The sequence below is a fragment of the Ranitomeya variabilis genome, chromosome 1 (assembly GCF_051348905.1).
Source record: "Ranitomeya variabilis isolate aRanVar5 chromosome 1, aRanVar5.hap1, whole genome shotgun sequence".
Taxonomy (NCBI): Eukaryota; Metazoa; Chordata; class Amphibia; order Anura; family Dendrobatidae; genus Ranitomeya; species Ranitomeya variabilis.
This window is the reverse complement of record NC_135232.1, coordinates 681,298,029-681,370,117: the sequence shown is the minus strand read 5'-3', so window position 1 is coordinate 681,370,117 and position 72,089 is coordinate 681,298,029.

Sequence of the window (72,089 nt, the reverse complement as noted above, 5' to 3'; positions counted from 1 at the left end):
AGCTACAAACGCCTGGGGGGGGGGGTTAAAGGTTTCCTTTCAACTTGCTCCAGTGCAGGCTTCGGCCCACACTCCGCTCCCCCTGCTCCTCCTGCTGACCCTGGGCTCTAACACCGCCAGTTGGGGCCCAGATGTGCTAGCTGCACAGAGAAAAACACCAGCCAATGTGTCAGTGGGGTTCAGCACCGCCAGCTGTTCCCCTGCTGTGCAGCCGGCAACGTGTCCTGCAACTGCCACGCAGGCACAACAGACCCAAAAGCTGCCGCCAGTGCAGGCTTCGGCCTACACTCTGCTCCATCTCCTCCTCCTGCTGACCCCGGGCTCCAACACCGCCAGTTGGGGCCCGGTACTGCTAGCTGCACAGAGAAAAACACCAGCCAATGTGTCAGTGGGGTTCAGCACCGCCAGCTGTTCCCCTGCTGTGCAGCCGGCATCGTGTCCTGCAAAAGCCACGCAGACACAAGAACTGAAATTGAAGGGAACCTGTCCCCCCTCCCCCAGGCGTTTGTACGTTTTAAAGGCCACCTTGTACAGCGGTAATGCTGCATGTGTGCAAGGTGGCTCATAAATGTATTCTCCTCGCACATGTGGAACTGAAAACACGTCTAAAATGTGTCCTCTGTGTGACCATTTAACCGTCCCGGTGGTGTGACTTTCCTTTGTAATGACACGCTGCAACCCCCTTGGTAGCGCTGCCCGTCTTCTGGCATCATTGTTTGGCTGCCTGCGCCTCTGCGGCCGCCCTGACCCACACAATGCCCCTCGTTGTCTTATTTATTGGGACTGCGAGGGTGTGATTGACGGGCATGATCAGTGCATCAGTTCGCCTGTCCCTCATCTCCTTCCGCCTTCAGCGGACTGTGCGGCTTCATGGCCGTGGCATGCGATAAGGGATCAGATGACGCCGCACAGTCTGAAGCGGGTGTAAGGACCCGAGTGTGAGAGGCGAACATATGTGCTGCGCCAGGCCCTGAATCCCAGCCCCGCAGTGTTTTAACAATGTTAAGACACTGCGGGGCTGGGATTCATGGTCATCGCGAACCGCACCGGCCGACATTAAATGATGCCAGAACATGGGCAGCGCTAACAGCGCTAGGCCAGGGGATCACACGACAGCGCAGACTCCTGTACAGCAAATAACAACGCTCAGGAGGCTGCACCCAGCACCAAGGTGGGATTCTTGACATCTGTGCTGCGTCTCATTACAAAGGGAACTCGCGCCTCCAACACAGTTTGGCTGTTTAAAGGGCTAAATGTTATACGTGTTTCATTCAGCGTGTGCAAGGAGCGAAATTAAAAGAGCAACCTTTGACTTGTGCAGCACTACTGCTGCATAAGCTGTGGCTCTTCTACTTTGTAACCCCTGAGGGGGGGTTAAAGGTTACCTTTGAAATTGGTTCAATTAGGCTTCGGCCTACACTCTGCTCCCCCTGCAGAGCCCTGGGCTCCAACACCGCCAGTTGGGGCCCGGTACTGCTAGCTGCACAGAGAAAAACACCAGCCAATGTGTCAGTGGGGTTCAGCACCGCCAGCTGTTCCCCTGCTGTGCAGCCGGCAACGTGTCCTGCAATTGCCACGCAGGCACAACAGACCCAAAAGCTGCCGCCAGTGCAGGCTTCGGCCTACACTCTGCTCCATCTCCTCCTCCTGCTGACCCCGGGCTCCAACACCGCCAGTTGGGGCCCGGTACTGCTAGCTGCACAGAGAAAAACACCAGCCAATGTGTCAGTGGGGTTCAGCACCGCCAGCTGTTCCCCTGCTGTGCAGCCGGCATCGTGTCCTGCAAAAGCCACGCAGACACAAGAACTGAAATTGAAGGGAACCTGTCCCCCCTCCCCCAGGCGTTTGTACGTTTTAAAGGCCACCTTGTACAGCGGTAATGCTGCATGTGTGCAAGGTGGCTCATAAACTTATTCTCCTCGCACATGTGGAACTGAAAACACGTCTAAAATGTGTCCTCTGTGTGACCATTTAACCGTCCCGGTGGTGTGACTTTCCTTTGTAATGACACGCTGCAACCCCCTTGGTAGCGCTGCCCGTCTTCTGGCATCATTGTTTGGCTGCCTGCGCCTCTGCGGCCGCCCTGACCCACACAACGCCCCTCGTTGTCTTATTTATTGGGACTGCGAGGGTGTGATTGACGGGCATGATCAGTGCATCAGTTCGCCTGTCCCTCATCTCCTTCCGCCTTCTGCGGACTGTGCGGCTTCATGGCCGTGGCATGCGATAAGGGATCAGATGACGCCGCACAGTCTGAAGCGGGTGTAAGGACCCGAGTGTGAGAGGCGAACATATGTGCTGCGCCAGGCCCTGAATCCCAGCCCCGCAGTGTTTTAACAATGTTAAGACACTGCGGGGCTGGGATTCATGGTCATCGCGAACCGCACCGGCCGACATTAAATGATGCCAGAACATGGGCAGCGCTAACAGCGCTAGGCCAGGGGATCACACGACAGCGCAGACTCCTGTACAGCAAATAACAACGCTCAGGAGGCTGCACCCAGCACCAAGGTGGGATTCTTGACATCTGTGCTGCGTCTCATTACAAAGGGAACTCGCGCCTCCAACACAGTTTGACTGTTTAAAGGGCTAAATGTTATACGTGTTTCATTCAGCGTGTGCAAGGAGCGAAATTAAAAGAGCAACCTTTGACTTGTGCAGCACTACTGCTGCATAAGCTGTGGCTCTTCTACTTTGTAACCCCTGAGGGGGGGTTAAAGGTTACCTTTGAAATTGGTTCAATTAGGCTTCGGCCTACACTCTGCTCCCCCTGCAGAGCCCTGGGCTCCAACACCGCCAGTTGGGGCCCGGTACTGCTAGCTGCACAGAGAAAAACACCAGCCAATGTGTCAGTGGGGTTCAGCACCGCCAGCTGTTCCCCTGCTGTGCAGCCGGCAACGTGTCCTGCAACTGCCACGCAGGCACAACAGACCCAAAAGCTGCCGCCAGTGCAGGCTTCGGCCTACACTCTGCTCCATCTCCTCCTCCTGCTGACCCCGGGCTCCAACACCGCCAGTTGGGGCCCGGTACTGCTAGCTGCACAGAGAAAAACACCAGCCAATGTGTCAGTGGGGTTCAGCACCGCCAGCTGTTCCCCTGCTGTGCAGCCGGCATCGTGTCCTGCAAAAGCCACGCAGACACTTGCTCTTGTACCTTCTGCTCCCCATCCTGGTTCCAGTACCGTCAGCTGGTTCCGGGCAGAGCCTTTGGCTTAGGTGCCTCCCTCTGGGTATCCGAGTTCCACCAACGTCAGGTGGTCCTTGGTAGTGCTTTCAGGCACGGGTACCTCCTGCTTAGTAACCGGGTTCCAGTAACGTCAGCTGGTCCTCGGTAGTTCCATTGGCTCTTGGACCTTCGGCTACCCATCCGGGTTCCAGCACCGTCAGCTGGTTCTCGGCAGTGTCTTTTGCTCTTGTACCTTCTGCTCCCCATCCTGGTTCCAGTACCGTCAGCTGGTTTCGGGCAGAGCCTTTGGCTTAGGTGCCTCCCTCTGGGTATCCGAGTTCCACCAACGTCAGGTGGTCCTTGGTAGTGCTTTCAGGCACGGGTACCTCCTGCTTAGTAACCGGGTTCCAGTAACGTCAGCTGGTCCTCGGTAGTTCCATTGGCTCTTGGACCTTCGGGTAGCCATCCGAGTTCCAGTTCCATCAGCTGGTTCTCGGCATTTTCTCAGCCTTCTTGTACCTTCTGCTACATTTCCAAGTTCAAGAGACTAAACACGATGACCCGGAAGACCACCCCTAAGATGACGACGACACCAGAGACGACAACCACCGTGATGACGACGACCCTGGAGACGATGACCCCGAAGACCACCCCGATGACGACGACCCTGGAGACGACGACCCTGAAGACCACCCCGATGACGACGACCCCGGAGACGACGACCCTGGAGACGACGACGACCTGGAAGACCGAGAAGCAGAAGAACAAGAGGCTGCAGAACAAAGAGCAGAAGAACATTAAGCATAACACTAAATATCAGAGCAAAAAATATTATCTAAATTATAAGCAGAAGAAGACTAAGCAGTGTATGGGGGTGAGTCCGTTCCTCCTCGTGGTGCCCCTGGATAAAGCCTGATGCTGCAGGCCAAACTGAACGCGGACAAATGTAACTGTTTTGTGACAGGCAGAACGGAAGGTGTAATCTTCAAACTTTTATAGATAACAACTACGGGAATGCCTGTCACAAATAAGAATATGATGAAGAAGTAGAATATGATGAAGATAATAGTAAAATAAAAAGAATATGAACAATGTAACCAAAAAAATAATAGGTAGAAGATGAAGAAGAAGATGAATAAGGTGAAGAAGTTGATGTCAAAGAAGCTGATGATGAGGATAATGAAGAAGAAAGTGTGGGAGAAGTAAAAAAGAAGGTGAAGGGCGTGGAAGTAGTGAAACATCAATATCTGACAAAATAAAAAAAAAAATTAACATAGTCAAAATCTTTCTACCGCCGAACGTCATAAAAAAACCCCAAAATCCTGCTATTCTATTACATTGGGCTAAACCTCTGTGCCTTTAATGTCTCCGCCACGTCCCCCAATACATCCTACATTATTCTTAGTTGTTTTCCTTCATGTAGAATTAACCTACAAGTTTATAAAGGGTTTATTTTAATTCCGATATTTTCGTCCCATTGACTTGCATTGGGATCGGGTATCGGTATCGGATTGGATCCGATATTTTGACGGTATCGGCCGATACTTTCCGATACCGATACTTTCCGATATCGGAAAGTATCGCTCAACACTAGTCAAGACCACCACACGATGCTTAGCTCCCTCGAGCCAATGACGCCACTCCTCAAATGCCCACTTCATGGCCAACAACTGCCGATTACCAACATCATAGTTCCGCTCCGCAGGCGAAAATTTCCTAGAAAAAAAAGCACAAGGTCTCATCACAGAGCAACCAGAGCCTTTCTGCGACAAAACAGCCCCTGCACCGATCTCAGAAGCGTCCACTTCAACCTGAAAGGGAAGTGAGACATCAGGCTGACACAAAACAGGCGCCGAAGTAAACCTAAACCGGCGCTTCAGCTCCCGGAAAGCCTCCACGGCTGCCGGAGCCCAATTAGCCACATCAGAACCTTTCTTGGTCATATCCGTCAAAGGTTTAACAACGCTAGAGAAATTAGCAATAAAACGACGGTAGAAGTTAGCAAAACCCAAGAACTTCTGAAGACTCTTAACAGACGTGGGTTGAGTCCAATCATGAATAGCTCGGACCTTGACTGGGTCCATCTCTACTGTAGAAGGAGAGAAAATGAAACCCAAAAAGGAAACCTTCTGCACTCGAAAGAGACACTTTGAGCCCTTCACAAACAAAGCATTATCACGCAAAACCTGAAACACCATCCTGACCTGCTTTACATGAGAATCCCAATCATCAGAAAAAAACAGAATATCATCCAGATAAACAATCATAAATTTATCTAGATACTTCCGGAAGATGTCATGCATAAAGGACTGAAACACTGAAGGAGCATTCGAGAGCCCAAAAGGCATCACCAAGTACTCAAAATGACCTTCGGGCGTATTAAACGCAGTTTTCCATTCATCTCCCTGCTTAATGCGCACAAGGTTGTACGCACCACGAAGATCTATCTTGGTGAACCACTTGGCCCCCTAATCCGAGCAAACAAGTCCGACAATAGTGGCAAAGGGTACTGAAATTTGACCGTGATTTTATTCAGAAGCCGATAGTCTATACAAGGTCTCAAAGACCCGTCTTTCTTGGCTACAAAAAAGAATCCCGCACCAAGAGGGGAAGAGGATGGACGAATATGTCCCTTCTCCAGAGACTCCTTAATATAAGAACGCATTGCGGCATGCTCAGGTACAGATAGATTAAATAATCGTCCCTTAGGAAATTTACTACCAGGAATCAAATCTATAGCGCAGTCACAGTCCCTATGAGGAGGAAGGGCACTGGACCTGGACTCACTGAATACATCCTGATAGTCCAACAAATACTCCGGAACTTCAGAAGGAGTGGAAGTAGCAATAGACACCGAAGGAAAATCACAATGAATTCCCTGACAACCCCAACTTGACACAGACATTGCCTTCCAATCCAAAACTGGATTATGGGTCTGTAACCATGGCAGACCTAACACGACCAAATTATGCATTTTATGCAGAACAAGAAAACGAATCACCTCAGTAAAAACACAACCCATTCTGACGTCTATGATTTTGTCGTTCAGTTCTAGTCTGAATTCTATCACATAGCATTGAGTCAGGTGTCCGATCAGACAACACTGCCAGAGGATTAGCAGATTTGCGCTCCCGCAAACGCCGATCTATCTGAATGGCCAGAGCCATAGAATCACTCAGACTTGTAGAAATGGGAAAACCCACCATCACATTCTTAATGGCTTCAGAAAGGCCATTTCTGAAATTTGCGGCCAGAGCACACTCATTCCATTGAGTAAGCACGGACCATTTCCGATATTTTTGGCAATACACTTCAGCCTCATCCTGGCCCTGAGAGATAGCCAGCAACGCTTTTTCTGCCTGAATTTCAAGATTGGGCTCCTCATAAAGCAATCCGAGCGCCAGAAAAAACGCATCAATATTTGCCAATGCCGGATCTCCTGGCGCCAATGAAAAAGCCCAATCCTGAGGGTCGCCACGCAAGAAAGAGATAACAATTTTAACTTGCTGAGCTGAATCTCCAGACGAACGCGGTCTCAAAGATAGAAACAATTTACAATTATTCCTGAAATTCCCAAATTTAAATCGATCACCAGAGAAAAGCTCCGGAATAGGTATCTTAGGCTCTGACATAGGACTACTAGTAACAAAATCCTGAATGCCCTGCACTCGTGCAGCAAGCTGATCCACACTAGTAATCAGAGTCTGAACATTCATGTCTGCAGCAGAGCTTCAAGCCACTCAGAGGAAAAAGGGGAAGAAGAAAAAAAAACCAAAAAACTCAGAACTCTTTTCTTTTAATCCCGCTTCTGCAATGCATTAAATATTCACTTTTTGGCCTGGAATACTGTTATGATCCTAGTGGTAGAGGATCGCAGAAGTTCCAGCTAAGTCCGCAAACACAAAAACCAGCTCATAGGGAGGTGGTAACTTGGCTGACCGTATACCTAATCCTAGCACAACAACTAGAAGTAGCCGGGGAACGTACCTACGTTGATTCTAGACGTCTCGCACCAGCCGGAGAACTAACTAACCCTTTCAGAGAAAATAAGACCTCACTTGCCTCAAGAGAAAGGACCCCAAAGTTATAATACAAGCCCCCAACAAATAATAACGGTGAGGTAAGAAGAAAAGACAAACGTAAGAATGAACTAGATTTAGCAAAGAGAGGCCCAGTAATTAATAGCAGAAAATAGGAAGAGGACTTATGCGGTCAGCAAAAACCCTACAAAAATATCCACGCTGAATATCCAAGAACCCCCGCACCGACTAACGGTGTGGGGGGAGAATATCAGCCCCCTAGAGCTTCCAGCAAAAATCAGGAATCACATTATGAATAGGCTGGAACAAAATAGAAGAAATGTGAACACACAAAAATAAGAAAGCAGGACTTAGCTTATCTTGCACAAAACAGGAGACCAGGAGTCAGGAGCAAACAGACATAGACTGACTACATCGATTCCAGGCACTAGACTGAGTTTCCAGGAAGTCTAAATAGGAACACCCAAGGCCTAACGAACCAGGTGGGTACCAACCTGGAGAAAGATGATCCAAATGTAATACCGCTAGTAACCACAAGAGGGAGCCAAGAAATATAGTTCACAACATGTATGTATGTTAGTTTGTTAGTATGTATGTATGTTCGTTTGTTAGTATGTATGTATATTAGTTTGTTAGTATGTCTGTTAGTTTGTTAGTATGTATGTATGTATGTTAGTTTGTTAGTATGTATGTGTGTTAGTTTATTTGTATGTATGTTAGTTTTTTAGTATGTATGTTAGTTTGTTAGTTAGTATGTATGTTAGTTTGTTAGTATGTATGTATGTATGTTAGTTTATTAGTATGTATGTATGTTAGTTTGTTAGTATGTATGTATGTTAGTTTGTTAGTATGTATGTTAGTTTGTTAGTATGTATGTATGTTAGGTAATTAGTATGTATGTATGTTAGTTTGTTAGTATGTATGTATGTTAGTTTGTTAGTATGTATGTACAGTATGTTAGTTTGTTAGTATGTCTGTTAGTTTGTTAGTATGTGTATATGTTAGCTTGTTATTATGTATGTTAGTTTGTTAGTATGTATGTTAGTTTGTTATTATATATGTTAGTTTGTTAGGATGTATGTATGTTAGTTTGTTTGTATGTATGTTAGTTTGTTAGTATGTATGTATGTTAGTTTGTTAGTATGTATGTTAGTTTGTTAGTATGTATGTATGTTAGGTAATTAATATGTATGTATGTTAGTTTGTTAGTATGTATGTATGTTAGTTTTTCAGTATGTATGTATGTTAGTTTGTTAGTATGTCTGTTAGTTTGTTAGTATGTATGTATGTATGTATGTTAGTTTGTTAGTATGTATATATGTTAGTTTGTTAGTATGTATGTTAGTTTGTTAGTATGTATGTTAGTTTGTTAGTATATATGTTTGTTAGTTTGTTTGTATGTTAGTTTGTTAGTATGTATGTTAGTTTGCTAGTATGTATGTATGTTAGTTTGTTTCTATGTATGTTAGTTTGTTAGTATGTATGTTAGTTTGCTAGTATGTATGTATGTTAGTTTTTTTGTATGTATGATAGTTTGTTAGTATGTATGTATGTTAGTTTGCTAGAATGTATGTATGTTAGTTTGTTAGTATGCATGTTAGTTTGTGGTATGTATGTATGTTAGTTTGTTAGTATGTATGTTAGTTTGTTAGTATGTATGTTAGTTTGTTAGTATGTATGTTAGTTTGTTAGTATGTATGTATGTTAGTTTGTTAGTATGTATGTGTTAGTTTGTTAGTATGTATGTATGTATGTTAGTTTGTTAGTTAGTATGTATGTTAGTTTGTTAGTATGTATGTGTGTTAGTTTGTTTGTATGTATGTTAGTTTGTTAGTATGTATGTTAGTTTGTTAGTATGTATGTATGTTAGTTTGTTAGTATGTATGTATGTATGTTAGTTTATTAGTATGTATGTATGTTAGTTTGTTAGTATGTATGTTAGTTTGTTAGTATGTATGTATGTTAGGTAATTAGTATGTATGTATGTTAGTTTGTTAGTATGTATGTATGTTAGTTTGTTAGTATGTATGTACAGTATGTTAGTTTGTTAGTATGTCTGTTAGTTTGTTAGTATGTATGTTAGTTTGTTATTATGTATGTTAGTTTGTTAGTATGTATGTTAGTTTGTTATTATATATGTATGTTAGTTTGTTAGTATATATGTTAGTTTGTTAGGATGTATGTATGTTAGTTTGTTTGTATGTATGTTAGTTTGTTAGTATGTATGTTAGTTTGTTAGTATGTATGTATGTTAGGTCATTAATATGTATGTATGTTAGTTTGTTAGTATGTATATATGTTAGTTTGTTATTATGTATGTTAGTTTGTTAGTATGTATGTTAGTTTGTTATTATATATGTATGTTAGTTTGTTTGTATATATGTTAGTTTGTTAGTATGTATGTTAGTTTGTTAGTATGTATGTTAGTTTGTTAGTATGTATGTATGTTAGTTTGTTAGTATGTATGTTTGTTAGTATGTTAATAATACTATTAACCACCGCGCTAAACCGAAACTGGACTATCAATGTACTTACTTTTGATATGGCTATTACTATGTTGTCTGGGGTCCCTTGTGAGTGAAGGGTTACACCTGGTTACAGTGGTTTGCTGAAAGGTAAAGTGTGCAGCAGAGTGATATATTATTTGATTTGGACCTTACAAAAAAAAAAAAAAAAAAAGGTGTTGGTTACAAACACTTACTCTTTTTATGAGGCTGTATAGGTTGCACCTGTGGTGTTTCAATGTGGGGTTAATAGTTTCTCTTTCCACAGTGTAGTGAACCGATACTGGAAGGCAAAGTGTGTAAAACCTCGGTATATTGTTTATATTGTACACACAAAGTATCAAGGGTATTAGCTGGGTGCACTTACTCCTTATATAAGGTTGTACAGTTTACACTTGGGATGTTCTTATGTGAGGTTTTGGTATTTGTCTTTCCACAGTGTGGTAAACTGATGCTGGTGAGTAAACAAAGTAGAGAATAAAGTGATTTGCAAGCAATACACTAGAATAGTAGGAAGTTACTGGCCACAATAATTGCAGTGGTATAAATAGGAATTAGTTGGCACTCACCACATGTTTGCTTGTGAAGGTACCCGCGGTGAGGTAGGCAAGGTAGTCCACTGGATACGGTGCCGATAAAGTAACCCGCTGAGCTGGGAGGGTTAGAGTCCGGTGTGCGTGCCAGAGGCCGCGGTTCCTGGACGAGAACGTACCGGCGAGTGGTGAGGAGGTACCAGCGCCTCGCGTGCCCCGGCCGGAAGCAACGCTGAGGATGTGGTGCCGAGATGGGGCAGAGCTAGTGTGACATCACAGAAAGCAGGGACGGGTGCGCGAGAGAGACAAGCTGCCAACTAGTTTCGAGAGGTAACTCCCCTCTTCATCAGGGCTATGTCTCTGCCTGTGGACACCCATCTTTAAATAGCCTCATCATTACTTCGCTGATTAGTTACACCCAGGAACCATTAATTGCTACTTGGCCGTTTGTGAATAGGACTCGGATTGCCAGGTTATAATTGTTTGTTTCTGGCTGCTTGTTTTGTAGGATGAATTAGAGAGCAAGCCACAATGCAGCGCCAATATATACTCTAAATGAGCTAAATGCTGATAATAGTGCGATTTAAATCGTTAATGCCTCAGTTTTTTTTTTTTTGTTTTGTTTTTTTTTTCCTTTTCTCTTCCTTCCTTTAACCCCCTTGAATATCTCCACAGAAAGACTCTTTATTTGGGCTGGAATAAGTGAATAAATGAATTAATTAATAAATTAGGGATATTTCGTGAGCCAGTTTTTATATATTAACGAAATAAAAAATGGATCAAAAATAGAACATTTTGTCGATAATAAAACCATCTTTTATTAATGAATAAATTAAAAACACTGTACTAGGAGTGTGAATTAAAATACAATTATTCTACATCTCTCCCTATGTTTTCATTTATTAAAAACTGTACTACTGAAAGAATATGGGAGATAGGAAAATTCTTTCAACAAGTATAAATATAGAGGATAGAATGGGGGAATGATTTAAAAAAAAAAAAAAAAAAAAAAAAAAAAATGTTGAATACACAAAATAATTAAAAATCAAAAAATACATAAAATAAATGCATAAAAAAAAAGGGAATGTTCCAGAACGGAATCATCCAGATAAATAGCCCGCACGGCGAATGGGGAGAACTGTATACAAAATTATTCGTGTTGCTCTCCTTATTTGTCAATTACTTAAAATACCCCATTTATTTCTGGAAGGTTGAGCTTCCAAACGTACACATATATATATCTGTAGATGTATGTACACACACGCATTCGCACGTATTGCGCCTATGCCCCTTCGCGGGTCACCTTCCCATATTGACCATTATGAATATGGTGGTCTCTGTGTGTATAGTCACTGCTCTCCACTAGTGTTCTGGAGTGCTATTGCAGAAAAGGGAAGGGAGAGGGGGTTGGTGGCTAAAATGCATATAATTCTATTTCTTGATTTAGACCACTCGGGGCTAAGCTGTCCAGGGTGAATATCCATCTGGACTCCACCCTGGACATTGCTTTTAAATAATCTCCTCCCCTAGAATTACCTTGGACCACCTGGATGCCCCAAAAATAGACCCCGCGGAAGGAACAATTATGTTTGTCCAAAAAGTGACGAGATAATGGGTGTCCCGTGAACCCCTTGCTTATATTATTGAGGTGCTCCTTAATCCTATCTGTTAATCGTCTTTTAGTGCGACCCACGTAGATCTTGTCACATGGACACTTTAGTGCATAGATAACCCCTGTGGTTTGACAGGTGATGTGATCCTTAATAAAGTACTCATTTGCTTTATTAGCATCCTTAAAGCTTGTACGGATCTCCTTTTTCGCTGAAACTCGTATGCAGCTTGAGCATTTTCCGCAAGGAATGAAGCCTGATGGTTGTCCTTTGGTGTTGGTTAGATATGTTTGTTTTTTGTTTAAATTATTGTTGGGAATCACTGGTTTGGTAGTTGGCGCGAGCAGGAGACCCAAGTTCTGCGCTTTTGTGTAGACAAACTTGGGATATGGGGGTAACAAATCCCCAATACACTTGTCCCCTTTTAAAATGGGCCAGTGTTTATGAATAATTTTTTTAAAACATTTATAATCGGAATGAAATTGGGTTACTATTGGAACTTGACGGATTTGTTCTTGAATAGTGGGGGGGTTATGGATGCTTTTAGTTTTATGAATCAGGGATTCTCTCGGTATGATTTCCACCTCCGTTCTTGTTTTGTTTAGGGTGGATGTATTATAGCCTTTCTCCTTAAATTGTGCCAATAAACAATCACTCTCCTTGCGGTAGTCCTCAATATCTGTGCAATTTCTCCTAATTCTCAAAAACTGGCTTTTTGGGATATTTGATAGCCAAACTGGCAAATGACAGCTGTTAATGTGGATGTAGCTATTTGAATCCACTTGTTTGTGGAAGCCTTTTGCTATTAATTTGTTCTGATCCACGCAGATTGTTAGATCCAAAAAATTCACGCTAGAGTAACTATGAGTAGGCGTGAATTCCAGGCCATAATTGTTGGAGTTAAGACCAGAAATGAATGTTTGTAGGTCCGCTAATGGGCCACTCCAAATAAAGAGGATATCATCTATAAAGCGATGCCATATTTTCAGGCCTTTCCGAAGATGGTTATTTTCATAAATATGGTCAAGCTCCCACCTTCCTACATACAAATTTGCAAAACTTGGCGCAAAACGAGTACCCATAGCGGTCCCGTGCGTTTGCAGGTAGTACTGCTTCTCATATAAAAAATAATTGTGCTTTAAAATGAAATCGATACTATCAACTATGAATTGAATCTGTGTGTTATTATAGGTGCCTAAGTTTTTAAGAAAGAATTCTGCTGATTGGCAGCCCTTCTGCGGGTCAATAACAGTATAAAGAGACTTAATGTCCAAGGTTCCTAGAATGAAGCCATTGTTCCATTCTATTGATTCTAAAATTTGTTTTTGTCTGTTGGGTTGTGTCCCATGTGGCAATTGGCTGTTGCTGTTGTTGTCATTAAGAACCTCACCCTCTCTCATTGGTGTTGTAGATTGTGTTCTGCCATTGGTTCGGACAGATACTGGAGTATAGGTTCTTAATGATTTCCAAAATAACATGCATACCCCTATAGGGCAGGGCCCATCAGGTACCGAAATGATGGATATCCCTATTTCCAATAGATACACCCAGCTATCCTCACTTGTAGAGGAACCAGTTAATAATGAAAACTGGGGAATCCCCACCCCCACCCGCAACAGCCAATTGCCACATGGGACACAACCCAACAGACAAAAACAAGTACAATCCTTCCTCACTAAACAATTAAAACCAACCAGCAAAAAAGTACAAGGTAGCAATTACAGGAACCCCCTAAGCAAATCTACTATGGCCGCTCACAGTAATACTACTAACAATAAAAAAGGATTAAGACCCAGAGTAAATACAACTACCAATAAGGATTTTTTTCGGGCTTTAGGCGCCAGACCAAAAGAGGTAAGAGAGGAGGGTCACTCTCCCAAAAGAAAATAAGGAAACAAACACAAACAGCTACAAGCACACAAAAAATCTTTAACCTTAGCTCATATATACTCTCTCAAAATGAACAACTACTTTTGCAGAAAGGTCTGAAATTCGCGCCAACAGCTAAAGCTAAACCCTTTAACTTATATATAAGTACCAAAAAATACTTGCGCAACTTAGCTCTCAAGAAATATTTTCTCAAAAAAGGTAACAGTAATCTTAGGACTACTAATCCTACTCTAGACCAGCCACCCACAGAACATATTCATACCAACTTATCTTGCCCGTCCACATTCAACCCTTTAAATGAGTATTCAAACTCATTCCGGGCATTTGAAACGATGGTAACAACAGACATCAAAAAAATGCATAAAAAGAATTTAAAGTACCCCCCATACAATTTGAATCCCGGTGAGAGAAATGCAATCATTCGATTACAAGAAAATAACAACATTATAATCCGCCCAGCAGATAAGGGGGGCGGGATTGTCATACTCGACCACATAAAATATCACAGTGAATCCCTGAAATTGCTGGGGGACAGGATCACGTACAAAAAGTTGACATTTGACCCTACATCAAGTTTCATGAAGCAGCTCAACACATTGGCTTTGAAAGGAAAAACTCTGGGCATCCTAAATAAGAAAGAATATCAGTTCATAAACAATAAGACTCCCTCCACAGCCATTTTCTACCATATTCCAAAAATCCATAAAGATACGGTGAATCCACCAGGCAGGCCCATCATATCAGGGATAAATTGTCTAACAGCTAACCTATCCAGATATGTGGACACCCATCTACAGAAGTGTATGCCATTACTACCGGCATATCTTAAAGACACTACCCACACATTACAAATTTTAGAATCAATAGAATGGAACAATGGCTTCATTCTAGGAACCTTGGACATTAAGTCTCTTTATACTGTTATTGACCCGCAGAAGGGCTGCCAATCAGCAGAATTCTTTCTTAAAAACTTAGGCACCTATAATAACACACAGATTCAATTCATAGTTGATAGTATCGATTTCATTTTAAAGCACAATTATTTTTTATATGAGAAGCAGTACTACCTGCAAACGCACGGGACCGCTATGGGTACTCGTTTTGCGCCAAGTTTTGCAAATTTGTATGTAGGAAGGTGGGAGCTTGACCATATTTATGAAAATAACCATCTTCGGAAAGGCCTGAAAATATGGCATCGCTTTATAGATGATATCCTCTTTATTTGGAGTGGCCCATTAGCGGACCTACAAACATTCATTTCTGGTCTTAACTCCAACAATTATGGCCTGGAATTCACGCCTACTCATAGTTACTCTAGCGTGAATTTTTTGGATCTAACAATCTGCGTGGATCAGAACAAATTAATAACAAAAGGCTTCCACAAACAAGTGGATTCAAATAGCTACATCCACATTAACAGCTGTCATTTGCCAGTTTGGCTATCAAATATCCCAAAAAGCCAGTTTTTGAGAATTAGGAGAAATTGCACAGATATTGAGGACTACCGCAAGGAGAGTGATTGTTTATTGGCACAATTTAAGGAGAAAGGCTATAATACATCCACCCTAAACAAAACAAGAACGGAGGTGGAAATCATACCGAGAGAATCCCTGATTCATAAAACTAAAAGCATCCATAACCCCCCCACTATTCAAGAACAAATCCGTCAAGTTCCAATAGTAACCCAATTTCATTCCGATTATAAATGTTTTAAAAAAATTATTCATAAACACTGGCCCATTTTAAAAGGGGACAAGTGTATTGGGGATTTGTTACCCCCATATCCCAAGTTTGTCTACACAAAAGCGCAGAACTTGGGTCTCCTGCTCGCGCCAACTACCAAACCAGTGATTCCCAACAATAATTTAAACAAAAAACAAACATATCTAACCAACACCAAAGGACAACCATCAGGCTTCATTCCTTGCGGAAAATGCTCAAGCTGCATACGAGTTTCAGCGAAAAAGGAGATCCGTACAAGCTTTAAGGATGCTAATAAAGCAAATGAGTACTTTATTAAGGATCACATCACCTGTCAAACCACAGGGGTTATCTATGCACTAAAGTGTCCATGTGACAAGATCTACGTGGGTCGCACTAAAAGACGATTAACAGATAGGATTAAGGAGCACCTCAATAATATAAGCAAGGGGTTCACGGGACACCCATTATCTCGTCACTTTTTGGACAAACATAATTGTTCCTTCCGCGGGGTCTATTTTTGGGGCATCCAGGTGGTCCAAGGTAATTCTAGGGGAGGAGATTATTTAAAAGCAATGTCCAGGGTGGAGTCCAGATGGATATTCACCCTGGACAGCTTAGCCCCGAGTGGTCTAAATCAAGAAATAGAATTATATGCATTTTAGCCACCAACCCCCTCTCCCTTCCCTTTTCTGCAATAGCACTCCAGAACACTAGTGGAGAGCAGTGACTATACACACAGAGACCACCATATTCATAATGGTCAATATGGGAAGGTGACCCGCGAAGGGGCATAGGCGCAATACGTGCGAATGCGTGTGTGTACATACATCTACAGATATATATATGTGTACGTTTGGAAGCTCAACCTTCCAGAAATAAATGGGGTATTTTAAGTAATTGACAAATAAGGAGAGCAACACGAATAATTTTGTATACAGTTCTCCCCATTCGCCGTGCGGGCTATTTATCTGGATGATTCCGTTCTGGAACATTCCCTTTTTTTTATGCATTTATTTTATGTATTTTTTGATTTTTAATTATTTTGTGTATTCAACATTTTTTTTTTTTTTTTTTTTTTTAAATCATTCCCCCATTCTATCCTCTATATTTATACTTGTTGAAAGAATTTTCCTATCTCCCATATTCTTTCAGTAGTACAGTTTTTAATAAATGAAAACATAGGGAGAGATGTAGAATAATTGTATTTTAATTCACACTCCTAGTACAGTGTTTTTAATTTATTCATTAATAAAAGATGGTTTTATTATCGACAAAATGTTCTATTTTTGATCCATTTTTTATTTCGTTAATATATAAAAACTGGCTCACGAAATATCCCTAATTTATTAATTAATTCATTTATTCACTTATTCCAGCCCAAATAAAGAGTCTTTCTGTGGAGATATTCAAGGGGGTTAAAGGAAGGAAGAGAAAAGGAAAAAAAAAAAAAAACAAAAAAAAAAAACTGAGGCATTAACGATTTAAATCGCACTATTATCAGCATTTAGCTCATTTAGAGTATATATTGGCGCTGCATTGTGGCTTGCTCTCTAATTCATCCTACAAAACAAGCAGCCAGAAACAAACAATTATAACCTGGCAATCCGAGTCCTATTCACAAACGGCCAAGTAGCAATTAATGGTTCCTGGGTGTAACTAATCAGCGAAGTAATGATGAGGCTATTTAAAGATGGGTGTCCACAGGCAGAGACATAGCCCTGATGAAGAGGGGAGTTACCTCTCGAAACTAGTTGGCAGCTTGTCTCTCTCGCGCACCCGTCCCTGCTTTCTGTGATGTCACACTAGCTCTGCCCCATCTCGGCACCACATCCTCAGCGTTGCTTCCGGCCGGGGCACGCGAGGCGCTGGTACCTCCTCACCACTCGCCGGTACGTTCTCGTCCAGGAACCGCGGCCTCTGGCACGCACACCGGACTCTAACCCTCCCAGCTCAGCGGGTTACTTTATCGGCACCGTATCCAGTGGACTACCTTGCCTACCTCACCGCGGGTACCTTCACAAGCAAACATGTGGTGAGTGCCAACTAATTCCTATTTATACCACTGCAATTATTGTGGCCAGTAACTTCCTACTATTCTAGTGTATTGCTTGCAAATCACTTTATTCTCTACTTTGTTTACTCACCAGCATCAGTTTACCACACTGTGGAAAGACAAATAACAAAACCTCACATAAGAACATCCCAAGTGTAAACTGTACAACCTTATATAAGGAGTAAGTGCACCCAGCTAATACCCTTGATACTTTGTGTGTACAATATAAACAATATACCGAGGTTTTACACACTTTGCCTTCCAGTATCGGTTCACTACACTGTGGAAAGAGAAACTATTAACCCCACATTGAAACACCACAGGTGCAACCTATACAGCCTCATAAAAAGAGTAAGTGTTTGTAACCAACACCTTTTTTTTTTTTTTTTTGTAAGGTCCAAATCAAATAATATATCACTCTGCTGCACACTTTACCTTTCAGCAAACCACTGTAACCAGGTGTAACCCTTCACTCACAAGGGACCCCAGACAACATAGTAATAGCCATATCAAAAGTAAGTACATTGATAGTCCAGTTTCGGTTTAGCGCGGTGGTTAATAGTATTATTAATCAACTGGTTTAATTTTTAACAGAGTTTTGCACAGAACCTGTTTTAACCACCTGCAGCTTCCGTGGCTTCCTACCTCATCCTTCCAGGTGAATAAGCGCCAGTGTATATACGTTTTTATTCTTGAATGTTTGTTAGTATGTATGTTAGTTTGTTAGTATGCATGTATGTTAGTTTGTTAGTATGTATGTGTTAGTTTGTTAGTATGTATCTTATTTTGTTAGTATGTATGCATGCATGTTAGATTGTTAGTATGTATGTTAGTTTGTTAGTATGTATGTTAGTTTGTTAGTATGTATGTTAGTTTGTTAGTATGTATGTATGTTAGTTTGTTAGTATGTATGTTAGTTTGTTAGTATGTATGCTAGTTTGTTAGTATGTATGTTAGTTTGTATGTATGTTAGTTTGTTAGTATGTATGTTAGTTTGTTAGTATGTATGTATGTTAGTTTGTTTGTATGTATGTTAGTTTGTTAGTATGCATTTTAGTTTGTTAGTATGTATGTATGTATGTTAGTTTGTTAATATGTATGTTATTTTGTTAGTATGTATGTTAGTTTGTTACTATGTATGTTAGTTTGTTAGTATGTATGTATGTTAGTTTGTTAGTATGTATGTTAGTTTGTTAGTATGTATGTATGTTAGTTTGTTTTTATGTATGTTAGTTTGTTAGTATGTATGTTAGTTTGTTAGTATATATGTATGTTAGTTTGTTAGTATGTATGTATGTTAGGTTGTTAGTATGTATGTTAGTTTGTTATTATGTATATTAGTTTGTTAGTATGTATGCTAGTTTGTTAGTATGTATGTTAGTTTGTTAGTATGTATGTATGTTAGTTTGTTTGTATGTATGTTAATTTGTTAGTATGTATGTTAGTTTGTTAGTATGTATGTATATTAGTTTGTTAGTATGTATGTTAGTTTGTTAGTATGTTATTTTGTTAGTATGTATGTTAGTTTGTTAGTATGTTTGTTAGTTTATTGGTATGTATGTATGTTAGTTTATTTTTTGTATGTTAGTTTTTTAGTATGTATGTTAGTTTGTTAGTATATATGTATGTTAGTTTGTTAGTATGTATGTATGTTAGTTTGTTAGTATGTATGTTAGTATGTATGTATGTCAGTATGTATGTATGTATGTCAGTTTGTTAGTATGTATGATTATTAGTATGTATGTATGTATGTTAGTTTGTTAGTATGTTTGTTAGTATTTATGTTAGTTTGTTAGTATGTATGTATGTATGTTAGTTTGTTAGTATATATGTATGTTCGTTTGTTAGTATGAATGTTAGTTTGTTAGTATGTATGTATGTATATTAGTTTATTAATATGTATGTATGTTAGTTTGTTAGTATGTATGTATGTTCGTTTGTTAGTATGTATGTATGTTAGTTTGTTAGTATGTCTGTTAGTTTGTTAGTATGTATGTATGTTAGTTTGTTAGTATGTATATATGTTAGTTTGTTAGTATGTATGATAGTTTGTTAGTATGTATGTATGTATGTTAGTTTGTTAGTATGTATGTTAGTTTGTTAGTATGTATGTTAGTTTGTTAGTATATATGTATGTTAGTTTGTTTGTATGTATGTTAGTTTGTTAGTATGTATGTTAGTTTGCTAGTATGTATGTATGTTAGTTTGTTTGTATGTATGTTAGTTTGTTAGTATGTATGTTAGTTTGCTAGTATGTATGTATGTTAGTTTGTTTGCATGTATGATAGTTTGTTAGTATGTATGTATGTATGTTAGTTTGCTAGAATGTATGTGTTAGTTTGTTAGTATGTATGTATGTATGTTAGTTTGTTAGTTAGTATGTATGTTAGTTTGTTAGTATGTATGTGTGTTAGTTTGTTTGTATGTATGTTAGTTTTTTAGTATGTATGTTAGTTTGTTAGTATGTATGTATGTTAGTTTGTTAGTATGTATGTATGTATGTTAGTTTATTAGTATGTATGTATGTTAGTTTGTTAGTATGTATGTATGTTAGTATGTATGTATGTTAGGTAATTAGTATGTATGTATGTTAGTTTGTTAGTATGTATGTATGTTAGTTTGTTAGTTTGTATGTACAGTATGTTAGTTTGTTAGTATGTCTGTTAGTTTGTTATTATGTATATATGTTAGTTTGTTATTTTGTATGTTAGTTTGTTAGTATGTATGTTAGTTTGTTATTATATATGTATGTTAGTTTGTTTGTATATATGTTAGTTTGTTAGGATGTATGTTAGTTTGTTAGTATGTATGTTAGTTTGTTAGTATGTATGTATGTTAGTTTGTTAGGATGTATGTTAGTTTGTTAGTATGTATGTATGTTAGTTTGTTTGTATGTATGTTAGTTTGTTAGTATGTATGTATGTTAGTTTGTTAGTATGTATGTTAGTTTGTTAGTATGTATGTATGTTAGGTAATTAGTATGTATGTATGTTAGATTGTTAGTATGTATGTATGTTAGTTTGTTAGTATGTATGTTAGTTTGTTAGTATGTATGTATGTTAGGTAATGGCAGACGCGGTACTGAATAAGGTGCGCGTCTCTGACTGGGGAGCACCTAGATAACCTAGATAGAGCAGCACGGAAAGGTTGTCAGTGCCAGTTGCCCCCTGGCATCACTCCCCTTTAGTGATGCACTAATTGGAAGACCCCCAGCCGGCCAGTGGTCACTGGAGGGGAGGGGTCCTACGGCCACTCCTACAGGGGTTAAATCCAGGTGTCCGGCCGGGAACTTCCTCTTTTCCTCCCGGCGGACACCTGGAAGCATTGTCCCCCTGCATCTCTGGAATTATGTCGGACCCCCTGGTCGAGGCCCTGCTGAAAGGGGTGGAACAGAGAGGTGAGCACTGGCTTCAGGCCATTCTTACCGGTGTCAGGGCTCACCTCTCTGGGCCCTCTCCCGACCTGTCCTTCCTCACCCCTTCACCCCATGATCCGTTCGCACTCACTTCCCGCCCACGGGTCCCCTTGGTCCGGCCTCACTCGCCCCTTCGCCCCTGGGTCCACTAGGTCCGGCCTCCCTCTCCCCTGGGTCCCCTCGGGTCTAGCTCACCCTCGCTGCCATCCGGAACGCCAGCACCCGAGGGACCAGAGGTTGGAGCGGCCCAGAACGGTATGCAGAGGCCCCTCTCGGCGCCGCTGCAGGCACCAGGGCTCCCAGCTGCAGAGGGCCCGGGGACCGCACGAAGGAGGTGGGGCAGAGCTGGGCGTAGCACCCACCAGAGGGTGGGTGGCATCTCAGTGGATATGGCGTCCGTGCAGGCTCCTGCAGGGGAGGGGGGTTGCGGTGTGCGGCCGGCGACGGGAGCTCCGTCCTGGGCTGGTGGGGCTAATCCTGGCAGCGCCAGGCGTTGCGCGGCGTCCCCCCTTTCCCTGGCCGCTCCGTAGACGCTGACAGCGGCGCCGGGGGGAAGGCGATCCGCCCGCTTACCCCGCACCCCGGAGCGTCTCCAGGTAGGGGAGGGGGCGTCCTCGCCGCCTCACTGCAGCCGGCGGCCTCCTGCTCCCTCGGCGTCGGCCCGGAGCTCTGCAAGGGCCCCGGCCGGGCACTTCCGGTCCCCGCCCCCGACTTCCGGTCACAGCAATTCCCCAGCGATGGAGGCGCTGGCCGGTCCTCCATTGCCTTCCCTGCGGGCACATATATGCCGCCCGCAGGGGGTAATCGGGAGGCTGGCATTAATGCCATGCAGCCCCCTGAGTGCTCTGATTGGTCGAATCTGACCGATCAGTGCGCAGATCCCCCACCAGGTCCGACCTCCAGCATACCCCCGGCAGACGCAGCACTGTTGCCTGCATGGGGGTATCAGGGGTCGGGCAGTACAGGGTACAGGGCAGCTGAGGAGCGCATTGTTCGGTCCGCAAGGACCGATCAAGGCGCTCAACAGCTGCACAACAAAAATTACTGTGAAGTTTTGTTAACGGCACCAATCACGGACACACTCACACCGCCCCACACCGCCCACATGCCCAATAAAAATTATCCGATAGCCTCCGCCCTGTTAAATCCCAGTAATAGGGCCGAATACGGTGGCCTCCTAACGCCCCCCCTCCTAAGTAGCACTACAGGACCGCCTACGGCCAACGATCCCCTTCGGGCTACCGATAGAATCCCTCCCATGACACCGCATAGTAATCTTCCTCCGATAACTCCCGTCGCCATTCGTGCTACCCCTCTAAACGCCCCTCCCGTCACCGACGTAGACGCAGCTCCCATAGGAGCCGCCGCAGATCGCGGGCCTCAGAATGGCTGTCATCAGCAACATCTGAGGGGTCCGATGTATCGCAGAGCCCGGATAGGAGTCATCGGGCACGGGACAAGACTTCAAAATCATGTGCACCCTCTAGGGCTTTCAGCCGGGGAGAACAATCCACCACGGCTTCCAGCCACAACAAGAACAATCATGTGGGCGCCGAAGACAGAGCCAGTAATCCGCCACTATGTGGTTGTAATCGGGCTCCAACGCACGATACTCAGACCATCGGCCAGTCCCACGCTGTAGCAGGAGCCAGAGTTTCCCCATCCTGCGACATCACCCCGTCAACATCTGCGGGGGTTCCTCCAGGATCGGAGTACACTCGTCCAGAATCACACAGCGGTGAGTGTTCCAAGGGTAGCGAAGAAATGTTACGCTACGGTGTTAACTTAAAGGAAATGGAGCTAACCTCAGCGGTAAAGGAGTTAATCTTACAACTATCACACTCGAGCGGAAAGGTGGTGAACAATACAACACCACAGTCCGCTAATCTACACAAAGATGCCTTCTTCTGCGGGATCAGCCCGCTAGGCGCTCATATAGACCAGGAAACGAGACAGAAAATCTGGAGCAAAGATTATATTGACATATGGTCACTGCTATCAGCGGACCAACAAACGGTGGATAAACCTAACGAGAGGGGTTTCGATAGGGGGAGATCGAGAATCGCAGTAACCATGAATAATTGGCTCCAGGCCTTCGCAGTATTGGGCTGTATTATGGGCCAGAAACATCCGGAACGCTGCTCCGAATTGTTTATATATCAGGACATGATATATAGTTCATACAAGTCGCACGGCGGTTCAGCCTGGCGGCGGTATGATGAGGAGTTCCGCAGGCGTCTGGCCCTACAGCCCGATCTAGGCTGGGGGGTTAAAGCAACAGACGTATGGTTGCGTTTGATGCTGTCCCAAAAGCAGCCCCCCTTTTCGGCCACGACCACTAATTACTCCGCAGTCGCAGGTCAAAACTCAGTGGTCGTGCGAAAACCCGGGGCCTGCTGGTTGTTCAATGAGGGAAACTGCCGTTTCCACGCATTATGCAAATTCAGACATGATTGTTCCGCTTGCGGGGGGGGGGGACACCCAGCGGCAAGGTGCACTCGTCAGCCTTACAAAGCACCTACAAGGCAGAACCCCAGTGAGCATAACCGCCATGGCCCCCTGGCTAAAGCTCTACCCCAATAAGAAAGCGGCTCAGCAGCTGCAAGCAGGATTCTCCGACGGGTTTTTTATTCCCTTTAGGCTAACAAGAACGCCAACCCTATCCGATAACCTAAAATCGGCTCGCGAATTCCCCGAAATACTTAGACAAAAAATTGAAAAGGAGGTTGAGTTGGGTAGAATAGCAGGCCCCTTCCAGTCTCTCCCCTTCAAAAACATGAAAATATCACCCCTAGGCGTTATACCAAAAAAGGAACCCGGTAAATACCGCTTAATTCATCATTTATCTCACCCAAAGGGCGATTCGGTTAACGACGCAATTTCCCCAGAAGAAGCCTCTGTCTCATACGCGTCTTTCGATAAGGCGGTGGAATTAGTCCGGGCAGCCGGACCCGGCGCCCTGCTAGCCAAATCCGACATCGAATCGGCATTCCGTTTACTACCCGTGCACCCCGAATGTTTCCACCTTCTGGGCTGCAAAGTGGACCAGCTCTATTACTTCGACATGTGCCTCCCGATGGGATGTTCCATCTCATGTCACTATTTTGAGCTATTCAGCACCTTCCTAGATTGGGTAGTTCGGTACGAAACGGGCAGTAAATCCCTAATTCACTACCTCGACGATTTCCTGTTCGTAGGCCCCGCAAAGTCTAAACTCTGCTCCGACCTACTAGAAAAATTCAAATCTATCTCACTCAAATTCGGCGTGCCATTGTCACCGGAAAAAAACAGAGGGACCATGTAATGTATTGCCTTTCTTGGGCATCGAAATAGATACCAATTCAATGGTTTTCCGCTTACCAAAGGATAAAATATTAAAAACCCAGCAAATGTTGAAAGGCTTTCGAGAAGTTAACAAAGTAACCCTCCAGCAAATGCAAGCATTATTGGGCCTACTGACGTTCGCCTGCCGCGTAATGCCGGTCGGCAGAGCATTCTCACGCAGACTATCTTTGGCAACAAAAGGCGCTGCTCAGCCCGGCCATAGAATTAGGCTTACCGGTTCCCTAAAAGCAGATCTGCTAGTATGGCAAACGTTCCTACAATCGTACAACGGTTGCACGTGCATTATGGCGAGAGAGATCGCAAGCAAGGAATTAGGGCTGACAATAGGGTGGAACAAAAAAGAGGGTTTTTGCAGCAATTTATAAAAACCAATGGTGCAAATCTGGCTGGCCAGAGAGATGGACGACAACAAAGTGGGGGCAAGACCCGGCCCTATGGGAAGTGTTTGCGGTTGTAGTAGCGATGGAGATATGGGCCGTTCAGTTGAGAAACACGAACATTCATTTCCAAACAAAAAATGTGAAAACGGCGAAGAGTTTGAATCACATGTCTTCTTCATCCTTGCCCATACTCGCTCTCTTGCGCCGGCTAGCACTAATTTGCCTTGAAAACAATATTTGGTGTAGAGCCACCGTGGTGGCGGAAGTAGATGATAATATCATTAACCCACTGTTATTTTCCAATTGGCAGGCTTTCAGAATCCAGCAGCCCAACGCGCAACCCCGGGGTATTGTGTCCACTGTCCCTGTGGGACACAGTGGCCAATCATTGATGCCCTTAATCCGGGCCTCCGTTTCGCCAGCTACCTGGCAGGTGTATGGTAAGGCTTGGGAGGAGTGGTGCTCACTAATTCAGGGTAGGCCAGTCGACGAAAGCGACGGAGCGCGAATCGCAGTGACAACTGATTTCCTATTACGGATGAGGGAAGGCGGGGCGTCGGGCACCTCGGCACAACGGAAATTATCGGGGCTAGCATTTTTCTTTCAATTATTGGGATGGGTAGACGTAGCAAAATCCTTCTGCATTAGACAAGCCATAAAAGGTTGGAAAAGGCTTCAGCCAAGCCAAGAATGTCGCCGCCCCATTTCTCTGAGACTATTGCAGGACCTGATTGCGATATCCCCGTCAGTCTGCTCATCGCAATATGAGGTGGCCCTCATATCGGCAGCTTTTGCGACCGTCTTTTTCGGAGCACTGCGTATTAGCGAATTGCTACCGCGGTCAAAAAACGCGTCGGAAGGAGGCCTAATTAACGAGGACATAGTTATATGCAGCGACTCCCTGCGCATCAGGGTTAGAAAATCCAAATGCGATCCCACCGGTAGGGGCACATGGGTCCTGGTTAACTCTACAGAGGGCCCAGCTTGCCCACTAAAAATGGTTAAAACATACGCCGTATGTAGACACGCTGGTAGATTTTTCTTCACTCATACAGACGGGTCCCCTCTGACCAAGTACCAATTCCAGGCAATGTTCAAGCTATGCTTGAAAAAAAACGGTGCAAATCCAAAGGAATACGGGACACATTCGTTCCGGATAGGGGCGGCCACAGAGGCAGCTAGGGCAGGAGTGTCAGAGGCCGAAGTTCAGAGAATGGGTCGTTGGAAGTCTGCATGCTTCGCCAGATACATAAGACCCGACTTGCTTAATTAACATGTGTTGTCTCTTATAGGGGTTGAAGTTTGGGTGGTAGGAGATTCCTACGTACACTGGGCCGAAAAGAGGGCCAAACTGCGGCCAGGAGGAACAAATCTCTACATCCCAGGAATAAAAGTTAACTGGAGGGGTATCAGAGGCCTCCGGTGGAAACAGGTGTTCAAGGAGATGGTGGGCTTAGCAAGGATGGCGGAACGCCCGGTGATATTGGTGTTACACGCGGGTGGCAATGACCTGGGCAAACAAAAGGTGGCCGAGTTATACAAATGGGTGACAACGGATACGGAACGGTTCAGCAGTCTGTTCAGGAACATGATACTGGTGTGGTCGGAGATAACACCACGGGCCGAATGGCGTGGTGCAAGAGATAAAAAAGCCATAGAGCGGACAAGGGTGAAATTCAATGCTCGGATCGGAAAATATGTGAGCGGAAGAGGCGGTATCGTGATTCATCACCAATACCTACAAAAGAAAAACACGCCACAATTAAGACCGGACGGAGTTCACCTAACGGACATTGGCCTCGATATTTTTCTGTCTGGTTTACAGGACGGGGTTGAACAGGCCCTAAAAGTGATGGGTGGGGTCGGAGTCCCGCGTAGGTAATACACGGGATCCTCCGTGGCGGAAGAAGCGGAGGAGGGCAAAGGTCGTAGTCGCTCGTTGGTCCAATTCCCCTGTCGATCACGGACAGGAGCTCGGCGCGAGCGGCCGTTACGATATGTAATTGCCCTTCTCAGCTTATTTAATTAATAAACTGTGACCGACCTGCTCAACCCACCTAGGACTGTGTGTGTTTCATTACGGGATTGATGGGAGGGGGGAAGGCACTGGTTACGACACCCAGGTCTCCACAGTCTGGCAGACGCGGTACTGAATAAAGTGCGTGTCTCTGACTGGGGAGCACCTAGATAGAGCAGCACGGAAAGGTTGTCAGTGCCAGTTCCCCCCTGGCATCACTCCCCTTTAGTGATGCACTAATTGGAAGACCCCCAGCAGGCCAGTGGTCACTGGAGGGGAGGGGTCCTACGGCCACTCCTACAGGGGTTAAATCCAGGTGTCCGGCCGGGAACTTTCTCTTTTCCTCCCGGCGGACACCTGGAAGCATTGTCCCACCCTCCCTCCCTTTTTAAAGGCTAAAGATGATACTAACCTGCGGGATGATGTAGATTTGTAAATGCTATTGTAATATTTTACGTAAAAAAAAAATGTACATACGTATGTGATATAACTAACTCTGGTAACCTTTATTAAGTCACAGCGGAAGAAGCGGAGGAGGGCAAAGGTCATAGTCGCTCGTTGGTCCAATTCCCCTGTCGATCACGGACAGGAGCTCGGCGCGAGCGGCCGTTACGATATGTAATTGCCCTTCTCAGCTTATTTAATTAATAAACTGTGACCGACCTGTTCAACCCACCTAGGACTGTGTGTGTTTCATTACGGGATTGATGGGAGGGGGGAAGGCACTGGTTACGACACCCAGGTCTCCACAGTCTTAGTATGTATGTATGTTAGTTTGTTAATATGTATGTATGTTAGTTTGTTAGTATGTATGTACAGTATGTTAGTTTGTTAGTATGTCTGTTAGTTTGTTAGTATGTATATATGTTAGTTTGTTATTATGTATGTTAGTTTGTTAGTATGTATGTTAGTTTGTTATTATATATGTATGTTAGTTTGTTTGTATATATGTTAGTTTGTTAGGATGTATGTTAGTTTGTTAGTATGTATGTATGTTAGTTTGTTAGTATGTATGTTAGTTTGTTAGTATGTATGTATGATAGTTTGTTAGTATGTATGTTAGTTTGTTAGTATGTATGTATATTAGTTTGTTAGTATGTATGTGTTAGTTTGTTAGTATGTATCTTAGTTTGTTAGTATGTATGCATGCATGTTAGATTGTTAGTATGTATGTTAGTTTGTTAGTATGTATGTTAGTTTGTTAGTATGTATGTATGTTAGTTTGTTAGTATGTATGTATGTTAGTTTGTATGTATGTTAGTTTGTTAGTATGTATGTTAGTTTGTTAGTATGTATGTATGTTAGTTTGTTTGTATGTATGTTAATTTGTTAGTATGCATTTTAGTTTGTTAGTATGTATGTATGTATGTTAGTTTGTTAATATGTATGTTATTTTGTTAGTATGTATGTTAGTTTGTTAGTATGTATGTATGTTAGGTTGTTAGTATGTATGTTAGTTTGTTAGTATGTATATTAGTTTGTTAGTATGTATGCTAGTTTGTTAGTATGTATGTTAGTTTGTTAGTATGTATGTATGTTAGTTTGTTTGTATGTATGTTAGTTTGTTAGTATGTATGTTAGTTTGTTAGTATGTATGTATGTTAGTTTGTTAGTATGTATGTATATTAGTTTGTTATTATGTATGTTAGTTTGTTAGTATGTATGTATGTATGTTAGTTTGTTAGTATATTATTTTGTAAGTATGTATGTTAGTTTGTTAGTATGTTTGTTAGTTTATTAGTATGTATGTATGTTAGTTTATTTTTTGTATGTTAGTTTTTTAGTATGTATGTTACTTTGTTAGTATGTATGTATGTATGTTAGTTTGTTTTTATGTATGTTAGTTTGTTAGTATGTATGTTAGTATATATGTATGTTAGTTTGTTAGTATGTATGTATGTTAGTTTGTTAGTATGTATGTTAGTATGTATGTATGTCAGTATGTATGTCAGTTTGTTAGTATGTATGATTATTAGTATGTATGTATGTATGTTAGTTTGTTAGTATGTATGTTAGTTTGTTAGTGTTTGTTAGTATGTATGTTAGTTTGTTAGTATGTATGTATGTATGTTAGTTTGTTAGTATGTATGTTAGTTTGTTAGTATGTATGTATGTTAGTTTGTTAGTATGTTTGTTTGCTAGTTTGTTAGTATGTATGTATGTTAGTTTGCTAGTATGTATGTTAGTTTCTTAGTATGTATGTTAGTTTGTTAATATATATGTATGTACAGTACAGACCAAAAGTTTGGACACACCTTCTCATTTAAAGATTTTTCTGTATTTTCATGACTATGAAAATTGTACATTCACACTGAAGGCATCAAAACTATGAATTAACACATGTAGAATTATATACTTAACAAAAAAGTGTGAAACAACTGAACTAATATCTTATATTCTAGGTTCTTCAAAGTAGCCACCTTTTGCTTTGATGCCTGCTTTACACAATCTTGGCATTTTCTTGATGAGCTTCAAGAGGTAGTCACCGGGAATGGTTTTCACTTCACAGGTGTGCCCTGTCAGGTTTAATAAGTGGGATTTCTTGCCTTATAAAAGGTGTTGGGACCATCAGTTGTGTTGCGCAGAAGTCTGGTGAATACACAGCTGATAGTCCTGCTGAATAGACTGTTAGAATTTGTATTATGGCAAGAAAAAAGCAGCTAAGTAAAGAAAAATGAGTGGCCATCATTAGTTTAAGAAATTAAGGTCAGTCAGTCCGAAAAATTGGGAAAACTTTGAAAGTGTTCCCAAGTGCAGTGGCAAAAACCATCAAGCGCTACAAAGAAACTGGCTCACATGAGGGCCGCCCCAGGAAAGGAAGACCAAGAGTCACCTCTGCTTCTGAGGATAAGTTTATCCGAGTCAACAGCCTCAGAAATCGCAGGTTAACAGCAGCTCAGATTAGAGACCAGGTCAATGCCACACAGAGTTCTAGCAGCAGACACATCTCTACAACAACTGTTAAGAGGAGACTTTGTGCAGCAGGCCTTCATGGTAAAATAGCTGCTAGGAAACCACTGCTAAGGACAGGCAACAAGCAGAAGAGACTTGTTTGGGCTAAAGAACACAAGGAATGGACATTAGACCAGTGGAAATCTGTGCTTTGGTCTGATGAGCCAAAATTTGAGATCTTTGGTTCCAACCACCGTGTCTTTGTGCGATGCAGAAAAGGTGAACGTATGGACTCTACATGCCTGGTTCCCACCGTGAAGCATGGAGGAGGAGGTGTGATGGTGTGGAGGTGCTTCGCTGGTGACACTGTTGGGGATTTATTCAAAATTCAAGGCATACGGAAGCAGCATGGCTACCACAGCATCTTGCAGCGGCATGCTATTCCATCCGGCTTGCGTTTAGTTGGACCATCATTTATTTTTCAACAGGACAATGACCCCAAACACACCTCCAGGCTGTGTAAGGGCTATTTGACCAAGAAGGAAAGTGATGGGGTGCTACATCAGATGACCTGGCCTCCACAGTCACTATACCTGAACCCAATTGAGATGGTTTGGGGTAAGCTGGACCGCAGAGTGAAGTCAAAAGGGCCAACAAGTGCTAAGCATCTCTGGGAACTCCTTCAAGATTGTTGGAAGACCATTCCCGCTGACTACTTCTTGAAGCTCATCAAGAGAATGCCAAGAGTGTGCAAAGCAGTCATCAAAGCAAAAGGTGACTACTTTGAAGAACCTGGAATATAAGACATATTTTCAGTTGTTTCACACTTTTTTGATAAGTATATAATTCCACATGTGTTAATTCATAGTTTGGATGCCTTCAGTGTGAATGTACAATTTTCATAGTCATGAAAATACAGAAAAATCTTTAAATGAGAAGGTGTGTCCAAACTTTTGGTCTGTACTGTATGTTATTTTATTAGTATGTATGTATGTATGTTAGTTTGTTAGTATGTATGTATGTATGTATGTTAGTTTATTAGTATGTATGTATGCTAGTTTGTTAGTATGTATGTTAGTTTGTTAGTATGTATGTATGTATATTAGTTTATTGGTATGTATGTATGTTAGTTTGTAAGTATGTATGTTAGTTTGTAAGTATGTATGTTAGTTTGTTAGTATGTATGTATGTTAGCTTGTTAGTATGTATGTATGTTAGTTTGGTAGTATGTATGTTAGTTTGTTTGAATGTATGTTAGTTTGTTAGTATGTATGTCAGTTTGTTAGTATGTATGTTAGTTTGTTACTATGTATGTATGTTAGTTTGTTAATATGTATGTATGTTAGCTTGTTAGTATGTATGTTAGTTCGTTAGTATGTATGTTAATTTGTTAGTATATATGTATGTTAGTTTGTTAGTATGTATGTATGTATGTTAGTTTGCTAGTATGTATGTATGTTAGTTTGTTAGTATGTATGTTAGTTTATTAGTATGTTTGTTAGTATGTATGTTAGTTTGTTAGTATGTTTGTTAGTATGTATGTTAGTTTGTTAGTATGCATGTATGTATGTTAGTTTGTTATTATGTATGTTAGTTTGTTAACATCTTTGTTAGTATGTATGTTAGTTTGTTAGTATGTTTGTTAGTATGTACGTTAGTTTGTTAGTGTGTATGTTAGATTTTTTAATATGTATGTTAGTTTGTTAGTATGTATGTATGTTAGTTTGTCAGTATGTATGTATGTTAGTTTGTTAGTATGTATGTTAGTTTGTTAGTATGTATGTATGCTAGTTTGTCAGTATGTATGTATGTTAGTTTGTTAGTATGTATGTTAGTTTGTTAGTATGTATGTATGCTAGTTTGTCAGTATGTATGTATGTTAGTTTGTTAGTATGTATGTTAGTTTGTTAATATATATGTATGTATGTTATTTTATTAGTATGTATGTATGTTAGTTTGTTAGTATGTATGTATATATGTTAGTTTGTTAGTATGTATGTTAGTTTGTTAGTATATATGCATGTTAGTTTGTTAGTATGTATGTTAGTTTGTTAGTATGTATGTATGTATGTTAGTTTTAGTATGTATGTATGTTAGTTTGTTAGTATGTATGTATGTTAGTTTGTTAGTATGTCTGTTAGCTTGTTAGTGTGTATGTATGTATGTATGTTAGTTTGTTAGTATGTATATATGTTAGTTTGTTAGTATGTCTGTTAGTTTGTTAGTATGAATGTATGTATGTTAGTTTGTTAGTATGTATGTTAGTTTGTTAGTATGTATGTATGTATGTTAGTTTGTTAGTATGTATGTTAGTAATTTGATAGTATATATGTATGTTAGTTTGTTTGTATGTATGTTAGTTTGTTAGTATGTATGTTAGCTTGTTAGTATGTATGTTACTTTGTTAGTATGTATGTATGTTAGTTTGTTAGTATGTATGTTAGTTTGTTAGTATGTATGCTAGTTTGTTAGTATGTATGTTAGTTTGTTAGTATGTATGTATGTTAGTTTGTTAATATGTATGTTAGTTTTTTAGCATGTATGTATGTTAGTTTAATTGTATGTATGTTAGTTTGTTAGTATGTATGTTAGTTTGTTAATATGCATGTATGTTAGTTTGTTAGTATGTATGTATATTAGTTTGTTAGTATGTATGTTAGTTTGTTAGTATGTATGTATGTATGTTAGTTTATTAGTATGTATGTTATTTTGTTAGTATGTATGTTAGTTTGTTAGTATGTATGTATGTTTTTATGTATGTTAGTTTGTTAGTATGTATGTATGTTAGTTTGTTTTTATGTATGTTAGTTTGTTAGTATGTATGTTAGTTTGTAAGTATGTATGTATGTTAGTTTGTTAGTATGTATGTTAGTATGTATGTATGTTAGTATGTATGTATGTATGTCAGTTTGTTAGTATGTATGTTTGTTAGTATGTATGTATGTATGTTAGTTTGTTAGTATGTATGTTAGTTTGTTAGTATGTGTGTTAGTTTGTTAGTATGTTTGTTAGTATGTATGTTAATTTGTAAGTATGTATGTTAGTTTTTTAGTATGTATGTTAGTTTGTTAGTATGTTTGTTAGTTTGTTAGTATGTATGTATGTTAGTTTGTTAATATGTATGTTAGTTTGTTAATATATATGTATGTATGTTATTTTATTAGTATGTATGTATGTTAGTTCGTTAGTATGTATGTATGTATGTTAGTTTGTTAGTATGTATGTATATTAGTTTGTTAGTATGTATGTATGTATGTTAGTTTGTTAGTATGTATGTTATTTTGTTAGTATGTATGTTAGTTTGTTAGTATGTATGTATGTTTTTACGTGTTAGTTTGTTAGTATGTATGTTAGTTTGTTAGTATGTATGTATGTTAGTTTGTTAGTGTGTATGTTACTATGTATGTATGTCAGTATGTATGTATGTATGTCAGTTTGTTAATATGTATGTTTGTTAGTATGTATGTATGTATGTTAGTTTGTTAGTATGTATGTTAGTTTGTTAGTATGTGTGTTAGTTTGTTAGTATGTTTGTTAGTATGTATGTTAATTTGTTAGTATGTATGTTCGTTTTTTAGTATGTATGTTAGTTTGTTAGTATGTTTGTTAGTTTGTTAATATGTATGTATGTTAGTTTGTTGGTATATATGTATGTTAGTTTGTTAGTATGTATGTATGTTAGTTTGTTAGTATGTATGTTAGTTTGTTAGTATGTATGTATGTAAGTTTGTCAGTATGTATGTATGCTAGTTTGTTAGTATATATGTATGTTAGTTTGTTTGTATGTATGTTAGTTTGTATGTTAGCTTGTTAGTATGTATGTTACTTTGTTTGTATGTATGTATGTTAGTTTGTTAGTATGTATGTTAGTTTTTTAGCATGTATGTATGTCAGTTTAATTGTATGTATGTTAGTTTAATTGTATGTATGTTAGTTTGTTAGTATGTATGTTAGTTTGTTAATATGCATGTATGTTAGTTTGTTAGTATGTATGTATGTTTTTATGTATGTTAGTTTGTTAGTATGTATGTTAGTTTGTAAGTATGTATGTATGTTAGTTTGTTAGTATGTATGTTAGTATGTATGTATGTCAGTATGTATGTATGTCAGTTTGTTAGTATGTATGTTTGTTAGTATGTATGTATGAAGGTTAGTTTGGTAGTATGTGTGTTAGTTTGTTAGTATGTTTGTTAGTATGTATGTTAATTTGTTAGTATGTATGTTAGTTTTTTAGTATGTATGTTAGTTTGTTAGTATGTTTATTAGTTTGTTAGTATGTATGTATGTTAGTTTGTTAGTATGTATGTTATTTTGTTAGTATGTATGTTATTTTGTTAGTATGTATGTTAGTTTGTTAGTATGTATGTATGTTTTTATGTGTTAGTTTGTTAGTATGTATGTTAGTTTGTTAGTATGTATGTATGTTAGTTTGTTAGTATGTATGTATGTTAGTTTGTTAGTGTGTATGTTACTATGTATGTATGTCAGTATGTATGTATGTCAGTTTGTTAGTATGTATGTTTGTTAGTATGTATGTATGTATGTTAGTTTGTTAGTATGTATGTTAGTTTGTTAGTATGTATGTTAGTTTGTTAGTATGTTTGTTAGTTTGTTAGTATGTATGTATGTTAGTTTGTTAGTATGTATGTATGTTAGTTTGTTAGAATGTATGTTAATTTGTTAGTATGTATGTATGCTAGTTTGTTAGTATATATGTATGTTAGTTTGTTTGTATGTATGTTAGTTTCTTAGTATGTATGTTACCTTGTTATTATGTATGTTACTTTGTTTGTATGTATGTATGTTAGTTTGTTAGTATGTATGTTAGTTTGATAATATGTATGCCAGTTTGTTAGTAGGTATGTTAGTTTGTTAGTATGTATGTATGTTAGTTTGTTTCTATGTATGTTAGTTTGTTAGTATGTATGTTAGTTTTTTAGCATGTATGTATGTTAGTTTAATTGTATGTATGTTAGTTTGTTAGTATGTATGTATATTAGTTTGTTAGTATGTATGTTCGTTTGTTAGTATGTATGTATGTATGTTAGTTTGTTAGTATGTATGTTATTTTGTTAGTATGTATGTTAGTTTCTTAGTATGTATGTATGTTTTTATGTATGTTAGTTTGTTAGTATGTATGTTAGTTTCTTAGTATGTATGTAAGTTTGTTTTTATGTATGTTAGTTTGTTAGTATGTATGTTAGTTTGTTAGTATGTATGTTAGTATGTTAGTATGTATGTATGTTAGTTTGTTAGCATGTATAATAGTATGTATGTATGTCAGTATGTATGTATGTATGTATGTCAGTTTGTTAGTATGTATGTTTGTTAGTATGTATGTATGTTAGTTTGTTAGTATGTATGTTAGTTTGTTAGTATGTGTGTTAGTTTGTTAGTATGTTTGTTAGTATGTATGTTAATTTGTTAGTATGTATGTTAGTTTTTTAGTATGTATGTTAGTTTGTTAATATGTATGTATGCTAGTTTGTTAGTATGTATTTATGTTAGTTTGTTAACATGTATGTTAGTTTGTTAATATATATGTATGTATGTTATTTTATTAGTATGTCTGTATGTTAGTTTGTTAGTATGTATGTATGTATGTTAGTTTGTTAGTATGTATGTATATTAGTTTGTTAGTATGTATGTTAGTTTGTTAGTATTTATGTATGTATGTTAGTTTGTTAGTATGTATGTTATTTTGTTAGTATGTATGTTAGTTTGTTAGTATGTATGTATGTTTTTATGTGTTAGTTTGTTAGTATGTATGTTAGTTTGTTAGTATGTATGTATGTTAGTTTGTTAGTATGTATGTATGTTAGTTTGTTAGTGTGTATGTCACTATGTATGTATGTCAGTATGTATGTATGTATGTCAGTTTGTTAGTATGTATGTTTGTTAGTGTGTATGTATGTATGTTAGTTTGTTAGTATGTATGTTAGTTTGTTAGTATGTGTGTTAGTTTGTTAGTATGTGTGTTAGTATGTATGTTAATTTATTAGTATGTATGTTAGTTTTTTAGTATGTATGTTAGTTTGTTACTATGTTTATTAGTTTGTTAGTATGTATGTATGTTAGTTTGTTAGTATGTATGAATGTTAGTTTGTTAGTATGTATGTTAGTTTGTTAGTATGTATGTATGTATGTTAGTTTGTTAGTATGTATGTATGCTAGTTTGTTAGTATGTATGTATGTTAGTTTGTTATTATGTATGTTAGTTTGTTAATATATATGTATGTATGTTATTTTATTAGTATGTATGTATGTATGTTAGTTTGTTAGTATGTATGTATGTATGTTAATTTGTTAGTATGTATGTATGTTAGTTTGTTAGTATCTATGTATGTATGTTAGTTTATTAGTATGTATGTATGTATGTTGGTTTGTTAGTATGTATGTATGTTAGTTTGTTAGTATGTATGTTAGTTTGTTAGTATGTATGTATGTATGTATGTTAGCTTGTTAGTATGTATGTATATTAGTTTGTTAGTATGTATGTTAGTTTGTTTGTATGTATGTATGTTAGTTTGTTAGTATGTATGTTAGTTTGTTAGTACATATGTTAGTTTGTTAGTATGTATGCTAGTTTGTTAGTATGTATGTATGTTAGTTTGTTAGTATGTATGTATGTTAGTTTGTTATTATGTATGTATGTATCTTAGTTTGTTAGTATGTATGTTAGTTTGTTAGTATATATGTATATTAGTTTGTTAGTATGTATGATTGTTAGTTTGTTAGTATGTATGTATGTTTGTTAGTTTATTAGTATGTATGTTAGTTTGTTAGTATGTATGTATGTATGTTAGTTTGCTAGTATGTATGATTGTTAGTTTGTTAGTATGTATGTATGTTAGTTTGTTAGTATGTTTGTTAGTATGTATGTTAGTTTGTTAGTATGTTTGTTATTATGTATGTTTGTTTGTTAGTATATATGTTAGTTTTTTTAGTATGTATGTTATTTTGTTAGTATGTATGTATGTATGTTAGTTTGTTAGTATGTATGTATGTATGTTAGTTTGTTAGTATGTATGTATGTTAGTTTGTTAGTATGTATGTTAGTATGTATGCATGCTAGTTTGTTAGTATGTATGTATGTTAGTTTGTTAGTATGCATGTTAGTTTGTTAATATATATGTATGTATGTTATTTTATTAGTATGTATGTATGTTAGTTTGTTAGTATGTATGTATGTATGTTAGTTTGTTAGTATGTATGTATGTTAGTTTGTTAGTATGTATGTTAGTTTGTTAGTATGTATGTTAGTTTGTTAGTATGTATGTATGTATGTATGTTAGTTTGTTAGTATGTATGTATGTTAGTTTGTTAGTATGTATGTTAGTTTGTTAGTATGTATGTTAGTTTGTTAGTATATATGTATGTTGGTTTGTTAGTATTTATGTTAGTTTGTTAGTATGTATGTATGTATGTATGTTAGATTATTAGTATGTATGTATATATGTTAGTTTTTTAGTATGTATGTTAGTTTGCTAGTATGTATGTATGTTAGTTTGTTAGTATGTATGTTAGTTAGTATGTATGTATGTTAGTTTGTTAGTATGTTTGTTAGTATGTATGTTAGTTTGTTAGTATGTAAGTTAGTTTGTTGGTATGTTTGTTAGTATGTATGTTAGTTTGTTAGTATGTATGTTATTTTTTTTAGTATGTATGTTAGTTTGTTAGTATGTATGTATGTATGTTAGTTTGTTAGTATGTATGTTAGTTTGTTAGTATGTATGTATTCTAGTTTGTTAGTAAGTATGTATGTTAGTTTGTTGGTATGTATGTCAGTTTGTTAATATATATGTATGTATGTTATTTTATTAGTATGTATGTATGTTAGTTTGTTATTATGTATGTATGTATGTTAGTTTGTTAGTTTGTATGTATGTTAGTTTGTTAGTATGTTCAGTCATGGCCAAAAGTATTCACACCCCTGCAATTCTGTCAGATAATACTCAGTTTCTTCCTGAAAATGATTGCAAACACAAATTCTTTGGTCATTATTATCTTCATTTATTTTGTCTTAAATGAAAAACCACACAAGAGAATGAAGCAAAAAGCAAAACATTGATCATTTCACACAAAACTCCAAAAATGGACCAGACAAAAGTATTGGCACCCTCAGCCTAATACTTGGTTGCACAACCTTTAGCCAAAATAACTGCGACCAACCGCTTCCGGTAACCATCAATGAGTTTCTTACAATGCTCTGCTGGAATTTTAGACCATTCTTCTTTGGCAAACTGCTCCAGGTCCCTGATATTTGAAGGGTGCCTTCTCCAAACTGCCATTTTTAGATCTCTCCACAGGTGTTCTATGGGATTCAGGTCTAGATTCATTGCTGGCCACCTTAGAAGTCTCCAGTGCTTTCTCTCAAACCATTTTCTAGTGCTTTTTGAAGTGTGTTTTGAAGTGTGTTTTGGGTCATTGTCCTGCTGGAAGACCCATGACCTCTGAGGGAGACCCAGCTTTCTCACACTGGGCCCTACATTATTCAGCAAAAATTGTTGGTAGTCTTCAGACTTCATAATGCCATGCACACGGTCAAGCAGTCCAGTGCCAGAGGCAGCAAAGCAACCCCAAAACATCAGGGAACCTCCGCCATGTTTGACTGTAGGGACCGTGTTCTTTTCTTTGAATGCCTCTTTTTTCTCATGTAAACTCTATGTTGATGCCTTTGCTCAAAAAGCTCTACTTTTGTCTCATCTGACCAGAGAACATTCTTCCAAAACATTTTAGGCTTCTTCAGGTAAGTTTTGGCAAACTCCAGCCTGGCTGTTTTATGTCTCGGGGTAAGAAGTGGGGTCTTCCTGGGTCTCCTACCATACAGTCCCTTTTCATTCAGACGCCTACGGATAGTAAGGGTTGACACTGTTGTACCCTCGGACTGCAGGGTAACTTGAACTTGTTTGGATGTTAGTCGAGGTTCTTTATCCAGCATCCGCACAATCTTGCACTGAAATCTCTTGTCAATCTTTCTTTTCCGTCCACATCTAGGGAGGTTAACCACAGTGCCATGGGCTTTAAAGTTCTTGATGACACACGGTAGACACAGGAACATTCAGGTCTTTGGAGATGGACTTGTAGCCTTGAGATTGCTCATGCTTCCTCACAATTTGGTTTCTTAAGTCCTCAGACAGTTCTTTGGTCTTCTTTCTTTTCTCCATGCTCAATGTGGTACACACAAGGACACAGGACAGAGGTTGAGTCAACTTTAATCCATGTCAACTGGCTGCAAGTGTGATTTAGTTATTGCCAACACCTGTTGGGTGCCACAGGTAAGTTACAGGTGCTGTTAATTACACAAGAAGAGAAGCATCACATGATTTTTCGAACAGCGCCAATACTTTTGTCCACCCCCTTTTTTATGTTTGGTGTGGAATTATATCCAATTTGGCTTTAGAACAATTCTTTTTGTGTTTTTTTCATTTAAGACAAATTAAATGAAGATAATAATACCTAAGAATTTATGTTTGCAATCATTTTCAGGAAGAAACTGAGTATTATCTGACAGAATTGCAGGGGTGTGAATACTTTTGGCCATGACTGTATGTATGTTAGTTTATTAGTATGTATGTATGTTATTTTGTTAGTATATATGTATGTTAGTTTGAAAGTATGTATGTATGTTAGTTTGTTAGTATGTATGTTAGTTTGTTAGTATGTATGTATGTATGTTAGTTTGTTAGTATCTATGTATGTTAGTTTGTTTGTTTGTATGTATGTTAGTTTGTTAGTATGTATGTATGTTAGTTTGTTAGTATGTATGTATGTATGTTAGTTTGTTAGTATATATATGTTGGTTTGTTAGCATGTATGTTAGTTTGTTAGTATGTATGTATGTATGTTAGATTATTAGTATGTATGTATGTTAGTTTTTTAGTATGTATGTTAGTTTGTTAGTATATATGTATGTTAGTTGTTATTATGAATGTTAGTTTGTTAGTATGTGTGTATGTTAGTTTGTTAGTATGTTTGTTATTATGTATGTTAGTTTGTTTATATGTATGTTCGTTTGTTAGTATGTATGTTAGTTTGTTAGTATGTATGTTAGTTTGTTAGTATGTATGTATGTTAGTTTGTTAGTATGTATGTTAGTTTGTTAGTATGTATGTTAGTTTGTTAGTATGTATGTATGTTAGTTTGTTAGTATGTATGTATGTTAGTTTGTTAGTATGTATGTTAGTTTGTTAGTATGTATGTTAGTTTGTTAGTATGTATGTTAGCTTGTTAGTATGTATGCTGGTTTGTTAGTATGTATGATAGTTTGTTTTTATGTATGTTAGTTTGTTAGTATGTATGTTAGTTTGTTAGTATGTATGTTAGTTTGTTAGTATGTATGTATGTTAGTTTGTTAGTATGTATGTTAGTTTGTTAGTATGTATGCTAGTTTGTTTTTATATATGTTAGTTTGTTAGTATGTATGTTAGTTTGTTAGTATGTGTGTATGTTAGTTTGTTAGTATGTATGTTAGTTTGTAAGTATGTATGCTAGTTTGTTTTTATGTATGTTAGTTTGTTAGTATGTATGTTAGTTTGTTAGTATGTATGCTAGTTTGTTTTTATGTATGTTAGTTTGTTAGTATGTATGTTAGTTTGTTAGTATGTATGTTAGTTTGTTAGTATATATGTATGTTAGTTTGTTTGTATGTATGTTAGTTTGTAAGTATGTATGTTAGTTTGTTAGTATGTATGTTAGTTTCTTAGTATGTATGTTAGGTTGTTAGTATGTATGCTAGTTTGTTAGTATGTATGTATGTTAGTTTGTTAGTATGTATGTTAGTTTGTTAGTATGTATGCATGTTAGTTTGTTAGTATGTATGAATATTAGTTTGTTAGTATGTATGTTAGTTTGTTAGTATGTATGTTAGTTTGTTAGTATAAAAATTAATTCATATAAAAGGAAAATGCGTATACTGAACATTTAATGGAATAATCTTTATTATCAATAAAACACAAGGGATATGATCCCCATAGCATACATAGTACAAAAAACACAAAGAACAAAAAAAGACACACGCCTGGTAGCCATATATAAGTGTCAATGGTGAGCCAACAAAAAGATTAGTGGCACCCCTCTGAGTGTGTATAAATATCAAACGCAAAAAATTCTGTAGCTAAACAACCTTAGATTTAATGTAAATAGTAGTGGCCAAACACGAGTGGCACCATCTTCTGAGTGTGTGGGTAAGATATTTTCATTATTATCTGGCTTATATGACTGTTAATTGCCGCCAACCTTTGTGCTGGTACTTAATGCTCCGTGTTACAGCGGCTCCTATTTATTATAATATGATGATAGTATGATTTATTCATATTCATTACCTGCATCCTAGTATTGTTGGTTTGGCCACTACTATTTACATTAAATCTAAGGTTGTTTAGCTACAGAATTTTTTGCGTTTGATATTTATACACACTCAGAGGGGTGCCACTAATCTTTTTGTTGGCTCACCATTGACACTTATATATGGCTACCAGGCGTGTGTCTTTTTTTGTTCTTTGTGTTTTTTGTACTATGTATGCTATGGGGATCATATCCCTTGTGTTTTATTGATAATAAAGATTATTCCATTAAATGTTCAGTATACGCATTTTCCTTTTATATGAATTCAAGTATATAGCGTTGAACATATACATATTCTCCGCTATTATAGACGCTACATATATTTACCACTGATGGTTAATAGATTCAATATATATGCGTCATATTTGTCAAAGGTAATCATTTGGTTCTCTAGTTTGTTAGTATGTATGCTAGTTTGTTAGTATGTATTCATGTTAGTTTGTTAGTATGTATGTTAGTTTGTTAGTATGTATGTATGTTAGTTTGTTAGTATGTATATTAGTTTGTTAGTATTTATGTTAGTTTGTTAGTATGTATGCATGTTAGTTTGTTTGTATGTATGTTAGTTTGTTAGTATGTATGTTAGTTTGTTAGTATGTATGTTAGTTTCTTAGTATGTATGTATGTTAGGTTGTTAGTATGTATGCTAGTTTGTTAGTATGCATATTAGTTTGTTAGTATGTATGCTAGTTTGTTAGTATGTATGTATGTTAGTTTGTTTGTATGTATGTTAGTTTGTTAGTATGTATGCATGTTAGTTTGTTAGTATGTATGTATATTAGTTTGTTAGTATGTATGTTAGTTTGTTAGTATGTATGTTAGTTTGCTAGTATGTATATTAGTTTGTTAGTATGTATGCTAGTTTGTTAGTATGTATGTACGTTACTTTGTTAGTATGTATGTTAGTTTGTTAGAATGTATGTTAGTTTGTTAGTATGTATATATGTTAGTTTGTTAGTATGTATGTGTTAGTTTGTTAGTATGTATGTTAGTTTATTAGTATGTATGTATTTTAGTTTGTTTTTTGTATGTTAGTTTGTTAGTATGCATGTTAGTTTGTTAGTATGTATGTATTTTAGTTTGTTTTTATGTATGTTAGTTTGTTAGTATGTATGTTAGTTTGTTGGTATGTATGTATGTTAGTTTGTTAGTATGTATGTATGTTAGTTTGTTAGTATGTATGTTAGTATGTATGTATGTCAGTATGTATGTATGTCAGTTTGTTAGTATGTATGTTTGTTAGTATGTATGTTAGTTTGTTAGTATGTATGTTAGTATGTATGTATGTCAGTATGTATGTATGTCAGTTTGTTAGTATGTATGTTAGTTTGTTAGTATGTATGTTAGTTTGTTAGTATGTTTGTTAGTGTGTATGTTAGTTTGTTAGTATGTATGTATGTTAGTTTGTTAGTATGTATGTATGCTAGTTTGTTAGTATGTATGTTAGTTTGTTAGTATGTATGTTAGTTTGTTAATATATATGTATGTACAGTACAGACCAAAAGTTTTGACACACCTTCTTATTTAAAGATTTTTCTGTATTTTCATGACTATGAAAATTGTACATTCACACTGAAAGCATCAAAACTATGAATTAACACATGTGGAATTATATACTTAACAAAAAAGTGTGAAACAACTGAAATAGTATCTTATATTCTAGGTTCTTCAAAGTAGCCACCTTTTGCTTTGATGCCTGCTTTGCACAATCTTGGCATTCTCTTGATGAGCTTCAAGACGTAGTCACCGGGAACGGTTTTCACTTCACAGGTGTGCCCTGTCAGGTTTAATAAGTGGGATTATAAAAGGTGTTGGGACCATCAGTTGTATTGTGCAGAAGTCTGGTGAATACGCAGCTGATAGTCCTGCTGAATAGACTGTTAGAATTTGTATTATGGCAAGAAAAAAGCAGCTAAGTAAAGAAAAACGAGTGGCCATCATTACTTTAAAAAAATTAAGGTCAGTCAGTCCGAAAAATTGGGAAAACTTTGAAGGTGTTCCCAAGTGCAGTGGCAAAAACCATCAAGTGCTACAAAGAAACTGGCTCACATGAGGGCCGCCCCAGGAAAGGAAGACCAAGAGTCACCTCTGCTTCTGAGGATAAGTTTATCCGAGTCAACAGCCTCAGAAATCGCAGGTTAACAGCAGCTCAGATTAGAGACCAGGTCAATGCCACACAGAGTTCTAGCAGCAGACACATCTCTACAACAACTGTTAAGAGGAGACTTTGTGCAGCAGGCCTTCATGGTAAAATAGCTGCTAGGAAACCACTGCTAAGGACAGGCAACAAGCAGAAGAGACTTGTTTGGGCTAAAGAACACAAGGAATGGACATTAGACCAGTGGAAATCTGTGCTTTGGTCTGATGAGCCAAAATTTGAGATCTTTGGTTCCAACCACCGTGTCTTTGTGCGACGCAGAAAAGGTGAACGGATGGACTCTACATGCCTGGTTCCCACCGTGAAGCATGGAGGAGGAGGTGTGATGGTGTGGGGGTGCTTCGCTGGTGACACTGTTGGGGATTTATTCAAAATTCAAGGCATACTGAACCAGCATGGCTACTGTCATGATTCTCAATGGCGAGAGAACATAGCCCAGCATATATGAGAACTAGCTCTTGGAAGATGGAAACTATACTGACCATGAACTAAACCTGCCGCACAACTAGAAGTGGCCGGGTAGCATGCCTACGTTTTTTAACCCTAGATGCCCAGCGCCAGCCGGAGGACTACCTAATCCTAGCAGAGGAAAAGACAGTCCTGGCTCACCTCTAGAGAAATTTTCCCAAAAGGCAGACAGAGGCCCCCACATATATTGGCGGTGATTTTAGATGAAATGACAAACGTAGTATGAAAATAGGTTTAGCAAAATCGAGGTCCGCTTTCTAGATAGCAGAAAGACAGAAAGGACACTTTCATGGTCAGCAGAAAACCCTATCAAAACACCATCCAGAAATTCCTTTAAGACTCTAGCATTAACTCATAACACCAGAGTGGCAATTTCCGATCACAAGAGCTTTCCAGACACAGTAACGAAACAGCAGCTGTGAACAGGAACAAAATGCAAAAACACACAAGGACAAAAGTCCGACTTAGCTGGGAGTTGTCTAGTAGCAGGAACAAGCACAGAAGGCTTCTGATTACATTGTTGACCGGCAAGAAACTGACAGAGGAGCAAGGTTATATAGCGACTCCCACATCCTGATAGGAGCAGGTGAACAGAGGGGATGATGCACACAAGTTCAATTCCACAAGTGGCCACCGGGGGAGCCCAGAATCCAATTTCACAACAGTACCCCCCCCTCAAGGAAGGGGCACCGAACCCTCACCAGAACCACCAGGGCGATCAGGATGAGCCCTATGAAAGGCACGGACAAGATCGGAGGCATGAACATCAGAGGCAGTGACCCAAGAATTATCCTCCTGACCGTATCCCTTCCATTTGACCAGATACTGGAGTCTCCGTCTGGAAACACGAGAGTCTAAGATCTTTTCCACAACGTACTCCAACTCACCCTCAACCAACTCCGGAGCAGGAGGCTCAACGGAAGGCACAACCGGTACCTCATACCTGCGCAACAATGACCGATGAAAAACATTATGAATCGAAAAGGATGCAGGGAGGTCCAAACGGAAGGACACAGGGTTAAGAATCTCCAATATCTTGTACGGGCCGATGAACCGAGGCTTAAACTTAGGAGAAGAAACCCTCATAGGGACAAAACGAGAAGACAACCACACCAAGTCCCCAACACAAAGCCGAGGACCAACACGACGACGGCGGTTGGCAAAAAGCTGAGTCTTCTCCTGGGACAACTTCAAATTGTCCACCACCTGCCCCCAAATCTGATGCAACCTCTCCACCACAGCATCCACTCCAGGACAATCCGAAGATTCCACTTGACCGGAGGAAAATCGAGGATGAAACCCCAAATTACAGAAAAACGGGGACACCAAGGTGGCAGAGCTGGCCCGATTATTGAGGGCGAACTCCGCCAAAGGCAAAAAAGCAACCCAATCATCCTGATCCGCAGACACAAAACACCTCAAATATGTCTCCAAGGTCTGATTAGTCCGCTCGGTCTGGCCATTAGTCTGAGGATGGAAAGCAGACGAAAAAGACAAATCTATGCCCATCCTAGCACAGAATGCCCGCCAAAATCTAGACACGAATTGGGTCCCTCTGTCAGAAACGATATTCTCAGGAATACCATGCAAACGAACAACATTTTGAAAAAACAGAGGAACCAACTCGGAAGAAGAAGGCAACTTAGGCAAGGGAACCAGATGGACCATCTTAGAGAAACGGTCACACACCACCCAGATGACAGACATCTTCTGAGAAACAGGCAGATCCGAAATAAAATCCATCGAGATGTGCGTCCAAGGCCTCTTCGGGATAGGCAAGGGCAACAACAATCCACTAGCCCGAGAACAACAAGGCTTGGCCCGAGCACAAACGTCACAAGACTGCACAAAGCCTCGCACATCTCGTGACAGGGAAGGCCACCAGAAGGACCTTGCCACCAAATCCCTGGTACCAAAGATTCCAGGATGACCTGCCAACGCAGAAGAATGAACCTCAGAGATGACTCTACTGGTCCAATCATCAGGAACAAACAGTCTACCAGGTGGGCAACGATCAGGTCTATCCGCCTGAAACTCCTGCAAGGCCCGCCGCAGGTCTGGAGAAACGGCAGACAATATCACTCCATCTTTAAGGATACCTGTGGGCTCAGAATTACCAGGGGAGTCAGGCTCAAAACTCCTAGAAAGGGCATCCGCCTTAACATTCTTAGAACCCGGTAGGTACGACACCACAAAATTAAACCGAGAGAAAAACAACGACCAGCGCGCCTGTCTAGGATTCAGGCGCCTGGCAGACTCAAGGTAAATTAAATTTTTGTGGTCAGTCAATACCACCACCTGATGTCTAGCCCCCTCAAGCCAGTGACGCCACTCCTCAAAAGCCCACTTCATGGCCAAAAGCTCCCGATTCCCAATATCATAATTCCGCTCGGCGGGCGAAAATTTACGGGAAAAAAAAGCACAAGGTCTCATCACGGAGCAGTCGGAACTTCTCTGCGACAACACCGCCCCAGCTCCGATTTCAGAAGCGTCGACCTCAACCTGAAAAGGAAGAGCAACATCAGGCTGACGCAACACTGGGGCGGAAGAAAAGCGGCGCTTGAGCTCCCGAAAGGCCTCCACAGCATCAGGGGACCAATCAGCAACATCAGCACCCTTCTTAGTCAAATCAGTCAATGGTTTTACAACATCAGAAAAACCAGCAATAAATCGACGATAAAAGTTAGCAAAGCCCAAAAATTTCTGAAGACTCTTAAGAGAAGAGGGTTGCGTCCAATCACCAATAGCCTGAACCTTGACAGGATCCATCTCGATGGAAGAGGGGGAAAAAATGTATCCCAAGAAAGAAATCTTTTGAACCCCAAAAACACACTTAGAACCCTTCACACACAAGGAATTAGACCGCAAAACCTGAAAAACCCTCCTGACCTGCTGGACATGAGAGTCCCAGTCATCCGAAAAAATCAGAATATCATCCAGATACACAATCATAAATTTATCCAAAAATCGCGGAAAATGTCATGCATAAAGGACTGGAAGACTGAAGGGGCATTTGAAAGACCAAAAGGCATCACCAAATACTCAAAATGGCCCTCGGGCGTATTAAATGCGGTTTTCCACTCATCCCCCTGCTTGATTCGCACCAAATTATACGCCCCACGGAGATCAATCTTAGAGAACCACTTGGCCCCCTTTATACGAGCAAACAAATCAGTAAGCAGTGGTAACGGATATTGATATTTAACCGTGATTTTATTCAAAAGTCGATAATCAATACACGGCCTCAAAGAGTCGTCTTTCTTAGACACAAAGAAAAAACCGGCTCCTAAGGGAGATGACGAAGGACGAATATGTCCCTTTTCCAAGGACTCCTTTATATATTCTCGCATAGCAGCGTGTTCAGGCACAGACAGATTAAATAAACGACCCTTAGGGTATTTACTACCCGGAATCAAGTCTATGGCACAATCGCACTCCCGGTGCGGAGGTAGTGAACCAACCTTGGGTTCTTCAAAAACGTCACGAAAGTCAGACAAGAATTCAGGAATCTCAGAGGGAATAGATGATGAAATGGAAACCAAAGGTACGTCCCCATGAGTTCCCTTACATCCCCAGCTTAACACAGACATAGCTCTCCAGTCGAGGACTGGGTTATGAGATTGCAGCCATGGCAATCCCAGCACCAAAACATCATGTAGATTATACAGCACCAGAAAGCGAATAACCTCCTGGTGATCCGGATTAACACGCATAGTCACTTGTGTCCAGTATTGTGGTTTATTACTAGCCAATGGGGTGGAGTCAATCCCTTTCAGAGGTATCGGAGCCTCCAGTGGCTCCAAATCATACCCACAGCGTTTGGCAAAGGACCAATCCATAAGACTCAAAGCAGCGCCAGAGTCGACATAGGCGTCCGCGGTAATAGATGACAAAGAACAAATCAGGGTCACAGATAGAATAAACTTAGACTGTAAAGTGCTAATTGAAACAGACTTGTCAGGCTTCTTAGTACGCTTAAAGTATGCTGATATAACATGAGTTGAATCACCACAATAGAAGCACAACCCATTTTTTCGTCTAAAATTCTGCCGCTCGCTTCTGGACAGAATTCTATCACATTGCATATTTTCTGGCGTTTTCATAGTAGTCACCGCCAAATGGTGCACAGGTTTGCGCTCCCGCAGACGCCTATTGATCTGAATAGCCATCGTCATGGACTCATTCAGACTCGCAGGCACAGGGAACCCCACCATAACATCCTTAATGGCATCAGAGAGACCTTCTCTGAAAATCGCCGCTAGGGCGCACTCATTCCACTGAGTAAGCACAGACCATTTGCGGAATTTTTGGCAGTATATTTCAGCTTCATCTTGCCCCTGAGACAAGGACATCAAGGCCTTTTCCGCCTGAAGCTCTAAATGAGGTTCCTCATAAAGCAACCCCAAGGCCAGAAAAAACGCATCCACATTGAGCAACGCAGGATCCCCTGGTGCCAATGCAAAAGCCCAGTCTTGAGGGTCGCCCCGGAGCAAGGAAATTACAATCCTGACCTGCTGTGCAGGGTCTCCGGCAGAGCGAGACTTCAGGGACAAAAACAATTTGCAATTATTTTTAAAATTTTGAAAGTGAGATCTATTCCCCGAGAAGAATTCAGGCAAAGGAATTCTAGGCTCAGACATAGGTGCATGAACAACAAAATCTTGCAAATTTTGTACCTTTGTGGCGAGATTATTCAAACCTGTAGCTACACTCTGAAGATCCATTTGAAACAGGTGAACACAGAGCCATTCAAGGATTAGAAGGAGAGAAAGAGAGGAAGGCTGCAGTATAGGCAGACTAGCAAGTGATTCAATTAAGAGCACACTCAGAACTAGAGGGAAAAAAAAAAAAAAAAAAAAATTGTAGCAGACTTCTTTTTTCTCTCCTTTCTCAGCCAGTAATTTAACCCTTTTTTGGGCCGGTCAAACTGTCATGATTCTCAATGGCGAGAGAACATAGCCCAGCATATATGAGAACTAGCTCTTGGAAGATGGAAACTATACTGACCATGAACTAAACCTGCCGCACAACTAGAAGTGGCCGGGTAGCATGCCTACGTTTTTTAACCCTAGATGCCCAGCGCCAGCCGGAGGACTACCTAATCCTAGCAGAGGAAAAGACAGTCCTGGCTCACCTCTAGAGAAATTTTCCCAAAAGGCAGACAGAGGCCCCCACATATATTGGCGGTGATTTTAGATGAAATGACAAACGTAGTATGAAAATAGGTTTAGCAAAATCGAGGTCCGCTTTCTAGATAGCAGAAAGACAGAAAGGACACTTTCATGGTCAGCAGAAAACCCTATCAAAACACCATCCAGAAATTCCTTTAAGACTCTAGCATTAACTCATAACACCAGAGTGGCAATTTCCGATCACAAGAGCTTTCCAGACACAGTAACGAAACAGCAGCTGTGAACAGGAACAAAATGCAAAAACACACAAGGACAAAAGACCCCACTTAGCTGGGAGTTGTCTAGTAGCAGGAACAAGCACAGAAGGCTTCTGATTACATTGTTGACCGGCAAGAAACTGACAGAGGAGCAAGGTTATATAGCGACTCCCACATCCTGATAGGAGCAGGTGAACAGAGGGGATGATGCACACAAGTTCAATTCCACAAGTGGCCACCGGGGGAGCCCAGAATCCAATTTCACAACAGGCTACCACAGCATCTTGCAGCGGCATGCTATTCCATCCGGTTTGCGTTTAGTTGGACCATCATTTATTTTTCAACAGGACAATGACCCCAAACACACCTCCAGGCTGTGTAAGGGCTATTTGACCAAGAAGGAGAGTGATGGGGTGCTACATCAGATGACCTGGCCTCCACAGTCACTATACCTGAACCCAATTGAGATGGTTTGGGGTAAGCTGGACCGCAGAGTGAAGTCAAAAGGGCCAACAAGTGCTAAGCATCTCTGGGAACTCCTTCAAGATTGTTGGAAGACCATTCCTGGTGACTACTTCTTGAAGCTCATCAAGAGAATGCCAAGAGTGTGCAAAGCAGTCATCAAAGCAAAAGGTGACTACTTTGAAGAACCTGGAATATAAGACATATTTTCAGTTGTTTCACACTTTTTTGATAAGTATATAATTCCACATGTGTTAATTCATAGTTTGGATGCCTTCAGTGTGAATGTACAATTTTCATAGTCATGAAAATACAGAAAAATCTTTAAATGAGAAGGTCTGTCCAAACCTTTGGTCTGTACTGTATGTTATTTTATTAGTATGTATGTATGTTAGTTTGTTAGGATGTATGTATGTTAGTTTGTTAGTATGTATGTATGTATGTTAGTTTGTTAGTATGTGTGTTAGTTTGTTAGTATGTATGTATGTATGTTAGTTTATTAGTATGTATGTATGTATGTTAGTTTGTTAGTATGTATGTATGTTAGTTTGTTAGTATGTATGTTAGTTTGTTAGTATGTATGTATGTTAGCTTGTTAGTATGTATGTATGTTAGTTTGTTATTATGTTTGTATGTTAGTTTGTTAGTATGTATGTATGTATGTTAGTTTGTTAGTATGTATGTATGTTAGTTTGTTAGTATGTATGTATGTTAGTTTGTTAGTATGTATGTATGTTAGCTTGTTAGTATGTATGTATGTTAGTTTGTTAGTATGTATGTTAGTTTGTTAGTATGTATGTTAGTTTGTTAGTATGTATGTATGTTAGTTTGTTAGTATGTATGTATGTTAGTTTGTTAGTATGTATGTTAGTTTGTTAGTATGTATGTATGTATGTTAGTTTGTTAGCATGTATGTATGTTAGTTTGTTAGTATGTATGTTAGTTTGTTAGTATGTATGTATGCTAGTTTGTTAGTATGTATGTTAGTTTGTTAGTATGTATGTTAGTTTGTTAATATATATGTATGTATGTTATTTTATTAGTATGTATGTATGTTATTTTATTAGTATGTATGTATGTTAGTTTGTTTGTATGTATGTATGTATGCTAGTTTGTTAGTATGTATGTATGTTATTTTGTTAGTATGTATGTTAGTATGTATGTTATTTTGTTAGTATGTATGTTATTTTGTTAGTATGTATGTTAGTTTGTTAGTATGTATGTTAGTTTGTTAGTATGTATGTATGTTAGTTTGTTAGTATATATGTTAGTATGTATGTTAGTTTGTTAGTATGTATGTTAGTTTGTTAGTATGTTTGTTAGTATGTATGTTAGTTTGTTAGTATGTATGTATGTTAGTTTGTTAGCATGTATGTATATATCTTAGTTTGTTAGTATGTATGTATGTTAGTTTGTTAGTATGTATGTTAGTTTGTTAGTATGTATGTATGTATGTTTGTTAGTATGTATGTATGCTAGTTTGTTAGTATGTATGTATGTTAGTTTGTTAGTATGCATGTTATATTATTAGTATGTATGTATGTATGTTAGTTTGTTAGTATGTATGTATGTTAGTTTGTTAGTATGTATGTATGTTAGTTTGTTAGTGTGTATGTTAGTTTGTTAGTATGTATGTATGTATGTTAGTTTGTTAGTATGTATGTATGTTAGTTTGTTAGTATGTATGTATGTTAGTTTGTTAGTATGTATGTATGTTAGTTTGTTAGTATTTATGTTAGTTTGTTAGTATGTATGTTAGTTTGTTAGTATGTTTGTTAGTATGTATGTTAGTTTGTTAGTATGTATGTTAGTTTTTTTGTATGTATGATAGTTTGTTAGTATGTATGTATGTATGTTAGTTTTGTTAGTATGTATGTATGTTAGTTTGTTAGTATGTATGTTAGTTTGTTAGTATGTATGTATGTATGTTAGTTTGTTAGTATGCATGTATTAGTTTGTTAGTATGTATGTTAATTTGTTAATATATATGTATGTACACCACACCATAAGCATTCTTTCTCAACTATTGCATAGTTCTTCTCATTGAGAGTTTCGGGCTCAGATACAGGATGGGATGCTCTTGTCCATTGATTTCCTGTGACAGCAGGGCTCCCAACCCACCTTCTGAAGCATCGGTCTGGACCACAAATTCTTTACTAAAGTTGGGTGCGACGAGAACCGGATGCTTGCACAGAGCCCCCTTCGGCTCTTGAAGCACCATCTCTGTGTCAGGAGTCCATTTTACCATCGTCAACTTAGTGCCCACAAGGAGATGTGTTAACGGTGCGGCAATTATGACAAAGTTTGGGGTAAAACGCTGGTAATACCAAACAATCCCAAGAAATGCCCTCACTTTCTTCTTGGAGAGCAGTTGCGGCCACTTCTGATTTGCCTCTATTTTATTCAACCGGAGCTTGATTTCACCTCTCCCAATGATGTAGCCTAAGTAACTGGCCTCTTCCTTTCCTATGGCACACTTCATGGAATTTAGGGTGAATCCCACTTTCCTCAATGCAGCGAGGATTGCCTGTTCCTTGGGCAGGTGCGAACTCCAGTCAGGACTAAAGATGACAATGCCATCCAAGTTGGTTGCAGCATATTTGTTATGTGGAGCCAAGATTCGATCCATCACCCTCTGGAAGGTAGCTGGGGCCCCCTGCAGTCCAAAGGGCATCCTGGTGTACTGAAAACACCCATCCGGCATCAAGAAGGCTGTCTTCTCCTTGGCACTCTGGGACATGGGGATCTGCCAGTACCCTTCGTCAGGTCGAGGGTTGTGATGTACCTTGCAGGTCCCTGTCGCTCAATGAATTCATCCACGCAGGCATTGGGTACGCACCAAAACGGGACACCTCATTGAGCTTGCGGTAGTGATTATAAAACTGCTAATTGTCATTTGGCTTCGGCATGATGGGACGATGGGACTTGACCAGCCACTTCTTCATTCCTCTATCACCATGAGGTCCAGCATTCTCTTAACCTCCTTGGAGATTATCTACCGGCATGCTTCAGGTATTCTGTAGGGTTTTAGGTTTACCCTTACATGTGGCTCTGTTAGCACATCATGTTCCACAACCTGTGTGCACCCTGGCAACTAAGAGAACAGATCACGGTTCTGCTGCAGTAGTTTTTGACATTGTTGCTTCTGGACCAGCGTTAGCATCTCAGTAATCACAACCTCCTTGATCTTGGCTTCTGGACAGGCCCCCAGACAAGGAGCTTCCAGCGGTTCACGGTCCCACTCAGGAGTCCTGAGGAGAGAATTTGCATATTCCCAGTGCATTCTGGGATAAGTGAAGAGTCTCCGCGAGCTCAAATAACACTGGATTTTGGCATTTGCAGCTGAAAGGAGGACATCTGTAAACCAGGGGAGGAGTCCTAGTGCATTCTGGGATAAGTGAAGAGTCTCCAGGAGCTCAAAGAACACTTGATTTTGGCATTTGCAGCTAAAAGGAGGACATTAGTAATTTTGGCATGGTTTTCACCGCTTTGATATCTCTTCAAAAGTAAGAACATGGAAGAGGCCATGAGCCATTTAGTCAGCTGCATTTCTTGCTACATGTTCACAGACTTTCCAGTGGAAAAGCCAAATTTCACATGGCAGAAATGCAAGCTTGTGTCCCTGTTGGAGGAAAAGTTGCAAAATCTATAAGAGAGGTTAGCTACATTAAAAACGATTAAGGAAGGTGAAGAGTTCTTAGACAGAGCAGAATTATCTCTTCATGTTACAGAAAGAGAAGAAATTCACAGTGCACCTAAAGAAACAGAGAAATGGAAGCATGTGACACAGAGACGCAGGAGGATCGGGGGGCAGTAAGCACCCATACTGCTCAGGAACCAGTAAAAGGCTCTCACACAGGAGAACGATGAAGAAATACATCAAGATAAGACTTTACCCACAAAGAACAACCTTGTACGCCCTCAGAGTCCTTCTGGATGGAGAAACAAAAATGTTGTGAAGAAGAAACGAAGAGTTGTGGTCATTCCCTGTTGAGAGGAACAGAGGTCGCTATCTGCAGACCAGATAGAACCTCAAGAGAAATGTGCGGTCTTCCAGGTGCAAAAATTAATGATGTGTCTGACAGGATATCAGGACTCTTCAGATATACAGACGACCACCCATTCCTGCTAATACATGTGGGGACAAATGACACCGCAAGAAACGACCTGGAAACCATCTGCAGTGACTGAAAACTTAGGTAAGAAAGTGAAAGAACTGAGAGTGCAGGTGGTCTTTTCTTCCATCCTCCCAGTGGATGGCCACGGAACAAGGAGGTGGAATAAGATTCTGCAGGCAAACAACTGGCTACGTCGATGGTGCCGTCAGCAAGGATTTGGATTGCTGTATCACGGAGTGAATTACCTATACGATGGACTGCTTGCTAGAGATGGGGTGTGCACCTTACGAAGACTGGAAAACATGTATTTGGAATTAACCTTGCTACACTCATCAGGAGAGCTTTAAACTAGAACAATGTGGGAAGGGAAGCAAAAGGCCAGAAAAAACAAACAAACATACACCTGACAAAATTGAGAACTCTGCTAACAGAAGAGGAAAGGAAGAACAAAGACAAAAAAATCTAAATAATAAAAATATTGGAGGAAGAGAAACCAATCACAAACTAAAATGTTCTATACAAATGCACAAAGCATGAGCAACAAACAAGGAGAATTGGAACTACTAACACAGGAGAAGAAATATGATGTAATTGGAACCACTGAAACTTGGTGGGACAATACACATGATTGGAATACAAGGCTTGAAGGAAACAACTTATTTGCAAGAAACAGACTTGATAAACGAGGAGGAGGTGTCACATTGTATGTTAGAAAAGCGTATTTCTGCACAGAGATTGAAGCTTCAGAGACGCTGAGTTCTTTGGAAACTGGGTAAGAATGCAAGGAGAGAACAACGGAAAGGATACCATTGTAGGCATTTACTACAGGCCGCCTGTGCAAGCTGAAGGTATGGATGAAATCTTTAAGCATCAATTGGTCAAGTTCTCCCAAAAATATGACATAGTGGTCATGGGAGATTTCAATTATCCAGACATTTGTTGGGAATCTCTCTCAAGCAAAACTAACAGGTCAAGCATATTCTTATCCTCTCTTGCTGACAACTTTATCTTCCAAAAGGTAGGGGGGAAAACAAGGGGATCTGCTACCTTGGATCTAATCCCTATAAACAGGGAGGAAATGGTTGAGGAGGTAAGAGTGGCTGGGACCCTAGAAGGTAGCGACCAAGCTATTTTAGAATTTTGGATAACTAATTTTGGATAAGGAGGAAGATCTGTGAAGACTCAGACTTCAAGGTTAGATTTCAGAAAGGCAAATTATAAGGGAATCGGAGGGATCTATTGGCTGGATATCCTTAAGGACAAAAACGTCCAGGAAGGATGGGAAATCTTGAAAAATGAGATTCTCAAAGCACAATCTGTTATGATCCTTAGTGGTTGAGGATCACGAATTACTCCAGCTAAGTAACAAACATAGGACAAGCTCTAGGGAGGTGGCAAACTGGACTAACCGCAAATCTGAACCTATCCAAACACACTAGAAGTAGCCGGTGAACATGCCTAAAAAATCCTAGACGTCTCGAGCCAGCCTGAGGAACTAACTACCCCTAGAGAGAAAGAAAGACCTCTCTTGCCTCCAGAGAAATAATCCCCAAAGATATAGAAGCCCCCAAGAAATAATAACGGTGAGTTAAGAGGAAGGCACATACACAGGGGTGAAAACAGATTCAGCAAATGAGGCCCACTAATACTAGATAGCAGAAAATAGTAAGGGGTCTGTGCGGTCAGTAAAAAACCCTAACAAAATATCCACACTGAGATTTCAAGAACCCCCGCACCAACTAACGGTGTGGGGGGAGAAACTCAGTCCCCTAGAGCAACCAGCAAGCAAGGAGATCACATCTTAGCAAGCTGGACAAGAAACATGATGAATGCTGATAATCAAAAAATGAACGGACAAAAACTTAGCTTGTCTTGGAGAGGCTGGGAGCAAGGTAATCACAAGGAATCTGAAGAGCACTGAATACATTGATAGCAGGCAAGGAACTGAGTATCCAGGTGAGTTAAATAGGAAACGAACCAAGGATAACGAACCAGCTGATGCAGCCAACCTGCAGAAGACAACACTACACAGTACCGCTTGTGACCACTAGAGGGAGCCTAAAAATAGAGTTCACAACAGTACCCCCCCCTTGAGGAGGGGTCACCGAACCCTCATCAAGACCACCAGGGCGATCAGGATGAGCCGCGTGGAAGGCACGAACCAAATCGGCCGCATGAACATCAGAGGCGACAACCCAGGAATTATCCTCCTGACCATAGCCCTTCCACTTAACCAAATACTGAAGCCTCCGTCTAGAGATACGAGAATCCAAAATCTTCTCCACCACGTACTCCAATTCACCCTTGACCAGCACCGGAGCAGGAGGGTCAACAGAAGTAACCACAGGTACCACATACCTCCGCAACAAAGACCTATGGAACACATTATGAATGGCAAACGATGCTGGGAGATCCAAACGAAAAGACACCGGGTTAAGGATTTCCAAGATCTTATAAGGACCAATGAAGCGAGGCTTGAATTTAGGAGAGGAGACCTTCATAGGAACATACCGAGAAGACAGCCACACCAAATCCCCAACACGAAGTCGGGGACCCACACCGCGGCGGCGGTTGGCAAAGCGCTGAGCCTTCTCCTGTGACAACCTCAAATTGTCCACCACATGGTTCCAAATCTGCTGCAACCTATCCACCACAGAATCCACCCCAGGACAGTCAGAAGACTCAACCTGACCCGAGGAAAAACGAGGATGGAAACCAGAATTGCAGAAAAAAGGCGAAACCAAAGTAGCAGAACTAGCCCGATTATTAAGGGCAAACTCGGCCAATGGCAAAAAAGTCACCCAATCATCCTGATCAGCAGAAACAAAACATCTCAAATAAGTTTCCAACGTCTGATTAGTTTGCTCGGTTTGGCCATTAGTCTGAGGATGGAAGGCCGACGAAAAAGATAAATCAATGCCCATCTTAGCACAAAAAGTCCGCCAAAACCTGGACACAAACTGGGATCCTCTATCAGACACAATATTTTCAGGAATGCCGTGCAAGCGAACCACATTCTGAAAAAATAGAGGAACCAAATCGGAGGAGGAAGGCAACTTAGGCAAGGGCACCAAATGGACCATCTTGGAAAAACGATCACACACCACCCAGATGACAGACATTTTCTGAGATACTGGAAGATCCGAAATAAAATCCATGGAAATGTGCGTCCAAGGCCTCTTCGGGACAGGCAAAGGCAAAAGTAAACAGCTGGCACGAGAACAGCAAGGCTTAGCCCGAGCACAAATCCCACAAGACTGCACAAAGGAACGCACATCCCGCGACAAGGAAGGCCACCAGAAGGACCTAGCCACCAAATCTCTGGTACCAAAAATCCCAGGATGACCCGCCAACACCGAAGAATGAACCTCAGAAATAACTCTGCTGGACCATCTATCCAGAACAAACAGTCTCTCTGGTGGACAACGGTCAGGTCTATCCGCCTGAAATTTCTGCAGCACTCGTCGCAAATCTGGGGAAATGGCAGACAAGATCACTCCCTCTCTGAGAATACCAGCCGGCTCAGAAACTCCCGGAGAGTCAGGCACAAAACTCCTAGAAAGTGCATCAGCCTTCACGTTCTTCGAACCAGGCAGGTATGAGACCACAAAGTTGAAACGGGAGAAGAACAGCGACCAACGAGCCTGTCTAGGATTCAGGCGCTTGGCAGATTCGAGGTAAATCATGTTTTTGTGATCAGTCAAGACCACCACACGATGTTTAGCTCCTTCGAGCCAATGTCGCCACTCCTCAAATGCCCACTTCATAGCCAACAACTCCCGATTACCAACATCATAATTCCGCTCGGCAGGCGAAAACTTTCTTGAAAAGAAAGCACATGGCTTCATCACAGAGCCATCAGAGCTTCTCTGCGACAAAACAGCCCCTGCTCCAATCTCAGAAGCATCAACCTCGACCTGGAAGGGGAGAGAGACATCTGGTTGACATAAGACTGGAGCTGAAGAAAACCGGTGCTTCAGTTCCCGAAAGGCCTCCACGGCCGCAGGAGACCAATTAGTCACATCAGAACCCTTGTTGGTCAAATCCGTCAAAGGTTTAACCACGCTAGAAAAATTAGCGATGAAATGACGGTAAAAATTAGCAAAACCCAAGAACTTCTGAAGACTCTTAACAGACGTAGGCTGAGTCCAGTCATGAATAGCCTGGACCTTGACTGGGTCCATCTCCACAGTAGAAGGAGAAAAAATAAAACCCAAAAAGGAGACCTTCTGTACTCCGAAGAGGCATTTTGAGCCCTTCACAAATAAAGCATTAGCACGCAGGACCTGAAACACCATCCTGACCTGCTTCACATGGGACTCCCAATCATCAGAAAAGACCAAAATGTCATCCAGATAAACAATCATAAATTTATCCAGATATTCTCGGAAGATGTCATGCATGAAGGACTGAAACACAGAAGGAGCATTAGAGAGTCCAAAAGGCATCACTAAGTACTCAAAATGGCCTTCGGGCGTATTAAATGCTGTTTTCCATTCATCTCCCTGCTTAATGCGCACAAGGTTATATGCACCACGGAGATCTATCTTAGTGAACCAACTGGCCCCCTTAATCCGAGCAAACAAATCAGACAATAGTGGCAAAGGATACTGAAATTTGACTGTGATTTTATTCAGAAGACGATAATCTATACAAGGTCTCAAAGAACCGTCCTTCTTGGCCACAAAAAAAAATCCTGCACCAAGAGGGGAAGAGGATGGGCGAATATGTCCCTTCTCCAAAGACTCCTTTATATAACTCCGCATCGCGGCATGCTCTGGTATAGACAAATTAAAAAGTCGTCCCTTAGGGAATTTACTACCAGGAATTAAATTTATAGCACAGTCACAATCCCTATGAGGGGGCAGGGCACTGGACCTGGGCTCATTAAATACATCCTGGTAGTCAGACAAAAACTCAGGGACCTCAGAAGGAGTGGAAGAAGCAATAGACACCAACGGAGTATCGCCATGAATTCCCTGACAACCCCAACTTGACACAGACATAGCTTTCCAATCTAAAACTGGATTATGAGCCTGCAGCCATGGCAGACCCAAAACGACAACATCATGCAAATTATGCAGAACGAGAAAACGAATCACCTCCTGATGTACGGGAGTCATGCACATGGTCATTTGCGTCCAATACTGAGGCTTATTCTCAGCCAATGGCATAGCATCAATTCCCCTCAGAGGAATAGGAAATTCCAAAGGCTCCAGGACAAAACCACAGCGCCTGGCAAACGACAAATCCATCAGATTCAGGGCAGCACCCGAATCCACAAAAGCCATAACCGGGTAGGACGACAAAGAACAAATCAAAGTAACAGACAAAATAAATTTAGGCTGTATCGTACCAATGGTGACAGGTTTAGCGATTTTTTTTAAACGTTTAGAGCATGCTGAGATAACATGAGTAGAATCACCACAGTAAAAGCACAACCCATTTTGACGTCTATAACTTTGTCGCTCAATTCTGGTCAGAGTTCGGTCACATTGCATAGACTCAGGTCTCTGTTCAGAAAATACCGCCAAAGGATGAACAGATTTGCGCTCCCGCAAACGCCGATCAACCTGAATGGCTAAAGCCATAGAATCACTCAGACTTGTAGGGGTGGGAAACCCCACCATAACATTCTTAACGGCCTCAGAAAGACCTTCTCTGAAATTTGCAGCCAGGGCACACTCATTCCATTGAGTAAGCACCGACCATTTCCGAAATTTTTGACAATACACCTCTGCTTCATCCAGACCTTGAGAGATAGCCAGCAACGCTTTTTCTGCCTGATTCTCAAGATTAGGCTCCTCATAAAGCAGTCCAGGAGCCAGAAAAAATGCATCTACATTAAGCAATGCAGGATCTCCTGGCGCCAGAGAGAAGGCCCAATCTTGAGGGTCGCCACGCAACAAGGAGATAACAATTTTAACTTGCTGAGCGGAATCACCAGAGGAACGAGGTCTCAGAGACAGAAATAACTTACAATTATTTTTAAAATTCTGAAACCTAGATCTATCTCCAGAAAACAACTCAGGAATGGGTATCTTTGGTTCTGACATAGGGCTATGAATAACAAAATCCTGAATACTTTGCACCCGTGCAGTAAGATGATCCACACTAGAAGTCAGAGTCTGAATATTCATGTCTGCAGCTGAGCTCAAAACCACCCAGAGTTCAAGGGGATGAAGGAAACTAAACAGACTGCAGCAAAGGAAAAGCGGGAAAAAAAAAAATGTACTCAGGTCTTCTTTTTATCCCACTTCTGCGATGCATTAAACACTTTTTAGGGCCTGCTATACTGTTATGATCCTTAGTGGTTGAGGATCACGAATTACTCCAGCTAAGTAACAAACATAGGACAAGCTCTAGGGAGGTGGCAAACTGGACTAACCGCAAATCTGAACCTATCCAAACACACTAGAAGTAGCCGGTGAACGTGCCTAAAAAATCCTAGACGTCTCGAGCCAGCCTGAGGAACTAACTACCCCTAGAGAGAAAGAAAGACCTCTCTTGCCTCCAGAGAAATAATCCCCAAAGATATAGAAGCCCCCAACAAATAATAACGGTGAGGTAAGAGGAAGGCACATACACAGGGGTGAAAACAGATTCAGCAAATGAGGCCCACTAATACTAGATAGCAGAAAATAGTAAGGGGTCTGTGCGGTCAGTAAAAAACCCTAACAAAATATCTACACTGAGATTTCAAGAACCCCCGCACCAACTAACGGTGTGGGGGGAGAAACTCAGTCCCCTAGAGCAACCAGCAAGCAAGGAGATCACATCTTAGCAAGCTGGACAAGAAACATGATGAATGCTGATAATCAAAAAATGAACGGACAAAAACTTAGCTTGTCTTGGAGAGGCTGGGAGCAAGGTAATCACAAGGAATCTGAAGAGCACTGAATACATTGATAGCAGGCAAGGAACTGAGTATCCAGGTGAGTTAAATAGGAAACGAACCAAGGATAACGAACCAGCTGATGCAGCCAACCTGCAGAAGACAACACTACACAGTACCGCTTGTGACCACTAGAGGGAGCCTAAAAATAGAGTTCACAACAACAATCGTTAACAATTCCAAAAAGAGGGAAGAATACGAAGCATTTAACCCCTTCACCCCCAAGGGTGGTTTGCACGTTAATGACCGGGCCAATTTTTACAATTCTGACCACTGTCCCTTTATGAGGTTATAACTCTGGAACGCTTCAACGGATCCTAGCGATTCTGACACTGTTTTCTCGTGACATATTGTACTTCATGATAGTGGTAAAATTTCTTCGATATAACTTGTGTTTATTTGTGAAAAAAACGGAAATTTGGCGAAAATTTTGAAAATTTCGCAATTTTCCAAATTTTTATTTTTATGCCCTTAAATCACAGAGATATGTCACACAAAATACTTAATAAATAACATTTCCCACATGTCTACTTTACATCAGCACAATTTAGGAACCAAATTTTTTTTTTGTTAGGGAGTTATAAGGGTTAAAAGTTGACCAGCAATTTCTCATTTTTACAACACCATTTTTTTTTTAGGGACCACATCTCATTTGAAGTCATTTTGAGGGGTCTATATGACAGAAAATACCCAAGTGTGACACCATTCTAAAAACTGCACCCCTCAAGGTGCTCAAAACCACATTCAAGAAGTTTATTAACCCTTCAGGTGTTTCACAGGAATTTTTGGAATGTTTAAATAAAAATGAACATTTAACTTTTTTTTTACACAAAATTTTTTTCAGCTCCAATTTGTTTTATTTTACCAAGGGTAACAGGAGGAAATGGACCCCAAAAGTTGTTGTACAATTTGTGCTGAGTACGCTGATACCCCATATGTGGGGGTAAACCACTGTTTGGGCGCACCACAGAGCTCGGAAGGGAAGGAGCGCCATTTGACTTTTCAATGCAAAATTGACTGGAATTGAGATGGAACGCCATGTTGCGTTTGGAGAGCCCCTGATGTGCCTAAACATTGAAACCCCCCACAAGTGACACCATTTTGGAAAGTAGACCCCTTAAGGAACTTATCTAGATGTGTGCTGAGCACTTTGACCCAACAAGTGCTTCACAGAAGTTTATAATGCAGAGCCGTAAAAATAAAAAATCATATTTTTTCACAAAAATTATCTTTTTGCCCCCAATTTGTTATTTTCACAAGGGTAAGAGAAGAAATTAGACCACAAAAGTTGTTGTGCAATTTGTCATGAGTACACCGATATCCCATATGTGGGGGTAAACGACTGTTTGGGCGCATGGCAGAGCTCGGAAGGAAGGAGCGCCATTTGACTTTTCAATGCAAAATTGACTGGAATTAAGATCGGACGCCATGTCGCGTTTGGAGAGCCCCTGATGTGCCTAAACATTAAACCCCCCCCCACAAGTGACACCATTTTGGAAAGTAGACCCCCTAAGGAACTTATCTAGATGTGTTTTGAGAGCTTTGATCCCCCAAGTGTTTCACTACAGTTTATAATGCAGAGCCGTGAAAATAAAAAAAATTTTTTTTCGCAAAAATGATTTTTTAGCCCCCAGTTTTGTATTTTCACAAGGGTAACAGGATAAATTGGACCCCAAAAGTTGTTGTCCAATTTGTCCTGAGTACGCTGATACCCCATATGTGGGGGGGAACCACTGTTTGGGCGCATGGCAGAGCTCGGGAGGGAGGGGAGCGCCATTTGGAATGCAGACTTAGATGGATTGGTTTGCAGAGGTCACGTTGCATTTGCAGAGCCCCTGATGTACCCAAACAGTAGAAACCCCCCACAAGTGACCCCATATTGGAAACTAGACCTCCCAAGGAACTTATCTAGATGTGTTGTGAGAACTTTGAACCCCCAAGTGTTTCACTACAGTTTATAACGCAGAGCCGTGAAAATAAAAAACATTTTTTTCCACAAAAATGATTTTTTTAGCCCCAGTTTTGTATTTTCCCAAGGCAAAAACAGCAATTCTGAATATATACCTATTTGGAATAATCCAACAAATCCCACCAATATTTAGAGGAACAAAGCTGTAGTAGGAATTAAAACATAACCTTTATTATTAAAGGGGATAAAAATTACACACCAAAAAAACAAAAAAACGAAAAAATGTCACCTCAAACAAGTACCAAATGATACAACCTGTATGGTAATATACCAATAGATGGTACTAATAGATTGTGGTTGGAACAATAGTTCTACATATAAAATGCACTGTCCCAAACATTTAAGATACCTGTAATCAATAATAGAGGCACCTAAAAGTGCAAAAATATTATATCAGGTAATCTTGTTGTATAAGTATCAACAGGTATCAAAAAATCGATACTAGGCAGGCGGGATGAAAGCAAAATAAGATGAAAATCATATAGATTAAAACAGGAATGATCTCACCAATTGCCATAGACCAGGTAGGTGAAGCCCACGATCCGCTGGAGCGGAGAGTTCCATGGATCCGCAATGTCGGGAGACAATGCCCTGTCAATCCCTGAAGGGCTATCAACAAACCTACGTCCCAAGCTCCCGCCCTTACAAGGGCAGTCCACAGCTACTCCTGAGCAAATTCATGCCCTGCACTCTCCCTATTGAAGTGTCCCGACGCGTTTCCTTGCAGGCCTAATCATCAGGGGACTTGCCTGCCTGGGAGATAAAGTGCACGAGTGCTAAACATAAGGACAAAAGGACTTGCCACCCTCCTTGCTATACTGAAGAGAGTGGGAGGAATTATAAGGTCCACATTAAATGGTGAAATGGCGGACAACATTAGCCTATCGGATTATAGACCCCGATCATGTGATCAGTGGGTATGGGTAATTGCTATGTGCGGCGGTATTGATGGTAAAAACCAGTGATCCAGAAAGAGACAAAAGATCGAGCCGACCCGCAGGTCAATACAATCAGAATTACCTGTCAGGTAATAGCAAGAAATATAGCCGCACTGGTGCCGATGAGAAGATGTGAGGACGCGCCCTCCAATGGTGGCGGAAGTTAGCGTTACTAAGATACCAAGACGCTGAGTCGCGTCAGGACCCGACAACTTCCGGTTGTAACGGAAGTGGTTGTTGCTAGGACGCTACAGCGCTATGTTGTGGAGACCGCTCGATCGCTATGGCACTACAATTATAAGACGCGGTATTTGTTAGAACGCTGAAGCGCCCAAATTTCTGCAATCTATAAGATAGCGATACAAAATATAACCAATATATTGCCAATGGGCAAAAATAAACACGCTATCTCCGGTGATGGCAATAATTAGTGTTACTAGGATCCCAGGACGCTATATCGCGTCAGGACCCAGCAGCATACGATTATAGCGGGAATGATGGTGTACTCGGACGCTACAGCGCAATATTACAATAAAACGTTGCCGCTAGAACACTACGGCGCTACGATTAGTGAAGATATTAACGCCTCAAGTATCAGAATGCAAAAACGCCACAAATATATCTAAGAGCTAAAAAATCACATCGTATTTTCCCAAGGGTAACAGGAGAAATTGGACCCCAAAAGTTGTTGTCCAATTTGTCCTGAGTATGCTGATACCCCATATGTGGGAGGGAACCACTGTTTGGGCGCATGGCAGAGCTCGGAAGGGAAGGAGCGCCATTTGGAATGCAGACTTAGATGGATTGGTCTGCAGTAGTGTTGAGCGATACCGTCCGATACTTGAAAGTATCGGTATCGGAAAGTATCGGCCGATACCGGCAAAGTATCGGATCCAATCCGATACCGATACCCGATACCAATACAAGTCAATGGGACTCAAGTATCGGACGGTATTCCTGATGGTTCTCAGGGTCTGAAGGAGAGGAAACTCTCCTTCAGGCCCTGGGATCCATATTAATGTGTAAAAGAGAGAATTAAAATAAAAAAATATTGCTATACTCACCTCTCCGACGCAGCCTGCACCTTACCGAGGGAAGCGGCAGCGTTCTTTGTTTAAAATTTGCGCTTTTCTTTCCTTACATGAAGTCCCGGCTTTGTGATTGGTTGCGTCGCAGTCACATGGGCGATGCAACCAATCACAGCAAGCCGTGACGTAATTTCAGGTCCTTAAGGATTTTAAAGTTACGTCCCGGCTTTGTGATTGGTTGCGTCGCAGTCACATGGGCGACGCAACCAATCACAAGCCGTGACGTCACGGGAGGCTGGACACGCGCGCATTTTAAAATGCGCGCTTGTCCAGCCTCCCGGCTTGTGATTGGTTGATCGCGACGCAACCAATCACAAGCCGTGACGTCACGGGAGGCTGGACACGCGCGCATTTTAAAATGTGCGCGTGTCCAGCCTCCCGGCTTGTGATTGGTTGATCGCGAAGCAACCAATCACAAGCCGGGACGTCACGGGAGGTTGGACAAGCGCGCATTTTAAAATGCGCGCGTGTCCAGCCTCCCAGCTTGTGATTGGTTGATCGCGACGCAACCAATCACAAGCCGGGACGTCACGGGAGGCTGGACAAGCGCGCATTTTAAAATGCGCGCGTGTCCAGCCTCCCGTGACGTCACGGCTTGTGATTGGTTGCGTCGCCCATGTGACTGCGACGCAACCAATCACAAAGCCGGGACGTAATTTTAAAATCCTTAAGGACCTGAAATTACGTCACGGCTTGCTGTGATTGGTTGCGTCGCCCATGTGACTGCGACGCAACCAATCACAAAGCCGGGACTTCACGTAAGGAAAGAAAAGCGCGAATTTTAAACAAAGAACGCTGCCGCTTCCCTCGGTAAGGTGCAGGCTGCGTCGGAGAGGTGAGTATAGCAATATTTTTTATTTTAATTCTCTCTTTTACACATTTTTACATTAATGTTGTTTCGATACCGATACCCGATACCACAAAAGTATCGGATCTCGGTATCGGAATTCCGATACAGCAAATATCGGCCGATACCCGATACTTGCGGTATCGGAATGCTCAACACTAGTCTGCAGGCATCACGTTGCATTTGCAGAGCCCCTGATGTACCCAAACAGTAGAAACCCCCAAAAGTGACCCCATATTGGAAACTAGACCTCCCAAGGAACTTATCTAGATGTGTTGTGAGAGCTTTTAACCCCCAAGTGTTTCACTACAGTTTACAACGCAGAGCCGTGAAAATAAAAAAATCCTTTTTTTTCCCACAAAAATGATTTTTAGCCCCCCAAATTTATATTTTCCCAAGGGTAACAAGAGAACTTGGACCCCAAAAGTTGTTGTGCAATTTGTCCCGAGTACGCTGATGCCCCATATGTTGGGGTAAACCCCTGTTTGGGCGCAAAGGAAAGCTCGGAAGGGAAGGAGCACTGTTTTACTTTTTCAATGCAGAATTGGCTGGAATTGAGATCGGACGCCATGTCGCGTTTGGAGAGCCCCTGATGTGCCTAAACAGTGGAAACTCCCCAATTCTAACTGAAACCCTAATCCAAACACACCCCTAGCCCTAATCCCAACGGTAACCCTAACCACACCCCTACCCCTGACACACCCCTAACTCTAATCCCAACCCTAATCCCAACTGTAAATGTAATCCAAACCCTAACCCCAACTTTAGCCTCAACCCTAACCCTATCTGTAGCCTCAACCCTAACCCTAACTTTAGCTCCAACCCTAGCCCTAACCCTAGCACTAACCCTAACCCTAACCCTAACCCTAACCCTAGCCCTAACCCTAGCCCTAACCCTAACCCTAACCCTAACCCTAGCCCTAACCCTAATGGGAAAATGGAAATAAATACATTTTTTTAATTTTATTATTTTTCCCTAACTAAGGGGGTGATGAAGGGGGGTTTGATTTACTTTTATAGAGTTTTTTATATCGGATTTTTATGATTGGCAGCCGTCACACACTAAAAGACGCTTTTTATAGCAAAAAAGTTTTTGCGTCTCCACATTTTGAGACCTATAATTTTTCCATATTTTGGTCCACAGAGTCATGTGTGGTCTTGTTTTTTGCGGGAAGTTGACGTTTTTAATGGTAACATTTTCGGACACGTGACAGTTTTTGATCGCTTTTTATTCCGATTTTTGTGAGGCAGAATGACAAAAAAACAGCTATTCATGAATTTCTTTTGGGGGAGGCGTTTATACCGTTCCACGTTTGATAAAATTGATAAAGCAGTTTTATTCTTCGGGTCAGTACGATTACAGCGATACCTCATTTATATCTTTTTTTGTGTTTTGGCGCTTTTATACGATAAAAACTATTTTATAGAATAAATAATTATTTTGGCATTGCTTTATTCTGAGGACTATAACTTTTTTATTTTTTCTTTGATGATTCTGTGTCGCGGCTCGTTTTTTGCGGGAAAAGATGACGTTTTCAGCGGTACCATGGTTATTTATATCCGTCTTTTTGATCGCGTGTTATTCCACTTTTTGTTCGGCGGTATGATAATAAAGCGTTTTTTTGCCTCGTTTTTTTTTTTCCCCCCTACGGTGTTCACTGAAGGGGTTAACTAGTGATATAGTTTTATAGGTGGGGTCGTTACGGACGCGGCGATACTAAATATGTGTACTTTTATTGTTGTTTTTTTTATTTAGATAAAGAAATGTATTTATGGGAATAATGTATATATATATATATTTTTTTCTTTATTTAGGAATTTATTTTTTTTTACACATGTGGAAATTTTTTTTTTTACTTTTTTACTTTGTCCCGGGGGGGACATCACAGATCGGTGATCTGACAGTTTGCATAGCGCTCTGTCAGATCACCGATCTGACTTAGAGCACTGCAGGCTTACCAGCGCCTGCTCTGAGCAGGCACTCGGTAATCCACCTCCTTCCCTGCAGGACCCGGATGCCGCGGCCATCTTGGATCCGGGCACCTGCAGCGAAGAAGGAGGTAGGAGACCCTCGGAGCAACGCGATCACATCGTGTTGCTCCGGGGGTCTCAGGGAAGCCCGCAGGGAGCCCCCTCCCTGCACGATGCTTCCCTGTACCGCCGGTACACCGCGATCATGTTTGATCACGGTGTGCCGGGGGTTAATGTGCCGGGGGCGGTCTGTGACCGCTCCTGGCACACAGTGCCGGATGTCAGCTGCGATAGTCAGCTGACACCCGGCCGCGATCGGCCGCGCTCCCCCCGTGAGCGCCGCCGATCGCGCTGGACGTACTATCCCGTCGGTGGTCATACGGGCCCACCCCACCTCGACGGGATAGTACGTCCAATGTCAGAAAGGGGTTAAGGAAACCAGGATGGATGAACATAGAACTTAAATACATGCTAAAAATAAAGAAATGTTTATCCAATAGAAAGAGGGAGGCATATCTAAAGAATATAATGCTGTTTGCAGAGCCTGCAGGGCACGAATCAGATTAGTTAAAGCTGATAATGAATTAAGGCTTGCAAGAGACATCAAAAGCAATAAAAAAGGATTTGGGGAATATGTCAAAAGTAGTGATGAGCGAATATAGTTGTTACTCGAGATTTCTAGAGCACACTCGGGTGTCCTTCGAGTATTTTTTAGTGCTAGGAGATTTAGTTTTCATCGCCGCAGCTGAATTATTTACATCTGTTAGCCAGCATAAGTACATGTGGGGGTTGCCTGGTTGTTAGGGAATCCCCACATGTAATCAAGCTGGCTAAGAGATGTAAATCATTCAGCTGAGGTGAGGAAAACTAAATCTCCGAGCACTAAAAAATACTCGGAGGTCACCCGAGCGTGCTCGGGAAATCTCGAGTAACGAGTATATTCGCTCATCACTAGTCAAAAGTAAAAGAAAAGTCAAAGATGCTATATGATTTTTACAGGATGAAAACGATGAAATGGTAAGAAAGGATATTGAGAAGGCCAAAATTTTAAATTCCTATTTTGCATCTGTTTTCTCTCAGAAAGGTAATGTAACCAACTGATCTTCACTGTCCTATTAAGGAAAAGAAGAATCCAAGTTATCTATAAAGACAAAGACAGTGAGGAAACTCTTAGCTAACATAAATGAATTCAAGTCTCCACGTCCAAATAAATTACACCCCAGAGTACTGAAGGAGATAGCAGAAGAAATTTTTGAACCACTATCCATAATCTTTGAAAATTCTTGGAGAACAGGAGAAGTCCCAGAAGACTGGAGAAGAGCAAATGTTGTTCCTATCTTCAAAAAGGGGAAGATGGATCCAGGGAACTATAGGCCGACGAGTCTGACTTCTATACCAGGAAAGAGCTTTGAACAAATTATTAAACAACATGTATGTAAGTACCTGGATAAGAATGAAGTGATTAACCAGAGTCAGCATGGGTTTGTAACAAATAAGTTATGTCAGCCTAACTTAATTTCCTTCTATTACAGAATCACTGACTGGGTGGATCAGGGAAATGCTGTAGATATAGTATATTTTGACTTCAGCAAAGCATTTGACAAATTATCTCACACAATACTTATTGAAAAAATGACTAAGTATGGAATGGACAAGGCAACTGTTAAGTTGATTCATAACTGGCTCAGTGATCGGACCCAAAGAGTGGTTGTAAATGGCTGCACATCCAGTTGAATGTCTCAAGTGGGGTACCACAGGGTTCTGTCCTGGGCCATGTATTGTTCAACATCTTTATCAATGATTTACATGAAGGAATTGAGGGTACACTGATTAAATTTTCTGATGACACAAAGCTAGGAGGGGTACCTAATACTAGAGAAGAGAGAGAGGATTCAAAAAGATATAACTAAACTGGAGCAGTAACTAACAAAATGGTTCTTACAAGGAAAAATGCAAAGTACTACATCTGGGCAATAAAAATGAAAAAAGCATATACAGAATGGGAGCAATAGGGCTAAGCAACAGCACATGTAAAAAAGACTTGGGTATACTAATAGATCATAAACTGAACATAAGTCAACAGTGTGATGCAGCAGCAAAAAAGGCGAAAGCAATTCTGGGATGTATTAACACCTTTCTGACATCGGACGTACTATCTCATCGAGGTGGTATGGGCCTGTATAACCACCGACGGAATAGTACGTCATTGCCGACCAGCCGCACTCACAGGGGGGAGAGTGGCCGATCAGGGTCGGGTGTCAGCTGACTATCGCAGCTGACATCCGGCACTATGTGCCAGGAGCGGTCACGGACCGCTCCTGGCACATCAACCCCCGCCACACTGCGATCAAAGATGATCGCAGCGTTCCGGCGGCATAGGGAAGCATCGTGCAGGGAGGGGGCTCCCTGCGTGCTTCCCTGAGACCCTCATAGCAACGCGATGTGATCTCGTTGCTCCGGTGGTCTCCTACCTCCTCCTCCCTGCAGGCCCAGATCCAAAATGGCGGCGGGGGACCTTCCGGGTCCTACAGGGAGGTGGCTTTCAAGGGAAGCCTCCCTGCAGTGCCTGTCAGATCGCTGATCTGATACAGTGCATTGCAAAGTGTCAGATCAGCGATCTGTCACTTTACTGTGATGTCCCACCCTGTGACAATGTAAAAAAGTAAAAAACATAATATACATAAATACATTTCTTTATATAAATTTAAAAAAAACAATAAAAGTACACATATTTAGTATCGCCGCATCTGTAATGACCCGACCTATAAAACTGTCCCACTAGTTAACCCCTTCAGTGAACACCGTAAAAAAAAAAAGGGGCTAAAAACGATGCTTTATTATCTTACCGCCAAACAAAAAGTGGAATAACACGCAATCAAAAAGACGGATATAAATTACCATGGTACCACTGAAAACGTCATCCTGTCCCGCAAAAAACTAGCCGCCACGCAGCGTCATCAACAAAAAAATAAAAAAAAGTTATAGTCCTCAGAATAAAGCAATGCAAAAATAATTGTTTTTAATATAAAATAGTTATCGTATAAAAGCGCCAAAACATAAAAAAATAATATACAGTAAATGAGGTATCGCTGTAATTGTTCTGACCCGAAGACTAAAACTGCTTTATCAATTTTACCAAATGTGGAACAGTATAAGCGCCCCCCCCCCAAAAGAAATTCATAAATTGCTGGTTTTTGCTCATTCTACCTCACAAAAATCGGGATAAAAATCGATCAAAAAATGTCATGTGCCCGAAAATGATACCAATAAAAACGTCAACTCGTCCTGCAAAAAACAAGACCTCACATGACTCTGTGACCAAAATATGGAAAAATTAAAGCTCTCAAAATGTGGAGAAGCAAAAACTATTTTTTGCAATAAAAAGCATCTTTTAGTGATGGCTGCCAATCATAAAAATCCGCCAAAAAACCTGCTATAAAAGTAAATCAAACTCCCCTTCATCACCCCCTTAGTTAGGGGAAAATAATAAAAATTAAAAAAATGTATTTATTTCCATTTTTCCATTAGAGTTAGGGTTGGGGCTAAAGTTAGGGTTGGGGCTAAAGTTAGGGTTAGGGCTAAAGTTAGGGTTAGGGCTAAAGTTAGGGTTCGGGCTAAAGTTAGGGTTAGGGCTAAAGTTAAGGTTAGGGTTGGGGCTAAAGTTAGGGTTTGGATTACATTTACGGTTGGGATTAGGGTTGGGATTAGGGGTGTGCTTAGGGTTATGGTTGGGATTAGGGATAGGTGTGTGTTTGGGTTAGGGTTTCAGCTAGAATTGAGGGGCTTCCACTGTTTAGGTACATCAGGGGCTCTCCAAACGCGACATGGCGACCGATCTCAATTCCAGCCAATTCTGCGTTGAAAAAGTAAAACAGTGCTCCTTCCCTTCCAAGCTCTCCCGTGCGCCCAAACAGGGGTTTACCCCAATATATGGGGTATCAGCGTACTCAGGACAACTTGGACAAGAACTTTTGGGGTCCAATTTCTCCTGCTACCCTTGGGAAAATACAAAACCGGGGGCTAAAAAATAAATTTTGGGGAAAAAAAAGATTTTTTTTTCACAGTTCTGCGTTATAAACTGTAGTGAAACAGTTGGGGGTTCAAAGTTCTCACAACACATCTAGATAAGTTCTTTGGGGGGTCTAGTTTCCAATATGGGGTCACTTGTGCGGGTTTTCTACTGTTTAGGTACATCAGGTGCTCTGCAAATGCAACATGACGCCTGCAGACCAATCCATCTAAGCCTGCATTCCAAATGGCGCTCCTTCCCTTCAGAGCTCTGCCATGTGCCCAAACGGTGGTTCCCCCACATATGGGGTATCAGCGTACTCGGGACAAATTGGACATCAACTTTTGTGGTCCAACTTCTCCTGTTACCCTTGGGAAAATACAAAACTGGGGTTTAAAAATAATTTTTGTGTAAAAAAAGAATTTTTATTTTCACGGCTCTGCGTTATAAACTGTAGTGAAACACTTGGAGGTTCAAAGTTTTCACAACACATCTAGATAAGTTCCTTAGGGGGTCTACTTTCCAAAATGGTGTCACTTGTGGGGGGTTTCAATGTTTAGGCACATCAGGGGCTCTCCAAACGCGACATGGCGTCCCATCTCAATTCCAGTCAATTTTGCATTGAAAAGTCAAATGGCGCTCCTTCCCTTCCAAGCTCTGCCATGCGCCCAAACAGTGGTTTACCTGAAGTAAATTTTTTGTGAAAAAAGCTAAATGTTCATTTTTTTTTTTTTTTTAACATTCCAAAAATTCCTGTGAAACACCTGAAGGGTTAATAAATGTCTTGAATGTGGTTTTGTGTACCTTGAGATGTGCAGTTTTTAGAATCGTGTCACACTTGGGTTTTTTCTATCATCTAGACCCCTCAAAGTGACTTCAAATG